We start from the raw sequence: 72,089 nt of genomic DNA, 5'->3' as shown, positions 1-72,089 counted from the left end.
GAGGTAAATCGCGGGTATCTATCAGTGACTATGCTCACTAGAATCCCATGCAATCGCACTATCTCCTGGATGTATAAGTGTGTCATATGATCATAAGAATACTCCCGGTTATAAGGAATAAAGTGTGTTGATTTCGTCAAACGGTCAACAACGACCCAGATAGCATCACACTGATGTGAAGTCATAGGCAAGTGGGTGACAAAATTCATAGTCACGTGCTCCCACTTCCATTCGTGAATCTCAAGATTCTGCAGTAATCCACCTGGTCGTCGGTGTTCAGCCTTGACCTGTTGACAAACAAGACATCTCGAAACAAATTGATACACACTCCGCTTCATCCCTTTCCACCAGAATCTGGTTCGCAAGTCCTTATACATTTTCATACTTCCAGGATGAACTGACAATCGACTTCTTTGAGCTTGAGATAGAATATCATTTCTGAGCTCCGCAACATTAGGTACAACCATCCGATTCGATAAGCACAATAAACCATCTTTCTGATAATGGAATCCAGATATATTAACTCCATTGGCTAAATGTGTCAAACGCTGAGTCTTAACATCAGATATCTGAGCGTCTCTAATTCGAGAATACAATGCCGGCTCAGATAGAATAGTATACAAACGAATCCCATTTCTCCCTTTCTTGTGCTTGAGTGTAAAACTCAGTGAATAACATTCCTGAATCATATGGATACTTCACTAGTCTGAAGTGCAGAAAGTCTCACCTGCCGACTCAAGGCATCAGCAGTAAGATTAGCAGAATCTGGATGATATTTGATTTCACAATCATAGTCCTTCAGGAGATCCATCCAGCGTCTCTATCGCATATTCAACTCCGCCCGAGTGAATAAATATTTCAGACTCTTGTGATCCGTGAATATCTCAAATTTCTCGCCATAAAGATAATGTCTCCAGATCTTGAGCGCAAATACAATGGCGGCTAACTCGAGATCATGCACTGGATAATTATTCTCATGTGTCTTCAACTATCGAGAAATATATGCAATAACATGTCCATGCTGTGTCAGAACACACCCCAACCCCTGACCAGAGGCATCAGTATAGACAACATAACCTCCCGATCCAGAAGGTAAAGCTAGCACAGGTGCAGTAGTAAGACGTCTACGCAGCTCATGAAATGACTCCTCACAATCCGAGGACCATATGAAGGCAACATCTTTTCGTGTAAGCTGAGTCAAAGACCTGGCTAACTGTGCAAAATTCTCGATGACCCGACGGTAATATCCAGCTAGACCCAAGAAACTTCGAATCTCAGCAACTGTCATCGGACGAGACCAGTTCCCACTGCCTCTATCTTACAAGGATCAACAGGTATTCCTTCACTAGAAATCACATGACCGAGAAATACTACCCGATCAAGCCAAAATTCGCACTTGCTCAATTTTGCATACAATTGTTTATCTCGTAATGTCTGCAAAACAATCCTCAGATGCTGTGCATGCTCAGTCTTGTTATGATAATAGACAAGAATATCATCAATGAAGACGATGACAAATCTATCCAGATATTCTCGAAATACTTGATTCATCATATTCATAAAGACTGCCGGTGCATTCGTCAATCCGAATGGCATAACCAAAAATTCATAATGTCTGTATCTGGTTTTGAAAGCTTTCATAGAAATATCTGAGTCTCGTACCCGCATCTGGTGGTATCCAGACCTCATATCTATCTTTTAGTAGACAGAAGTACCCTGTAATTGATCGAACAGATCATCAATCCACGGCAAAGGATAATTATTCTTGATGGTGACACGATTCAACTACCTGTAATCAATACACAATCACATCGATCCATCCTTCTTCTTCAAAAATAACACGGGTGCTCCCCACGGAGAAACACTCGGATGAATATATCCCTTATCAAGAAGATCCTGCAACTGCTGTTTCAATTTCCTCATCTCTGACGATGCCAGACGATAAGGTGCTTGGGATATAGGCGTAGTTCCTGGTACTAGATCAATACCAAATTCAACCTCTCGAACATGAGAAAAACCAGGAATCTCATCAGGGAATACATCAGGAAACTCGCTGACAACCGGTAACTGATCAATATCCGGACTACTCGTAGACAAATCAACTGCATAAATGAGGTAGCCCTCCCCACCTGACTCTAAGACATGACATGCCTTCAGAGCCGATACAAGTGGCATTGGAGTTCGCGCACCCTCACCATAAAAGTACCAGCTCTCACCCTTATCCGGATGAAACTGTTTCAAACGCTGATAACAATCCACAGTAGCGTGATACAAAGTCAGCATATCTATTCCCAAAATACAGTCAAAATCTGCCATCGCTAGAATCATCAGATTAGCAGACAACACATGACCCTCAAACTCTAGAAGACAATCCATCACTAGACGCTTAGTTACTACCTCCTGCTTCAGCGGATTAGATACAACTAAATTCAGGTCTAATGATATATAAGGTAATCTATGTCTTTTAACAAAATGGCTAGAAATAAAGGAATGCGATGCTCCAGTATCAATTAAAACAAGTGTAGGAATACCGTATAACAAAAAGGTACCTGCCAACATGCGATCGCTTCCCTCATTAGCCTGCTCCTGAGACAGAGCAAACACTTGCCCTTGAGTCTGTGGGCGGTAACTAGTAGAACTCTATAGTGCTGGCTACTGACGTGAAAAAGTAGAAGCCTGAGATCCAACTCGTGATCCCGATCTACTAGCAGAACCCATACGCTGAAGACAATATCTCCGCAGATGTCCCTGCTCACCACAAATATAACAAGCACCGGTAGCCTTCCGACATGAAGCTGCAGGATGCTTCCCACCACAGTGGCTGCAAAACTCCTTCTTCTTTTTCTTCTTCCCAAAACGGAATGTACCTCGTGAACCACGAGAACCAGATGAAGTAGTAGTAGAAGAAGACATAGGTCCAGATTGCACAACAAATTGAGCCCTAGGCCCAAGAGATCCACTAGGCTGTCCTGGCATCATCAACAGTGCCCACATTGTTGTTCTCCACTTGACGACAACGGTTCACCCAAGTCTCATAAGATGTCGGATCATCACAGACGACAACTTGTGAATAAATATCTTGATTCAAGCCTTGCAGAAAGATATCATACTTTGACGCATCACTGTCATTGATATGAGGACTGAAAGGTAGAAGATCAAGAAATCGTTGCTGATATTGATCAATAGTCATTGATCTTTGCCTCAGAGTCAGCAACTTCATTGATCGTGCCCGACGAACTGCTGGAGGAAAATATAGTTTCTGAAACTGCTGACGAAAATCCACCCAAGTCACCTGACATCTCTCCGTACGTGCCTGAGTAGCCTTGGCATCCCACCATAAGTGTGATCGATCTTCTAGAACAAATTTCAGAACTTCCAGTTTCTGCTTTTTAGTGCAATCGAAAGCTCGAAAAGCACTCTCGAGTTTGGACATTCAACCTCTTGCTTGTTCAGGATTTTTGCCACCCATAAAGTCTTCGGTCCTACTTGCATAAACTTATTGATAGTGTAGCGACGTCTACCCTCATGAGGACGATGTCGATCCTCATGATGATGGCGATGATGACGATGATGACCACCTCCCTGGCCAACACTACCGTGACTCTCGTCGGCCATATCCTGAAAAAAAATTGCACATTAAAATCCCAAATGTGCAATAATTACTTAAGACTAAACTAAATCCCAAGTACTAATCCCAAAATCTAAGCATGCTCTGATATTAAAAATGTAGTGACCCTACATTGAAATACCTATTAACTGGCAACTAATAGCATGCATTAAACTTAATAAAGCAAAAATGCTTAACATAGTAAAATGTGCGGAAACATAACCATAATTTACATATCAGCTTAGTAAAACATATCCAAGCTTAATACTGTAGTGATACAACCATATCGAAAAACTTAAAAGTAAACATTATATAGCTATATCAAATCATGCTGTATAAATAACTTCTCAAGACTCCTGCTCCCTAGTCCCGCCTCGAACTACCAGCTCCGTCCATCCTGCAACCTGACCCTTGAAATAAGGTGTCCAAAATAATAACTAGGATGTGAGCGCTAAATCCCAATACATAAACATGAGTAAACATATGTATATAATGCATGCAACATAATGACTGGTAAATGGTCATCTGAAAAGTCATGCTCAGTACCGGTGCCACATGAGTGCTGCCACTGCACGGATCAATCTCTGGGTGCAACCACACTCGTCTAGTACACCAGAGTAGTCAGACATACATGTCCCCGCCGTCGCGGTACTTTCAGTTACAGACTATCGAGTATAGAGTTGAGCGGCTCTATAATCAGGTACATCAAGGTATAAGATCAACGTGTATGTGCACATGATATATGAATATAGAAATCGATAAAACATACATCATGCCACATAATAATGCCAAATAAATGCAACATATAAAGATGTATACTCGTCGGTAATCTCAGTCAATGTGTACGTACCTCTAGGCTAGTTCAAGTCTAGTAAGATCCTAGGTTCCAAGCCTATATTCAAAAGTTCACCGTATCACTACAAAATTTCTATAAGCCTTAACTAAGATAATAAGTACTCCCAAACTTAAATAGATTCCCGGACCATACCTTTGTCCGTAGTAAGACCTTTGGAGTCGCTAGTCCTGGATGACTATAATCACGCCTTGGTTATTCCAGAACCTCTATTATAACCGATAGGGCCCTCAAGTGTATATCTCACACTATATAACTGAAGAAGGAAACTCAAAAATTCATATTTAGAAATGAATCTGAAGACCCCTATTTATAGACCCCAAAGTCGGTCACGTTCGGAGCCTCCAAACTCGGGTTCGGACCGTCCGATCCAAATCACTGCCTGTATGCGAGACACGTCAAGTTCGGACCGTCCGATCGCCACTTCGGGTCGTCCGAAGTGTTCTAATTCCGACACTTGTCAAAATCCATTGCTGAGTAATCCTGTCTGCTTGGCACAAGGGAGTTCGGGCCGTCCGATCCTGGTTCGGACCGTCCGAACATGCCTTAACTCTGAAGTCAACATGCCCTTCTTTGGAGCCCCCGGCTTTCTAAGTTCGGATCGTCCGAAGTCCTCTTTGGACCGTCCGAACTGGCTCACATAATGAAAGTCCAATTCTTGATTCTAAAGTTTGATTAAGCCTCGAAATTAGTTAAGTACTAATCCTTAATCATGTTTAACATATTTGTAATACCCAAAAAATCCATAAATCTATTCATGATTTATTAAAAGAATTTTAAATGAATTTTATGTTATTGTATTTTATTATTTAAGATTTAAAGTTTATTCCCAACTAAATAACTCTATATGTTGTGTAAATGATTTAAAAGTTGATGTTTCATGTATTAAAATATGTGTTTATTTGTTGTATTAAATAATTTTATTAGAATTGATTCTAGGAAAATACAAGTCTAGCCTACGAACGATATCGTAGAAAATAATTCTACGAGTATTTTGAGTATAATATTGCTATGATTTTATTTTAATCATCGAGAGGAGAAAATCTCATTAGTATAGTTTGAGGTGTGTTGGACTGACTACGTTTTATGTAGACAACACCTGCGTGGTATTAATTCCTCTTCACCCCACCTATCTACTCCCTACCCCATTCTTAATTCATTTGTTCCCTCCCCTCTTTCACGTTAATTCCTTTCCCTTTCTTCTTTCATTTTCTTCTTTTTTGTTCTTATTATTCTTTTCCTCCTCTTTTCTTCTTTGTGGTTTCATTGGTTCTTACGTCTAAGGTGAGTTGACTTCCAATCTCGTTCCTTTTCTTGGTTAGCTCGTTTCCAAGACTCCGGATCAACTCCATCTTCGGTTAAGGCAAGTTTTTCAACAAGTATTTTAAGATTTTGAAACTCATTCAATATTATAATTATTTTAATATGAAAATGTATGTTGATGTGCATGTTTTAATGGTTTATGATTTTGAAGAAGCATTAAATTACGAGTATCAAGTTATGAAGTGTTGAAATTGTGAAGCGTGGTCGTTCTTGACAAGTTTTTGATAGAGATGTAGAAAATAATAAATCGTTTGAAGATTATGATGCTATTGGAAGTCTTAAAGGTGAGAAATTGATGTTTAATTAAAAGAAAATGAATTTTTGAGATTTTGATGAAGTTGAGCAATTTTGATGGTAGTTACGGTTTAAACGATCTGAAGCAAAATCATTTAAAATATTAGTGTTTAAAGTTAGTTAACCCATGTTAAATTACAAAAAAATGAATTTTGATGATTTATGTAGTTAGGATTTTGGGTAAAATAAGTTTATGTTTGAAGTGTTGAAGTTGTGTTCGGTGGCACCGGATTACCGATACTTGTTATGATTTTGAAGATAAAATTTAGTATAGTGATCCAAATGATATGAGGTTAATTATATTTGAAAAATAACTTATTTATCTACAACTTTTGTGTTTTGAGTTTTGTCAAAATTATTTTGAAAGATTGGCCAAAATTGCCACGAAGTGTGTCGAGTTGTTTGAATTTCTGGCATTAACACATCTCGAGATAATGAGCATAAAGTTTTACTGAAAAATTCAATTAAGGTTCGGTTTTCGGCATTAGAAAGCCAAGATCAAGGTATACAACTTTTATGTTTACCACTTTGCCACATTCCGATATTAAAATAGAGTTTGAGAGCGAGAAAACAGACACATCTATGCAGGTAATGCGCGGCCGCGCCTTGCCTTCGAAATTCATGATTTGTTTATGTTATTTTAGGGGTCCTAAATTCATGGTTATGATCTTTTAAGGTTTCTAAAATATATTTAAGAGTTTCTATGCAAAAAGTTTTAATTTTTAAGTCAAGAACGAAAAGAACGACTTACGTGGATTGATTACGTTATGTGATGCATGTAATGTCTAAGTTTCATTCATGAAACCTATGTTCAACATGAAAGTATGATTTTTATCATCTATGACAAGCATGAAGTTATTGAGTAAAGTTTTATGTTCATGAAACGAAAGTTATGACGGAAGTTACGATGAAACAATGATGCTTCATAATGAATGAAATGATATGATGAATGATGAAAGTTATGATGAAATGATAAGATGATGAAGCATGAATGAATAATGTTATGATGAAACATGAAGATATGATATGTTGATGCACGAAAATATTTTGATGTTTTATGTATCTTTGTGGTAGCAATACGGGACTGGTACTCCGGTTTGGGCTCCGTAGGGGCCTTTCCAAATACGGCTCAATGTACGGGTTAGGTACTCCGGGATGAGCTCCGAAGGGGCCTCCGAAAATGAATGAACGAATGTTATGAGGCGTAATTCCATATGACTCAATGTACGGGTTAGGTACTTCGGGATGAGCTTCGGAGGGGCCTCCGAAAAGAAAGAAACGCTTGTTGATCAATAGGAACTACGAATGTGCCCATTATGATGGTTGCCACAATTTCACATAATTCATCACCCCAAAATGATAAGTTTTTATGTTATGTTCATGGTTTATGTTTATGTATTAATGTATGTCCAAGTTGCATGATTTTAATTAGATGTTAAGTGTAAATGTTTATTTGAGAATGAAATAGTAACGTTTTGAAGAGATGCATGAAGTTCATGTTCAAACTTTTAAGTTTAAAGTTCCATGATGTTTACGCTGAAATTCTTTAAGTTCAAGGCATCGTGTTATGTATGTTCAAGTCATTTTAAGTTTAAATTATTTTGAAATTATAATGATATCGATATGAATATTTTAATCTTGCTGAGTCCTTTAGACTCACTATACTTGAATGGTGCATATGATTTAGCAGTTTTGATTTAAAAAAACTTGGTAGCACGGATGAAGAGTCCAAGAGGTGAAGACATTACATGACACGACAGTTCAAAAGCTCTTATGTTTCTTTAAAAAGAAAAATACTTACATATATTATTATATATGTTTATTTATATCATGTTGTTACAATATTTATGTATGATGTTTAAAAGTAATGGTTTAATTTATTTAAATTGTCAATCTTTTAAAGATGAGTTTTGAGGATTTCAAATGTTTCTTCTTTTAAATATTCATTTCAGTTTGATATTTGACTGTGAGTTCCTCAATTATTTTAACTACGTAGTTTGTTTACAGTAACTCACATTTTCCCATCATATTTAAATGTTAGTAGTAAGTTTTGACGTGCCGTATTTTAAATGGTCTTTGTTATAGGGTTGCAACAGTGTTTCTTAGAGTTCGTGAACACTGAGTCGCGAGTTTTATTATTAAAGATTTAGATTTTAAATTCATTTGGAATTGGTGCGATGCACTCGCTGTATGGTTTTAATTGCAGAAATAATTTCCCCACCCTTTTTTCGCAACTCTTTTATTAAATATTTTAAAATACGGGATTTTTCAATATTATTATCTTAAAATAGGTTCTGGGTTACTACAATACACATTTCCAGATACGGAGCTAGAGGGGGCGGTGGGGGCCGTCGCCCCTCCTCAATTTTTCCAATTTTTTTGTATATATATATATATATATATATATCTTTATATAATTAATTAAATAAATAAACAATTAAAAATGAACTTTTTTTATATTTTTAAGATCAATGTATTTTTCATTAATCTCGCAAGAACAAACTTTGATACAAAAATTCACATAATATGAATCACATTTAATTGCAAAAATTTTGAAACAAATGTATTCGACGATTTAACAAATAAAAAACAGTTACCTTTAGATAAGTATTTATATTTTTAAATTTGATTTCTTGTACAATCATCAATTTTTGAATGCATCAAACTACTAAAATTATAATCACTATTCTAAAAAACCAAAAAATATATATGTTAGTATGTCATATATATATTAAATAGATTAATTTAACTATTTCAATTTTAATTTCATAGAGCGTGGAGTTTTAGGTGTTGAATTTGTAATTAAATAGGGAAGATTAATGTTTAACATTTATTCTTTAATATTACACTTATGCATATTTTGTTCAAAATTTCATAATAAATTTAATCACTACTTAGTTTGAAATTGTATTAAAAAATCGAGTATTTTAGTTTATCTAAATATAATATAAATGTAAATAAAAAAATTACATATTATTTTAATTTTTAATCTGCATGTTAAATATTTTCTTTGTAGTGATTAAAGTTTTAATTTTAGCATCTAAATATTGAAAAACTTTGAAATAGTTGTTTTTAACTTTACATATTTTAATATGAAACCACATGTTTAATTTTTATTTTAAATTTCATTATAATAAATTTAGTTTTTTTTTCAAAATTTTAATAAACTTTTCTCAATGATATGAATCACAAATTATTTTTTATTTTATTATGTATATATTTTAAATTTTTTAATAATCAGTAATTACATATACTAAGTTTGTCCCCTCACATAAAAATTCTTGCTCCGTCCCTGCACATTGCATTTTATTAAATATAAAAACGTATCTCAATTTAACTACAAGATTGTCTTCAATCTTATCAAAATATTATAAATGACCATATCACTTCCAATACAAAAAATTATTATAAAACACAAAAATTGAGATGAGATAGTTTCACGAATCTATTTTGTGAGACAAATTTTTTATTTGTCCCGATCTTTGAAAAAATATTATTTTTTATGTCAAAAATCTTACTTTATATTGTAAATATTGATAAGATCGACTCGTCTCACAGGAGACCAACTCATTATCAAATATCATAAATTTAACATTAGAAAGACTATAAAATTAAATAATCACGCGTTTTAATTAACTGTTACAAACTTGTGAAAAATAGTATCTAGAGTTTTAAATTTTAATATAGTTTTTAGAATTTTCTTTCCCTAAAAAATTACATAAAATGTATATATGCGCAAATAGGAGGACAAAGGCGACATTAAATTATTAAGTCCAAGAGACCTAAAATATTTATTCTTGATCGTTTTCATCATTTATTTCATACACTAATATGATTTTCACTTAGGTTGTGCTTGTATAAAAGTATTTCAAATCCATTGATTTCAAGTATACTTTTGTTTGTTGTTTAGAAAAGTACCAGATAAACATCAAATCCACTTCTTTTATATTTATATAGTATCTTATGATAATTATGATGGATTTTAAGTCCATACAATAAATTAGTGGTCATTTGAAATCCGTTTTAATCCATCTAACTAATATGTAAATAATCAAGTTATGAATTTAAGATTTCTTTATGTTTCATTATTAACACTAAAATTATAATCGAAATCCATAGATTTAAAATACTTCCATCCAAATGCAACCTTATGTATTTGAGGGATGATGATGAAATTGGGTAAAATAATAACTTTGACAGTGTAAACGTTGGATTCTGAATGGTTCGTAGATATATATAGTGTTCACGTATATATAGTGAGATAGTGGATAAAAGTAATTATAAAATAAGATATTTTGGTGTCCTTTAAAGATATTAGTATACTAGACTCACCTTTATATAATATAATATATTATCAAATGATAAGGTAGGAAAACATCTCAAAATCTCATTAGAAAATGCCAAATTTTATGTAGCAACACGGTTAAATACAAAAGCTCGGGTAACATTATCTCACAGTTTAATTTTGTGAAACACGATCCTATCTATAATAAAAATTATTTTTTATGTCAAAAATATTACTTTTCACTATAAGTATGGATATGATCGACCCATCTTACAAGAGACCTGATCATTTTGAATTATAAATTATACACATCACTACGGATATAAACGAAACGAACTGTTCGCGAGCTATTCAGATCTCGACTCGATAAAAAGATCGTTCGAGCTTATTTGTTAAGCTTATCGATCGGAGCACGAGCTTGATTTTGAGCTCGACAATTTTCACAAGCCGAGCTTGAGCTTAAGGATGTGCGGTCCGTGAGCTCGCGAACATGTTCGTTAATAGGCTCGGGAACTAAAGCTCTAGCTCGGATTGTTTAGGTGACTCGCCAAATCAAGCTAGGGTCGTTTAGGTGGCTCGCAAGCTCGAGCTCAGGTCGTTTAGGTGGCTCACAAATATATTCATTTAATTTATATTGCTTGCAAGCCCGAATTTGGTTCGTTTATCTAGCTAGTTTGAGTTTTTTTTCTTATATATATTTGTGAATATGCCATATGGCTTGTGAGCAAGCTCAAGCTCGGCTCATATGTTGAGTAGACAAATAAAAATATTAATATTAATGCAAGTGACATGATTGGAACACAATATTGTGTTGAAAAAAAGATGAATTAACAACACATAGGACGTAACCATAATTTGCATTTTTTAAACTTGAAAATCATTATATTAAAATGCTCTTAGAAACATAATAAATAAAATATTTATATGTGATTATTACTAATGAATGATAATTCAATCATAATATAACGGATTAAAATAACAATTTTATTGAAAACGTCTTACAAGAATTATAACTATATATGATCGATGAATGATATTCAAAACTTTTAGTTAAAAAAAGTTATGAAAGTATCTAAATTAAATTCGTTGATTTAAAACTTATTAACTCAATATATGTATATGACACACGTCATTTTAATTAAGTTGTAGAATACATTAAATAAAATATTTCATATATTATCGGATCGTGTTACAGGTAATTCAAATCTCGTTAAAAAAAGAGTATATTGGTTTTTTAAAAATATTTTGAATTAACTATAATTTTTTTAAATTTAAAATTAATATATATATATATATATATATATATATATATTACAATAAGTAATCAACACAATAAAATTTTATATATTCGTGAACTAATTATAGACAGTCTGATTTTCTTAAGGGATAAGCTCTCGAAACTTTGGTTTAACATTTTTAGTTATGAACTTTAAATTTTATTTGAAATTTATAAAGAGAACCGAAGATTTTATTTTGAATTTATTGATTTATTTGACCGTGCATGTGATGAAACTTTTGGAATGATGAATATAATTGTATATTATACAACATAGAAGAGTGCGCCTTGAACTTGTATAGCTTGGAAGCAATTGAAGGTTTGAGGCTGAAATTTCATCTAGAATTTGATCTATGATAAATTCAGATGTTTGGGATATATTATGACTTGAGAAGTTAGTAATGATATTGTAAATTAGTAAAAATCAAAAACTTTGATGAATAAAACTGGTGGATTTTTTTCCCCCCAAATTGGGTTGGATTGGAGCTTGAAGATTTACATCATGTTAAAGTTGTAAATAAAATATTTATAATCAAATTTATTGAGAATTATATTAGAAAAAAACTCAAACTCAAGATCTGTTGTATGCTTGACGAGTCCGAAAACGAGCTTGCTTAACGAGCTCGAAAACGAGCCTGTTAACGGTCTGGTTAGCAGATTGATTAACGAGCCCGAAAATAAGCTCGCTAACGAGCTTGCTTGCTGAGCTGAAAACAAGCTTCTTAACGAGACAAACTCGAGCCAAGCTCGTTTAATATGATAAACGAGCTATTACCGAGCCATTAGATATACTAAACGAGCCGAATCTCAGCCTTATGATAAAATCTCGGACCGAGCCCGAGCTTGATATTGTTCGCCTTGACTCGGCTCATTCACATCCTTACACATCACATACAAATTTAATGAAAATTATAATGTGATCTTACATATATGAGCACCATGTGAAAAAATAATCTAAATTATAATTATAATTATAAAAAATTGGAATTTGAAAATAGAGATGATCAAAATATACAAAATCAAATATGTTGGAGCAAAATTATAATATTTTCAAATAATAATGTTGATTACGATACTCACGTCTACTACGTGTAGACCCGTCAATTTGGGTTTGGTCTGTCGGACCAACCCGCCCCGCCGTTAAAAAATGGTGGGTTGGGTTATGTTTTTGTCGGCCCGTCAGGAGGCTGACCGAAATGGGTTAACCCGTTTGGGCCGCAGGCCAAGGCGAGGCAGGCTGGCCCGCGGTTCGGCCCGCCAAATTTTTTTTACATTTAAAAATTTATATTATAATTAATATTTTAAATATTTTATGTATTATTGACAAATGTTAAACAATTTATATTTTTTTAAAATATTTTATAAATGATTATAAGCTCTAAATGATTTTGTATAATTTATGTTTAATTGATTATTTTAAAAAATATTATATTATTTATAATGAATAATTTATTGTTAATGAGTTTTTAAATATGTATATCAATTATAAGAGCATCCACAACCCTATCCATTAATAACACCAATAACACCCTCCACATCATCAAAAGTCATGGATCCCACTGTTAATAACACATCCTTCTTTCCACCCACAATCCTATTAACATTAACACTCATTATTTATGGGTCCCACATTCCACTCAACATTATAAAATTATTTTATACTAAATAAATTCATTTTCTTTACATTTTATAATATATTTATAATTATAATATTATATTTTAAGTTTTAATTTAATTAATTTTAAAAATAAATAAAATCATTTTAATATATTTATTCAATACACGAAATTATTAAATTCAAATGCAACAATAACTTTAAAAAAATAACAATTCAAAGAAATTAAAAATAACAAATACAATATTAATTCACGGATTCATGTTGTTGCAATTCTCCCAGATATGCTCCACTAAGTCCGCGCGAAGTTGGTGATGAACTTGAGTGTCACGTAGTTCTGAATTTGTCCGAAGATAATCCTGAAACCCTCGGTTGGATCCTAGGATAGGTTGTGCAAGTTCATCCGCTTCATCGTTGTACCAATCTATCACGTGACCTCCTTCGTCCTCAATAATCATGTTATGCAAAATAATGCATGCTAACATTATTTGTTTTAATTTTTTCCTATACCAATAGCGAGCTGGGCCTCTGACAATCGCCCATCGAGATTGGAGCACACCAAATACCTGCTCGACATCTTTTCTTGCAGATTCCTGTCTTTCCTTAAACAACTTTCTCTTGGGATCCTCCGGGCAAGGAAAAGCCTTAACGAAAGTAGCCCACTCGGGATATATTATTCCATCTGTTAAATAATAACCTTTCGTATATGTAGTGCCGTTCACCGTGAAATTAACCTCCGGTGCATTTCCTTGCAAGACGTTGTTGAAGATTGGAGATTCATATAACACGTTGATATCGTTGCGTGAACCGGTGACCCCAAAGAAGGCATGCCAAATCCACAAGTCATGAGACGCGACCGCCTCTAGCACAATTGTTGGTGACCCATGTCCCCTTGTAAATTGACCTTTCCAAGCAACCGGACAATTTTTCCATTTCCAATGCATACAATCAAGGCTACCCAACATGTCAGGAAAGCCGTGTCTGTCATCATGCATTTGAAGAAGACGTTGAACATCATCAGCATTTGGTCTTCTTAAGTACCTATCACCAAATATTTCAACCAAGTATTCACAAAACTTGAAAAGATACCTGATGGCCGTGGATTCACCCATACGTAGGTACTCATCAAGATGATCTGCAGGGACTCCGTAAGCTAGTTGACGAATCGCAGCGGTGCATTTTTGTAGTGGTGACAACCCTTTTCTTCGCACAGCATCTTCCCTTTGTTGAAAAAACGTCGAATGATTCTCTAAGGCAGTCACTATGCGAAGGAATAACTCTCTTCGCATTCGAAACCGTCTTCGAAATATTCCATCATGATACACCGGGTTTGTAGAGAAATAATCATTGACGAGCCTCTCATGACCGGCTTCACGATTTCTTTGGATGAACCTCCTTCTTCTGCGTGTTTCTCTCCTCTGATATGCTTCCATAACTTGTTGGTGTTGTTGAAGTACCATTAACATCAGATCTTCTACCGGATCATCATCTTGCTCATCGATTTGAACATGTACTTCTTCTTCGCTTGTCGAACTGGAACTTGACCTAGAGCTGTCTGTGGAATGAGACATTTTCGGAGGAAATATATTGTTGTATATGTGTTTGTGAAAGTTATCTTAGTGAAATGCAAATATCTTAGCACAATGTGTCTATATATAAAGGATATCTTGCAACGACTAGTTTCCAACGGCTATTTTGCAACGATTAGATTCTAACGGCTAGTTTGCAACGGATAGTTTCTAACGACTATTTTGCAAAAATAGTTTAATACATTCATCAATTTTTTCAAATTGTATACTTTAATATATATTCTTTATTTTTATATTATTTTAATAAAAAAAGTCTCAAAAATTGATTATAGTAGATACCTAACGTGGCTTGCATTCTTAGAAAATCCACATAACTTGAGCAATCCAACAACTTTAATAATTATACCAATTCCACCATATTTTCTTTCCTTTTTTGTTTAGCCGTGTCTTTTATCAAACTCATTTTGCTTCAAAGATTAGATTATTTTCTTAGCACCATATATTTATATATCTTTGAAATCTATTAATTAACTCAATATGTTTTGAAAATATAATTTTGTTTATTTCGAAAAAAGTTGTAAGTTGATTTTATTTGTAATCTAATAAGTCAAGTTGTTGGATAATTAGACATTTGATATTACTACTTTGTAATGACTAGTTTTCAAAGTTGATAAAAATTTTAAATCACGATAATTGGAACCACACTAATTAAAAATTACAATCACTCGAAACCACAATAATTAAAAATTACAATCACTCGAAAATACTACATTACAATCACTCGAAAATACAATAACTAAACAATACAAATACTTCGAAATGCAATAATTAAACAATATAATAAATCGAAATGCGCAAACAGTTTATATATTCCAACTGGACCTGATATCCTTGCATAAACATTCATGTATGATAAGCTGCTCAGTAGTCATTTCCGAGGTGTCTTTGTTCAAGATCTCGTACTCCTTCAACCTCAATCGACGATTCTTTGCTTCTGCATTGGACAAGGAAGCTTTTGCCTTAATCTCCTCAACTTCAAGTTGTTTTTGTTTCAGATCGACTTCAGACTTCTTTACGTTTGTGTACTCATTGAACTTTGAAAAAATACTGTTATAGTTTACTGTCAGATCCTCCATGGTCGATTTGACTTTGTCTTTTCCCTTTCTTTTTGCAGCCTTCCTACCCATTGGACGATTATCTTCGTCATCTATGTCTATGCTCACATTTTGGTTGGAAGATGTGTTGCTTGCTCCTGACTCAGAGGTCCTCGTCTTCTTTGTGGCCACAAAGTGATCATCGGATTGTGGAGTAAACATTGGATGATCTTTAACAATTCTCCACACATGCTCGAGGTTGAACGCAACACCATTGTGTTTTTCGCGATATTTTTCATACGCAAACCTCAATATGTCTTCATCACTGTGACCACTACGATATAAACTGTAAATACTATTGTAATTTGTGTTGAATAGATTTACCTTCTTCTGGATTGTGTTGTGCCAATGTGACCGTATAACATTAGCTTTTCTGCTGTTTGAACCTGCAGGACGATTGTCATTGTAGTAGCTTGCGACACGTCCCCAAAATGCATCTGCCTTCTGGTCATTGCCGATTATTGGATCATCACTGATTGTGACAAAACTTCTGGCCAAGACCTCATCTTCAACCTTTGTCCAAGTCGAACGCTTTCTCGTACCCTCATCATTCGGAATCGTTTTTTCTAAATTCACCACCTCGATTGGGGATTCACGATCGGACAGTTGAGTCTCTGAGACAAAAGTCGGAGATGCAGGTTCAGTCGGCATCGAAGATGAAAAATGCGTACCAGTTGTGTATGGGGTACCAAAGCCTTGAAGAACTGGCGGCGTGAATGGTGGATGACTCGTGTTTTGCCAATATTCGGCTGGAAGCGGTTGTGGTGGACCTCTGGAGGTATAATTCGGATGGCTCATAAAATTTCCAAATCCTGGGAAATTTTGAACGTTTTGTGGAGGAAACTGCATATTTGGAAATGGATGTGGATATTGATGAGTTGGTGGAATTTGTGGATTTTGGGAAGATGCATTTTCTTGCGAGTTTTGTGTAGAATTTAACAAATATGTAAGATATGCCCTCGTATTTTCATCCATTTCGGATAGAAAATAATATTTCAGAAAAGAGTAAGAAAGATATAGGAGAGAATGAAAGTAGAATTGAAGAGTGTTGGAAGTGGAATGAATTTTGGTGTTAGCATTGAAGGGTATTTATAGATGAAAATTCTAACTAGCCGTTAACTAGCCGTTATAATTTATTTATTTATTTATTTTTTTTTATATTAAAAATAAAATAAATTAAATAACAAAAAAAAAAATTTCATTAAAAAATGTACTAGTTTGACACAATCTGACAAATAATTGAATATATTACCGTTATTTATTATTATTTAAATTAAAAAAATTAAATTTTTTTTTTAAAAAATAAAGTAATGCAGGTGCAGACGCGTGGGGCCCGCGTCTGCACCTGCACACTCTCTTTCTGGCGCGTGCAAGCACGCGCCAGAAAGAAAGTGATGGGGCGTGCAAGCACGCCCCATTACATTAAAAAAAAAAAATAAAAGAAGATGGGCGTTCACATCTCTCACTTGTGGGTGGGTGTTAATAACACTCACCCACAATGCTATGAACACCCACATGGGTGTTCATTGGGTGTTAATAACACCCAATGAACACCCATTGTGGGTGCTCTAATACTTTATGTATGATTTTTTTTCATATTTTTTAAAAAATTTTAAATTTTTTTTATTTTTATAGTGGGTTAGGCCCACCCAACCTGCAACCCATAACAGTTGGGTTTTGGTATTCCCAACCCGCCGTCAATTCAGGTTCATTTTTTATTTTTGCTACGAAATGCCTTCCAAATGTGACTTAAAGGCTTAAAGCCCAATTCGGAAACAACAGTAACTAAGCCCAGTCCTTACAAATTTATATGTATGCATCGTATAGAAACGTTAGCCCCCAAGGTTTTAGTCTTCCCCCCAGAAACTAGGGTTTTATCTTTAATTGGCCTGCGGCATCGCACTTCATCATTTTTATTCCCGAACTTCAGAGACTTCGATGGTACTTTCGATTTTATTGCACAATCATATGCTTTGTTTGTGTGTGATTATATTGGTTGCTTATCTTTCTGTTTGAACGTCAATTTCCTTGAGCTGTTTATTTTCTCATATCGGCTTGTTTTTGGCTGTTATTCCTGTTTAGAAGGTTACCCAAGCTTTCGAAGGACTGTAAATAGTTTGTACTAGGATTTTAGTGTCTGTTTATGTCGTTTTATTCTGTGGAGAATTTTGTTAAAAGGAATATATCTGTTTTCTTCTGATTTATGAATGTTTTTAAATATGCGTTTTACCCAAGTTTAATTATTACGGAACATATGGCAGAATTAATGCACCCGTGTGTGTGAACCTGCACACTGCAATAATGTTCTGTTAATGGAGAAAAGCTAGATGCTTGCATTTGGTGATGAATCATGAATATATTGTAAAGCTATAAGGAATTCACAGTTTTCTTTGTATTTGGATATTTGGATTAGATTTACTTGATAAGTGGGTCTTATAGAACTTTTGCATCAATTTGATAGGCTATTTTATATTTTCCTCCTGTTATTCATTGACTGTTTCATACTCCAAGGAAAATGATTTCTTTTTTGTTTGATTCTGAACTCCATAATTTAATCTGTTGGCTTTGGGGAAATATTTTTATATATTTATCTGGTCATTATTATGACTCTGGCATCAAATCCAGGCCGCTGCCAGGCCAAGGCAGCCAGCAAGGAGACCTGCTGCAGAAGATGAGGGCATGGATCCATCGGTAGGTCTATTTTCTCCCTTATTTTTCTTTCTTCTCTTCCTAATAATCAATATGGGATCGGGTGGGACTTATTTTGTTCCTCTATCAAGGCAATCTAGAATCTTTTACTGAATGAAATGTTTTAACTCTTCATGCAGCAATATTATGAAAATAGACTGAGATTTCTTGCTGCTCAGAAGGAATCTGGAAGCAATCCGTATCCTCACAAATTTGAAGCTACATTGACTATCCCTGAATATGTAAAGAACTATGGAAGTTTAAATAGCGGAGATCATCTAGAGAATGTCGAAGAAAGAATAGCTGGTACCAGAGACTGTATATATGATTTGTTCTGCTTGTGATAATAGTGCACTACTTTTGATTATTTTTATTGATGTTTTCTTTTGAAGGGCGTTTAATGAACAAACGTTCATCATCATCAAAGCTATTTTTTTATGATTTGCATGGTGGTGGTGCTAAAGTTCAAGTTATGACTGATGCAAGGTAGTTGCATATATTATTGGTTGCTAACATCATCACTGTTGTGAATATGGACCCCTTTTATTGAAGCCCAAACTCTCTGCCCTATACTGCAGCCCATCCTCTGTGCCCTGTTATCTTCATTTTTCCAAATTATCTATTGCTAATCCTTGGATGCTTTGACCATGTTTTATTGTTTCAAAACTCTATTTTCAATCTACATAATATGGTGGAGCTAGTGAATGCAATCTATATTACAAGATGTCTCATGTAACCAGGAACAATCTCAATTGTGGTTCTGAATGCTAGATAATCATTGAAGAAGCATACCGAATTTTGCATATTCTTTCAGCCAATTCCTCATCTGTGATTGCTTGTATAAATAGTTGTCTATGGAGAATTATTTTTCATTTCTTAGAAAGCCCTGTACATAGTCCATTTAACAGAATGGCAATTTTGCAAGTTAGTTTCTTATTTCTATCATGTTGTTTCCTGATTCTGATTTCCAATTTTCTGTTTTACAAAGAAGACAAAGCGACGAAAATAAGCTGTTTCTGTGCCAATGATGTTGGAGGATAGATCAACACATACTATGTTTTCTTTGTTGGAATATCCTTATTTTTTAATTTGTGGCATACGGTCTCTCACCATCATTATAATCATTCGTGTAGGTATTCCGAATTAGACGAGGAAGAGTTTTCTAGATTTCATTCTTCTGTCAAGCGAGGCGATATCGTTGGTATCATTGGGTTTCCAGGTTTGTGTCATTCTCATGAGTCATGACTGTGATGAAGGCATCTACGTAATGCAAAACATTCTTCAAACATTACTTGCAAATTTGCATACATCTCTGATAATATGTTGAGTACAAAAACGTTAAGTCTCTAAAACAGTGTATACCTTGATGTCTTTTTTAAAATAAAACAATCACCTTCAAGAAAATCGATAAACATATGTTATTTGAAATCTAGATTTAAGTTTTATAAGAATGCACTTGCCCAAGATAAAAAAGTTTACTTTTGTGGAATTTTACTTTAGGTGTGCAATTGAAGGCATTTCGATAGCTGTTGCATGTTTTAGATCTGTTGTTTGCTCCGTGCGAAACGGCACATAGTTTAATTAAACTTTTAGGTATTGAACGAAAGGTTTGTGTTGGTTTGTATGGTATGTGATGCTTGTATCGAATAACGATTTGTTGGCAAATGTTTGTTTCATTCGATATGATGTGTTCGATGTAATTTAAGGAAGATCGTTTGATATTTAGTAGTATGATTTCATAGTTCCTTGTAAAGTGATTAATCATCCTACTCTTAGATGCCACATTTCCTGATTCTTCATGTAATTCTTTAATTTGTAGGTAAAAGCAAAAGGGGAGAATTGAGTATTTTCCCAAAAACATTTATGGTTCTTTCTCATTGTCTACATATGATGCCACGGCCAAAAATTGGTCTGGGTTTTGACAATGCGAAGGTGAGATTTTTTTCCCAGTTGCTGACCAATTGTTGTTTTACTGACCAATTTAATGAATTAGTATGTATGACTTCATGGGCATTGAATTACTCTGGACAGGTAACCGATGTTTGGGTCCCAGGAAGTGGTAGGAATCTCGAGGCGTATGCATTGAAGGACCAGGTACTGAACGGACATTTATCTGCTTGGTTGTTTTTTATTTTTATTTATTTTTTATGTTTACCCACACATACACTGCACCCTTTGGGACTTGAATCCAGAAACAAGGTCTTTGGGAACCAATTAATGCACCCTAGACAAGTTAGTATATTACATATGCGTGATGAACTACTAGATAGTTCTACAGTATAAACATTACTTGTTTTTCTTTAACTGCATAGCAAGCAAGAAATATCTGGGTTTGACCATGAAGTTATTTTTCTTGTCATCACTTCAGAGGACTTACTCCATGGATTCAATTTTAGTAACAATGTTTTTGATAACTTTTAATTATCTTCTTTCTTGTTCTGAATTGCAGAGCATTCCGCATAAAAATGAAAACTTCGAGTTTGTAATTTGAGATTTACATATCTATTTACTGAATTTATAACCCAAACACTATCAGTTTGATATCTTTTGTGATATCGAGCTGCTAAGAATCATTGTTTTGTTTTCCAGTCAGCGTAGTAAGGTCATTGAAAAAAGAACGTTTCAAAACTAAGCATTATAACACTAATACATGGGCTTTTCTTTATTGTTCAATGTGGACACCTGATCCCAGGTTTGTTTGTAATTTGCTTTAACAACTAATCTTTACACTGCACAACCCCTTGTGGCCTGTATGATTTTTTTTATCCATCCGTTCAGTTATTTCTGTGGTTAATTTAAATGTATTCATACTGTGTCCATCTATGTGAAACCTGTTTACAAGTACTGGAACATTTCATACCAGGAAACACGGTATAGGCAGCGTTACTTGGATTTGATGGTAAACATGGAGGTTCGGGAAATATTCAAGACCAGGTCAAAAGTTATTTCTTACATCAGAAGTTTTCTTGATATGCGAGATTTTTTGGAGGTATGCGTAGTCTAAAACGATGTTCTGTCAGTAGCTTGGTTATATGCTTTAACTCAAATTTCTTCTTGTCTGTTTTCTTTAAGGTTGAAACGCCCATGATGAACATGATTGCTGGGGGGGCTGCTGCCAGACCATTTGTGACCCATCACAATGATCTCAACATGAAACTTTTTATGCGTATTGCACCTGAACTGTATCTCAAGGAGTTAGTTGTCGGTGGCTTAGACCGTGTTTACGAAATAGGCAAACAATTCAGGAATGAGGGGATCGACTTGACTCACAATCCTGAATTTACTACTTGTGAGTTTTACATGGCGTTTGCGGATTACAATGACTTAATGGAGCTGACAGAAGAAATGCTCAGCGGTGAGTACCAAATATAGGTTATTGTTGACTCGAAGAAGTTGCTTCTGTCTTGGAGTTTGATGAACAAATTATGTGGGACAGGAATGATCAAGGAAATTACCGGTGGCTATAAAATTAAATATCATGCCAATGGATTGGATGTGGATCCCGTTGAAATCAACTTCACTCCTCCTTTCAGGTTTCTTGATTAGCTTGTTCATTTACATCCCATCCATTTCAATATCAATAATATTTAACTCGCAATTTTTCTTTTTTTCCTTTACAGGAGAATTGATATGATAGATGAATTAGAGAAGGTGGCAAATCTTAACATACCCAAGGACCTCTCCAGTGAAGAAGCCAATAAATATTTGGCGGATGCGTGCTTAAAATTTGAAATCAAATGTCCCCCTCCTCAAACAACTACTAGGCTGTTGGACAAAGTAAGATATTCTCTTTTCTTATATTTTCTTTGAATTTACATGAGAAAAACATGGCTATTACCTCACATTTTTGACTGCGTTATTGCACAATGGGCTTGTGGAGCTGAAAATATTATCGAGGGCCCATGCTGGTGTAGACTTGAAAGTCTTCATATGGACTTACTTTCTCTAGGGCCCGTCAGTTCCTTTGCTTGTGATCATAACCTGTGAATTTAAGTGTGGCATTGTTATCATTTTCATATTACTTTGTTCGAATAAATTTGAATGACATTAGTCACTGAATATTTGATCAAATACGGGTAAAATAACATTGGGCTTGTTGGTTGCTTGTGAAGATCCATCGATCTGCTCTTCTATTATGTCCATCACTGCCTAACTCACATCTTTTTCTCTCATTAATTGCCTTAAAACTTTTACGAAAATACAGCTTGTGGGTCATTTTCTTGAGGAGACATGCACAAATCCCACTTTTATTATAAATCATCCCGAGATCATGAGTCCATTGGCAAAATGGCATAGGTCAAGACCAGGCCTAACTGAGAGATTTGAGTTGTTCATCAACAAGCATGAAGTAAGTGGTGTCATCAGATATCTCGTTAATCCGTTTCTTTATTGCTATTTATTTCCTTTAGGGTTTGCATTTCTGACTTGCCTGTATTTCTATCTCTCGGTTTTCAATTTGATAGCTTTGCAATGCATACACTGAGTTGAATGATCCTGTCGTACAACGCCAGCGTTTTGCTGATCAGCTGAAGGTATGAATATTTATGAAACCTAGAGTTTATGTAAACTTCGATATTGTAGGATTCTGAAGAAGTTTCTATCTTAAATTAGGACCGCCAATCGGGTGATGATGAAGCAATGGCGCTAGATGAAACGTTTTGTACTGCTCTTGAATATGGGTTACCTCCCACTGGTGGTTGGGGGTTGGGTATTGACCGACTCACAATGTTGCTGACCGACTCACAGAACATTAAGGTTAGTGTTATCACTACGATTCCAAGAACAATAATTTGTTTTTCGACTTTTTCTTCTTTAACTTCTTACTAATCTCCTTGCACTCTCCTACCTTAATAATTTGTTCACTCATCACTATGAGCAGGAAGTTTTGCTCTTCCCAGCAATGAAACCACAAGATGAACCTTTGACCAAAGAAAGGTACAAGCTCTCTGAATTTTTCTTATTGTATCTCTTTATTGTTCTAATCTCCATTTTGATCCTCCCTCACTACACCAGAACATGATGCTTACTTTCTGTCATTTTATAAAATTCAAGACACCTGGTCATGTAATATTCATGTAAAAGCCTGGATTAAACATCCTATTTTTTAATGACATCAACAAATTGTAATTTCTGCAATTTTCTTACCAGTAGCGCAAAATCACCGGATGGACCTCTTCTTTCTCAAGGTAATATAATCTATTATTATTTGTAAAATTATTTAGTGACAGCGATGAAATTTGAGTTTCACCGAAAGAGTTTCTTCATTTGAATCCCTAACCTCATTTATTCTCACGAATGCAGATCTTGAAAAGATCGTTGCTCTATCCTAGAAACGACCGACATTTAACACCAAACAAATCAGGTAAGTTGTTTCTAAGTTCTGTGAAAGGGGCCAACTGTATTAAATTTGTGTTCTGTTCGGGTTGCTTTATGGCAAATTTTATGTTATATTTTGTGCTCATTTTTTCGCTGATTCCGATGATATTTGAAACTCCTTGTGCATGCATTACATGTACAGGGTATACTAGATGATGAAAGAATGAAATTTCATTTTTCCCGGATTTACATTGTTGCTTCTTTCCCTAAATACAGTAAAGATTTGATTAAGAATTTAATTTTTCCAATTCTGAATTCACATAACCTTTTCAAGCAAGTTCTGATTTCCAACAAATTGCTCCTGTGTTCGATGGAATTGAGATTTAAAAAATCGATAAGTTCATATATAGTAATAATTTCGTAAATTTAATACATCTTATGATACACTGATCACAAAATATTCGAATTAAATGCTACATCCTAGGGCTATGGGTCGACAAAAAGGTCATCTTATAATTAAATGAGGGCAATTAAGTTGATTTGATCACATATTAAACATCTCCATTTCAAATCCTTACGCGTATAAGTTGCGAGTCTTTTGTTTTTTTTTTTTGAAGGTCTGATCAATAATCATTGACACGAAAATGTCTAGTCATTTGTTACATGAACAAAAAATCAACGTGAATAAATACCATCAATCCACTCAATTTCAGACAGAAAAAAGAGCCTTTCGAATTAATTTATGTATAATTTCATTCGCTTGTCGACTCATGATGGATAGCAATTTCAAACGATTAAAGTACACAAAACGCATCATATGATGAATTGCATTAGCAATATCAAACAATTAAAGTACACAAAACGCTTCACGTTTGAACATAAGTGGATGGTAGAGGAGGATTTTTCGGAGTGTTCCAAACAATGTCTCTTGATGTTGGCAACACATAATTGGTTACACTTCTTTTAAATAAAACAATTTCTTAAAAGAATATATGTCATGCATAAAATTAGTGTTAGATGCAATGCCTTGTTCAGGTGTTTGTTTCATTTAGGGAATGTAAAATATTCCAAGTTTGCTCAGTTAAAGCTCGTTTAATACGGCTCGTTAGTTCGTAAATAGTTTGTTGTTAGGCTTGTGAGTCAGCTCTTAGATGAATAAATAATAGTTTTGACATTTGATTTATATATTTTTCGCAAATAAAAGGTAAATATATAAAAATATATTTATTAGAATAAAACTAAAAATTTTAATAAGAATATTTTATTTTTCTCCAATATAAAATTTATTTTTAATGAATATCTAAACTTATAGTTTATATTTAATAAGTTTATTTAGACTCGGTAATAGCTTGAATAAATATTATTTTTATGTTCAACTTATTAACATTAATTTTTTTTTTTTACCGAAACAATATATTTTTTAGTTTTATTATGAATAAATATTGTAAATATATGCTGATTTGAGTGGAAAATATTACTTTTTTCAGTCAAAAATATATTTTATAATATATGCTGATTTGACCGAAAAGTAATTATTTTCACTGCAAGTTTGGATCGGGTCGATCCTTCTTATAGATATATATATATGTGAGATCGTTGCACAAAATCTTCTCTCTTAATAAAATTGTAAAATGTATGTATATATGCATATATCTATAATATATTACTGAGTAAGTATCATGCAAGACGGATTGATCTTCTAATATTTACAAAGAAAGTATTACTAATCATGTGGTCGGGTCAAATAAGATAATCATATCATAAAATTGGCTGGAGAGATCGTCTTATAAGAATTTTTTATATTATTATTATATACTATACTATTTTTTTTAAAGCTAGAATTGGTATGACTGTGTAACACCAAACTAATTTTAATTTATTAAAATAAACTTTAATTTAAAACTTCCAGCCCTATTATAAAGGGGATAATAGATAACTAATTATATTTGAAATAGAAATAAGTTTTATGTTACACATTGTAAGTTCAAATACTAGTATATACAGGGGCGTAGTCATAATTTTAAATTACGGTGGACTAAACTAGATGCAAAATATAAATTTTATTTTTAAAATTCGTTACTAAGAATTTAATGTATCAAACAACATGTTAGAAAGTAGTATATGATACATTATATATTCAATCAAATTATTTTAGTCGTTACTATATTTTTCTCAAGAGACTTCGTATTTAACTAAAATATTATTTAATATCTGTATACATGCACTTAGTATGTGGGCTTGTTGGGCTAAAACTCACCCTAGCTTATTCTGCAAGCAATAGTTACTTTTTTGAGTATGCGTGTGCGCGCGCTTGCGCATATATATTATTATTATTCCAAATCACTTACCAAAAAAACGTTTAGAAATTACTTCAACATTTGGTCACGTAAATTTGTTAAGTGGGAACGATAGTATATGAGTGTGTTGACTTAATGCGGAGTGATATTGTTATAGTGAAATCTTGTGAAGCATACTTATTTTGGACAGCTTGTTTACAATCGATTTGATTGAAAGTGAACTATGAATCTATGATGCTGATTTTGTCGTCTCACCGGCCATATTAACTTTCCCTTATTTAATATTATATATATATATATATATATATATATATATATATTTTAATGATTAGACATGCAATGGTTCCGACAATATAATATATTATTAACGGAAATGATATTTTGATTATCAAACATTAATTTTATGATTTTATTGTGGAAATAAAATTTTTTCAGAAAAAAATATAGGAAGTTTTTGGTGGTTTTTAACATATAAATGGAAGTTAGTTTTTCTCTTGCATTTTAAAGGGTAAAAATGGAAAATCACTTAAAATTATCAAAATAGTTTTTATATGATTCTCTTGCTTTATAATGGTAATAGATATATGAAAATTGGATGATATATATATATATATATATATATATATATATATTAAATTGCAGTATTGTTTTTCGTCTCCAGCATGAAGAAAATATGCTAATTTTGACATTCAAAATTTGCTCCAAAGTCTACTAGTTTGGAAAATGACTGGATGAAAAGTTTCTTAGATTTTATATATGATAATTTCTTAAATAAATGACATTAAAATTTTCAAATGAGTTGATTTCCAAATTAGTGTAGTGACCCGTTTCGAATCACATATTAATAAAAAACTTAAGCATGCAATTAAACTTAAACAAAAAAATCAGGGTAAACACTAAACCCTAAACCAAATGCTAACTCGACAGAATACAACCGATAAATAACTGAAAACCCAAGACAAATCATATATAACCCAATTGAATGAATGAAGATACCAGAAATCAACTTATACGTACCAGACTACCGGCAAACCTTGCTCCCAAGTTCTGTCACCGATTGAAACTGATCCAGTTCCTGGTCAACCATCAAACCTGTCCCGTCGAATGGAGTATCGGATATATATAAAAGAAGAGACGCGAGCGTCAACGGCTAGTACGAAAGTATGAGTACACAAGTCTATATGATACATGCAACATGAAATATGAATGCTCGAGTACACTTAGATCAAGATCTGGAAATATCATGCTTAGAACGTAGGTGTCTCCATTATGCGCACGATGCTCCAAAGATTCAGTGGGTATCATACATACTGAACTCGATCTTGGACTATCACCATGAAATGTAAACCCCACGCGCTGCCCTGTAAGTTTTGTAGGTGTCTGACGGTACCCAGTCGTACAAAGAAAACACTAGGGCTGAGCAACCTTAAAAACAACAGGCTATCTCGAAAGGACAACAAACTCAACATGGTATATCAATGCCGCACACAAATCATGAGCAGTAATATCATGCATTATATGACAGACAACAATGCAACATTTAAACATGTATACTCGGCTAACTATCTCAGTCTGTACTTACATACCTCAACTCACTGGTTTAGCAGTACAATTATCTACAGGTCAAGCCTAGAATTCAAGTGAATATCATATCACTATAACTTATTTAAAATCCTTAACTAAACTATAATATATAGCAACTCTTAATAACTACTAAGAGTCTAGAATTATACTCGCGTCTGTTGTATGCCGTTGATATTGTAGTCCCTGACATAAGCACAAGTCCCATAGAACCTCATTATCGCCCGACCCTTGAGAATATATACGACTAGAAACACTAAAATATACACTGATTTGAAAACCCACACACTCAAACACATACCAACTATGAGGTATCCGAGCCCTATTTATAGAGAACGATCGAAAGCTCCGATCTTAGGTTCGGTAGCTCCGAACCTACATGCATGCCACGTCTCTGAACACCTCTCTTCGAAAGTTCCGATCTCGAGTTCGGTAGGTCCGAACATCTTCGGAAGGTCTGATCCTGTAAGACCCGAAAATATTAAGTTCTTAATTATGGGATTTAAGATTTAAATTCCGAATAAGAGAGAAAATATGAATTTAAGAATTTATGGAAATTAGAGATTTCAATTTCGGGTCAGAAATATTTAATTTGAGTATTTTTGGATTTTAAGATTTTGATATTCGGAATTCTTAAATTAAAAGATTAAAAATAATTGAATTGATATTTATGGAATTTAAGATGTAAATTCCAAGATAATAAATATCAAGGATTTAATTTAAGGATGAAATCCGAGCAAGGACCCATTTGCAAATATTGAATAGTTCAAGGACTAAAATGCGATAAGGTCCAAAATGATTTAATTTTAATCCGAAAATATTTAATTTGAGAATATTTAGAGTTTAGAATGAAATTATATTATTCTTAAATTATTTAGGATTGAAATTGAATTAAATCGCTTGTCCGGAGACTGATTTGCAATTAGGCCAAAGTTCAGGGACCAAACTGAAAATTCCTTGCAACTTGGCCATAAAAATGTGACAAAGGGATCAGAATGTTCGGAATTGAACGAGAGAGAAGAAAAAAACGAAGGGTTAATCCATTTTTGTCCCTTCAAGTCCCGATTAAATTCAATCCGCCCGGTAGAATTTTCGATTAAGCATATATTTGCGATCACAGCTCCGAGTGCTACGTTTTGACGTAAGTTTTATGAAGTTATACCATGTTTTAATTTTAAGTTGTTGTTATAATTATGATTTGATTGTATAAACGTGTTCTAGTATATACGACGATAGCATATCTAAGACGGATCGAGAAAAGATCGTCGTTTTGACATGTTTTTGAATTATTGAAGAATTTTGTACAATCTGAATTTTTAAGAGCTTCTGGTCACGTGTATAAGTGGATGAATTGGTGATGATATTGAGCTTAAATGATTAACAAGATGATGTTTATGCTGTTGGAATTTCCGATTTTGATCCGTTACGCCGTCGGTTCAAGATTTTGAATTGATATGCATTCTAAATGTCTAGAGCTCATCTTCAAGTTTCTTGTGGATGAATTGAATATGAGATTATGTTTAGAATGAAGATATAATGATATTTGAATCGAAAGATTTATCGAACTCGAATAGTTGCGACGTCGGTTTGTATTCCGATTGTATTAGCAAGATTTGAACTGAATAAGCTTTAAAGAATCATCGATTCAGATTGGAAATTGATGTTTAGATATGTTATAATCTATTTCAGATTTGAATTGAAGATTATCGAATTTGAATCGACGAGTTCGAGTTCGAATGACTTGAAGTGTTTGAGATTGAATCAAGAACACCTTCAATTAGCAAAGATTGAAATGAGCAGAATTTGATGACAGATTTGGGCAGCTTGTAGTTGATCAAGAAGTGCAAGAGTGTCAGATATGTTATTCAGAATACAGGTATGAATAGACATTAATAAGATGGGCAGAATAACTCGAGGTTGTTTTGATTATTGAGTTGCCTAAAATCACATACATGCACGTTTTCATATATGTTATGGTTTACGTTTACATAAATGTGATAGATTATTCAAGATAGCTATTTTTTTGAAATCCCAAAATATTTATGTAAATGTTTACTTGTCTGATTTGATTTATAGTATTTTCTATATTGAACATGTTTTATGTATTACATGTGATACTTACAGATTTGTTGGTATCGTTGAGTTATTATGTGCTCATATGATTATATGATTGATGTGTTCAAGCTGTTTTATAGCATGTAATGCATACAGAACATGTTGCATTCATATTGAACTTCAGCCTGTAAAGCACAGAGGGTTGAAAGGCCTAGAGTGCATATGACGTTTAGAAGACTGTAGTTGAGTGGCACGGAATGTAGACTTACTTCCAGAGCCAGAAAACTCACTATAGTTGCACCAAATTCAGGGAAAATAAAGTATTCAACTTCACCTCGATTGGGTGAGTTGGTGTTTGTTGAAGATTTTATTTCCTCGGGATCCCAAAACTATGATTTATTAATATCAGATTTGATAGCCTATTCCTTGGCACATGCATTGCATTTATGCATTAACCTAGATATTTCTATGGTTTAGAATATGTGTTTATAAATGCTAGCATGTTATGTTATTATATGACATTCATGATTTGAATGAGTTATATGCTTAAATGATGTATATGCATGTTATTCATACTGAGATTTATTCTCACCGAAGTTATCCAGCTGTTGCTTTATTTGTATGTGTGCATTACATCAGGTTTGGGGCATGAGCGAGTCAGATGTGGCCTGGATAGCTTGAGATTGAGAAATATTAGCATGTGGTGACTTCGGGCTAAGAATAAATTGCTGTCAAATGCATGTTAGAAGATGTTGATTTAGTTTGAGCTTTGAAAACTTAGAATTGAGTTTATTGTATTGCAACTTAGACACACGTATGCGATTATTTTTATGTCTAGATATGCATGTGTTTATGCTTGGGACATGTTGAGATTATGTATGCAATTTTTCAGATTTGAAATAGCTCTAGCAACTGTGATCTTTGTTGTAGCCTTTGGTAATTTATGTAAATTTCTGCACCAAACCTTTTTGGTAGAATGAGCATAACGTTTTACTGAAAATTACGATTAGGGTGAGGTTGGCGGCATTGGAAAGCTAAGACAAAGATCTACAACTGTTATGTTTATCATTTTTCCAGATTCTGCACGAAACCCATGCGCGGGCGCGCCTGAAGAGGGGCGCGGGCGCGCATGGGGTCCAGAAAAAAAAAATTTGTTTCTTTCTGCGACGTGATTTTGCGTCGCCAAATGTTCTGGTTAATTTTATTCAGATTGAATTATTATTGTCTCGTTAATGATGCTTATTCATTAATTATCCCTTAAGATGAGATTAGCAACCCGAGGTCCCCACAGATCCCTTCTTCAGACGTTCCGATCTTACATGATTTCCACGTGTCCGAACTCACTTGACACCTAATTAGTTCGCATGACCCAACTCTTTGGACGTTTCGGTCTCACTTTTGGATCTTAAGAACTTTACCTTTTGTTTCCGAACTCAATTCCTTCTTCTGAAAAGTTGGGATCCTCCGAACTTATCATGCTTGTATACTCGGGTCATTGGATCCTCCTGAAGCTGATTCTCTACTTATTTTTCTCAAATAAAAACTTCTTAATTATTTTTTAATACTTTAAACATGCTTAGATATTTTAATTACTTAAAATGAAAGTCGTTACTACGATTAGAGTTCGTGAACTTTAATTCAGTAACAAAATTATATTATCTAGACCTATTTATTTGACAAGTGTACTCACAATTTTTTTTAAAATTAATTTGGAAAATTTAATTGTAAAATATGAATCTTTATTATATACCGATTCTTAGATATCTATATGCTATAATACGTAGGATAATGCTATGTGTACATAAAGTCTTATGAATCATTTAAACCTACCTGTAGCGACCCTACCCGGATCTACTACCTAATCAGAGTTTAATTAGCGCATACAATAAATACTTAAAGCGTAAAGAGCGGATAATTTAAAATACAACAAATTCAATCGGCAGAATACAACCGACGACAAAATAATGTATAAATAATCTTATACAACCAAATTGAAAGTCTTAGGGTAACAAGCCCTACCACTAAACTTTCGCTGCAACATGTGACAATCTCAACCCTGCTGCGATTCACCTGGACCGTCCAGGTTCAAACCTGCCCCGCCACGAGGTACCCAAAAATACCAAACACAGGGGCGTGAGCGACAACGCTCAATAAGAAAGCAATGACATATAAACTAATATGCAACAAACAAATGACTTTAAAATACTGGGTAAAACAGTCTACTTAGGACGCCATGAATACAGAGTACCGTGCTAAGAGAGCGACTCCGTGGGGTACTCGTGTATTCTCCTATCCACTATAGCGTCTACTCCACCATCGTGGTCGCTCCTAGTAATAGCAAAACCAGGGGCTGAGCCTCCCCAGACACGAATCCATAAGGAGTAACTCATCACCGATGGAAACTGTCATTACTCACATCATACTAGATGCAGTCTACCGTAAAAACATGCATGTGCTAAAGCCTTAAAACATGATAAAACACATAGAACATACTCATGTAACATATAAACATATATATCATGTCGGCTATCTCGATCAGTACTTATGTACCTCTAACCCTGCTGGTCAAAGCCTAGCTCCGTTGGTCTAGACTTCAAGCCTACTAGTCCAGTCTACTGAGACTACAATGCAATTACCCATGCATTACTAAATAAGTTCTAAAAGTTTTAACTAAGCTATTCTATACTCCTAAATATTTTTAGGACGCCAAAGCTATACATGCATCCGTAGTCAGCCCTTTGCTGTCGCTTGCCTCAAAACTAGGCCACAGCTCCGCTACGACACCTGGATCGCTATGCTACTTCCGGATTCCCACAAGGACGCCTAGAATTTCCTAGATCTAAGTTAGAAGGCTAAGAATCAAGAGAGAAGAGGAATTTAGTGCGCTTGAAAATGAAATCTCGGCTCCCTATTTATAGACGGATTTCGGACCGTTCGAACCCCATTTCGGAGCATCCGAACACGTTCGGGCCATCCGAACTCGACTTCGGATTGTCCGAAGTCCCATATACACGTCAGCCATGATGTCACCTTGGTGACGTAAGTGATGACATAAGCCCTAATCCTGTTCGGATCGTCCGATCCCATTCAGAGCCTCCGATATCTACATTTCGGAATGTCCGATCTGCTCTTGACCTAATTTGCTTACTTTTTGTTAATTAATTTCTTAATTACCTTAATTGGTTACGGGTCACTACACTACCTATATATACATTACCCTCATGATAGATCTAAGGATGATAATTTATCAACACATGCGGGGTCCACTAAAAAAATCATGGACCCTTACATTTATTGATAAATATCAACCGTTAGATGCATGTGAAGGCAATGCCTGTATAGGTAGGGTCTCATTTACCGAGTCTTATAGAGGTTTACGCGCCATATTAATTTTGGAAAGTATCACAAAATTCTTTTAAAATTTCTTTCTTTACAACCTACAATTCTTTATATTGCTCAAAAAACTTTCACTAAAATTTTATTTTTTTATTTTATTACTTGTAGAATTAATTTTACCGATTTCAACAAAAATTATTATTTTATAAATTTTAAAAAATAATTATGAAAAATATATATTTTTACTAATTTCAACAAAAATAATAATTGTTTATTTTTTATATTAAATAAATTTTAAAAATTTTAAAATTAAACTTTAAAATTTAAATCATATATAAACGAAATTTTATTATTATGTATATAAATTAAAATATATTTATTATTATTATTATTATTATGAGTAATAATTAATATTTTGTTTAAAAAAACAAAAAAAAATCAAATCATGTAGGTTGGGTTGATCGGGTTATAATTAGTCGAGTTCAGATCGATCACTATTGATTTATTGGGGTTTGGTATGAGAAATTTTTAAAAGTTTTTGTACTTAATTATAGAATTAAGAAATATTTACTATTTTTTTATATATTGTATGTTTGAAAAAAAATTATTGTATATTTTATCATAGATTTTCAACATGTAATAATTATTTTGTCAGACATTGATTTTTAAAAATAAATTTTATTTTGTGTAGTAAGTATATTTTAAATTTCGTACAATTAAATTTTCAAATTTAAATTATATAGAACCATATAAGTGAGATTTTATTATTATGTATTTAAATCAAAATAAATTGATTATTATTTTGTGTATTTAATTATTTTGTTAAAAATAAGAAAACAAATATTTTGGGTGATACACGAACCCCAAAACCTCAACCTTAATCCGATAATTTTTTGGTCAACTCGGATCGGATTCAATTTTTACATCCCTAAAACTGTACAATAAATAATAAAATAAAAATAATAATTTTATCGTTGAGAGTTTTGTTGAGCAAGACGGAGGCAGACGAGACCAACTCCTTGGAATCCTTGATTTTTAAAATAATTTTAATATACATTCTTAATTTATATGACGTGTAACCCTCTATGTAAAATTTTATGTACACATAGTATTATCCTAATAATGCATTGAAGTTTGAGCGATCTAGACTATTTAGTTCTGTTTTCATGATCTATTATTTTTTAGTAATTAGGATAACTCTAAGCGTAATCTATTTATATATATAATACCATTCTATTACAATACAGTGTTATTTTAATGGTTTTTAATTACTTTGGTCACGTTTGAGAAAATTTAGGAATATATATATATTTAGCATGGATGTGACATAAAAAAAATAATTTTTTATCGATGATTTAAATAGAAGATCTGTTTCACGAAATTAACCCGTGACACCGTCTCACATGAGTTTTTATTGTATTAATATTGGGTAATTTCACCTACTCACGAAAATTTATTTTCAACTTCCCACTGGATAAATAATTATACATCTTACAATTCAGTTTATTCTGGGTAATTATCCTAATATATATAATTTTCACTGATATATTTGATTATTGGCAATAAAAATTAGGTGGAGCAAATTAACGATCGAATATCATGCATGGATAACATTTGAGCCGTTGCGTGTTTGGCGTTGGTGGTGGCCGACAACCGCCGCAAGTGGATGCTAACGCCGCCAATATAGCGGCCGATATCGGTTGTCTGCCGGCTGAAAATGTCAATATCGATGGTTTAATCAATTATTTTCTAATAGCGGGCGACGTAATAATTACACTTTCGCATGTCAAATTAGCTAGCATGTTCATCTTAAGTTTGAGCCCATATTTTTCTTACCATATATTATTTATATTATTAAGTCTAAGCAACCTATACTAACTGATTTTGGTGTCATGGTGAATTTTAACCAATTTATTCCTTTTATACACTCATCACACACTCTTTCTCTCAACTTCGTTCCCATTTCTCACTCCTTCCAACAACCTCCATCCTCCATCCTCCGAATTTCCTATCCACTTTTTTACAATATATTTTTCTGAATTTATTTTTATTTTTGTTTTGTATAAAGATATAAATACTTTTAAATATCTAATTTTTATTATTTTTTATTTTTACACACGCATCGCAATACTTTTAAATATCTAATTTTCGTCATTTTTATTTTTACACACGCATCGCATGTGCCACGACGACTAGTATATATAATGACCCTATCCTTCTCACACACACACACACTCTGTCTCTCTACGCATTTGTATCTATCTATCTATCTATCTATCTATCTATCTATCTATATGTATATATAGTTTTGAATTTTTTTACTCAAAAATCTTTTTTTTTTTCTTTTTGAGAGGTTCTTCAAAAATTAGTTGATAAATAAAAAAAAATTGGTTTTACAAGTAAACATGGAAATTTCAACACTCCCCTCCCTATGTACTTCATGTACTACATTGCAAAAAATAAAAATAAAAATAAAAAGGTGTACTTTATGTACTTGTATACAACTTTTACAATTTCCTAAACGCATCCACATTTGTATTTTAATCGAAAAATGTTACATGTACACAATGTTTTATATATTGGATTACACATTTTTTTCAAAATTATGATAAAACTCTTGAATTTTAAAAAATCTTTCAAAAATACATTTAGAATAATTTGATAATTTTAATTGTAATGTATATTCCAATATGTAACTCTCAAATCTCATTTTACATATAGCATAACTCATTTTAAATTATAAAGGCCACAAGAACATTAATGATCAAAGGCGCTATTTACACTTATCATTAATAAATTAAATACGAGTTGAAACGTCAAAAATAACGCATGCAAAATAAATGGTGCCTACAAATTATTTTGTGTTGTTGACCACGTTAAATATAAATAAATAGAAATTTTTACAGGAACATAGGTGAGTTGGTAAAAATTGAGGTGACGTGGGAAAAGATTCCCCAGCGTTGCGGGTTCGATACCCGTGTGGAGCATATTTTCTGCTGAAATATTGTGGGTGTTGGTCATGTTGTTCCCTCCTTCAGGTCTCTGCCGCTCGTTCACATCTCTCAATTTAACCTACGCATGAGCCAATGAGCCTCTGACTCATCTGGAATGGGGTCCCCTTCGGGTCAACCTTTTTAAAAATGGAAAGAAAAAACATTGATATATACTTCAATTTTGAAATTTTAACCTTTTTTATTTTCCTTTTTCTGGTATGAGTGTTAATGTGGAACCATTTCCGCACATCACGGAATATATACATATATTAAATAATATTACATCATATCTGTAGTAACTCGTATCTTGATTCGAGTTAATCAAATGCTAAACATGATTAAGAGTTACTAACTAAACGAATCAAAGGCTTAAATGAGATTAAAGTATAAACTCTAAGCTTCGGAACTACAGGAAAGTTCGAAAGATCCAAAGTACAGTTCGGAAGCACCGAACTGAACCCTTGACAAGTTCGGAAGCAGGGCAGTTCGGAAGTTTCGGACTGAGTTCGAAAGATTCGAACGTGTTCGAAAGTACAGCTTCGGAACCATAGGGTCACTTCGGAAGGTCCCAACCATGATCGGAACGTTCGATCTATACCAAGACAAATAAGCCGATGACTGCACGATTGGACGTGTGCCATGTGGATGATTGAAAGGTACGAAGTCCGATCGGAGATTCCGAAGCCAGCTTTCAATGAGTTGTCCATGCATCGGTGACTCATCCATTGCATGGGGACTTCGGAACCTCCGAAATGTGATCAGAATGTCCGAACTCCGACGATTGGAAACATGTCACACATGGAGAGTTCGAAATGTCCGAACTTGGGTTCGGAGCTTCCCAACTCGGCCTATATATAGGGGTCCAAGGCTGAATTCCTAAATCACAATTCACATTTTTCTCTCTATAAATCAGTCTATATATCGATGGCCCAAAGATATAATAGTGAGCTCCTTATGGAATAATATCATAGTATGATTAGAAACTAGACTATCGACATCAGCGACCTAATGACAGATGAAGGTATGATCCGAAAATTTTATTAAAATATAAGAGTATATGTTAGCTTAGTTAAAGGTTTTACTTAGTGATATGATAATTACTTGACTTTAGGCTTGGAACCTAGACTCTAGCTAATTGTACTATCATCTAGAGATACGTAAGTATCGACTAAGATTTTCAGCTGATCTATGCATGCTTATATGTTGCATTTTTGTATCATGATACATTTTTTACGGTTTTATATACATACTACATGCACGCATACACGTTGATCCGTATCTCTATCGAGTTAACCTTTATCACAGGTTCGCTCAGTCCTATACTTGTTCATATTGTCTTACACCGGGAGTTACCACATTAATGACGGAGACTGATTTTACGATGATCTAGACGAGTGTATGAGTCACCCCATGGTCGGATTATCAGATGGTGCCACATACTCTTTGGCGCCTAGCCTAGTCACTCTCAGTCATCTCATGCTGCATGCATGCATCATATTAATTTTGTATACTCATTCTTTTGTACTCAACAATTATCGCTCATGTCCTTGTTTTTATTGGACTCCTCATTCTACAGGACATGTCTCAGGTTGAACAGAACTGGAAGATCGAGGCAGAGTTAGATGCAGGATCTGCTGGGAAGTTTTTATATGCTTAATTACAGTTATGTTCATATTGTAAATATGGTTGCACAAATACATTGGGTTTTTTTGTTATGGTTGTATTCCGCAGGTTTATCTTGTACTCAATTTTTAAGTTTCCTTAATTTACTTTGTTGTTAATTATATTGGTTATTATGCTAATTGCATGGTTAAAATTATAAATTACTGGTGATTCGAACTGGTTCACTACAATATCTTACTAAATAAAGTATTTAAATTTGCTTCGAATACATTCAATTCTTGAGAAGAAAAGGATTTCAAACCTAATACGCGCAAGCATATTATAAAAGCTGTTCTTGATTATGCATGTCTACAAATCAGTAACACCTTATATGAACCCGTAAGATTAATTCAAAATGTGTATATATTGAAGGACAAAGATATACAGATCAATCCAGTCAAATGCCAATTTATATATATGATGTATAATTATTAATCTGCCCACAAATTAATGTAGAAATTGGCATCATCAACTAGCTGATGGTCATGAATATCATGGCTCCAATTGAATCCTCTCTTCATAGCCGGCGGAGTGAGAAGCATTCCCTCCGCCATGCCATTCACCAAGCCTGGCATGTTAAACATCTCCTCTTCGTCTACGAATCCGATCACGAAATCCATGGATGAATCCTCCAGTACTATCCCCTTCATACTTGGAAAATCAATCACATCACAGGTTTCTTCCACGAGGGTTTCTACGGTGACAGACGCTGGAGAACTATGGCTCGACGGTCGAAAATTCTTGACAGCGTCGCGTAAGGCTAACCTGGCTTGTGGGAGACTCTGCATGAAATCGGGAAGCTTGATATTCAGCTGTGGTGGCTCTTTCTCACCACGCGACGTCAAGGTCCTCGATTTCTTGTTGCGTCGACCCGCTTCAAACACCGGTCTGCTCTCATCTCTCCGCCGGATGCCCCCGCAACCGCCACGACCACCGAGCACTTCCTTCATGAGTGTATTTTCTTAACGAGTTCAAGTTATATATATGTTGAGGATTGGATCTCTTTATAATAATCAAAGTATATTTTTTGTCATTTGGACTTGACAACAATTCTTTTGCATGAAGGTGAATTTAGAAATCTATTTGTGTGTGTATATATATATATACAAACAAATCTTCGTTACATTTATTATACGTACATATGTGTAGCGTGTATGAATATGTAGTTTATGGGAAGAAAATTGAGAGTCTATTATGTCATGGCATGCTTGGTCACCAAGTTGACGTGGGGAAGGAATAATATTATTAAACTAAAACACATAAAAAGTGAAATAATGATAAAGAAAACAAGAGTAAAAACACACGTGTTTCGGTGAAGAGAATTTAGGCACATGCAAATACAGAAAAAACCACGTGTGAAAAAAGAGGAGATATGGAGGGTTTGGGCAAAAAGTCGATTTTGTGATTCACGTGTTTGTTTGTCTCTTTAGTTTGAAAATCCCACACGCTGATGTTGACTTCACCTCAAAACACAGTCATCGGTTGGATTATTCAACTACCCCCACTGATTATTTTAAAACTAAATCGGGGAAAAGTAAGCTACTCGAATTTAGCCAAAAAGTTATATTTGTTGTAAAAAGTAAAAATTTATGGTAAAAATTAAAAATTTTAAAACTCAAAATATATATCAAACCAAACACTTATAGAATATTCTCTCTAAACTTGTGTTGTTTTTTCACAAATGTTGAGGTCTATTTATAGATCCTCAATTGAGAAATGTCCAAAAATAAATATGTCATCTATTACATAATCAAAAATGAAAATATTATCACATTATCATCACAATAATTTTCAATCTAATTTTAATATATAATTTTCAATACTCCCCCGTGTGATGATGATCGTGATATTACGTGTTTGTATACTGCCTCGTTAAAAACCTTACTAGAAAAAACCCAGTGGGATAAAAACCATAGCAAGAAAAAAAGAGTGCAGCCACGTAAACTCCCCCTAATGTTAATACGATCGATTCTTCACATACGCTGTAGATTTCGCATCCCAATATTATATATATGCTTTCTGAATATTGTCGTAGGAAGCGCCTTTGTGAAGAGATCTGATGAGTTCTCACTTGATTGAATGTAACAGATATCAATATCTTTATTTTTCTCAAGCTCTTGAGTGTAGGCAAAGAACTTTGGGGGGATATGTTTGGTTCTGTCACTTTTGATGTATCCTTCTTTCATTTGAGCAATACATGCAGCATTATCTCCATACAGCGTCACATGATTCTTGTTTACTGACAATCCACAAGATGTTTGGATATGTTGTGTCATTGATTTTAGCCAAACACATTCACGACTTGCTTCGTGTAGCGCAATAATCTCGGCGTGATTTGATGAAGTTGTTACTAGTGTTTGTTTCTGTGAACGCCAAGAAATTGTTGTGCCTCCACGAGTAAATACATATCCGGTTTGAGAACGTGCCTTATGTGGATCAGATAAATATCCAGCATCAGCATAACCAATGATACTTTGATTGGTGTTTTTTTAGTACAAAAGTCCCAAATCTGTCGTTCCTCGTAGATAACGGAATATATGTTTAATTCCATTCCAGTGCCTCTTTGTTGGATATGAACTGAATCTTGCTAATAAATATACAGCAAAAGATATATCAGGTCTAGTGCAATTTGCAAGATACATAAGGGCACCAATGACACTTAGATATGGTACTTCTGGACCAAGAATAACTTCATCATCTTCACATGGACGAAATTGATCATTTTCTATGTTTAATGATCTTACAACCATTGGAGTACTTAATGAATTTGATTTATCCATATTAAAACGTTTAAGGATCTTTTCTGTATAATTTGTCTGGTGAACAAAAATTTCACATTCTTTTTGTTCAATTTGCAAACTCAAGCAATACTTGGTTTTCCCAAGATCCTTCATTTCAAATTCTTCTTTCAAGTACATCATAACTTCTTGAATTTCTTTATTCGTTCCAATGATATTTAAATCATCAACATATACATCAATAATTACACATCCGGATGTTGTTTTCTTGATGAAAACACAAGGGCATATTGGATCATTTACATATCCCTTTTTCATCAAGTGCTCACTTAGCCGATTATACCACATTCGGCCGGATTGCTTCAACCCATATAATGATCTTTGCAATTTTACAGAATAAAATTCTCTGGGTTTTGAACTTTGTGTTTCAGACATCTTAAATCCTTCAGGAATTTTCATGTATATATCACTATCAACTGATCCGTATAAGTAAGCTGTAACAACATCCATAAGACACATTTCCAAATTTTCAGACACGACCAAACTAATCAAATATCGAAACGTAATTGCATCCATAACAGGAGAATACGTTTCTTCATAATCAATTCCAGACCTTTGAGAAAAATCTTGTGCAGCAAGTCTAGTTTTATATCTTGCTATTTCATTTTTCTCATTTCGCTTTCGAATAAAAACCCATCTGTATCCAACAGGTTTTACACCTTTAGGTGTGAGGACTATAGGTCCAAAAATATTACGTTTATTTAGCGAATCCAATTCAACCTGGATGACATCTTTCCATTTGGCCCAATCATGACGAGTTTTACATTCTCCAAAAGATTTTGGTTCATGATCCTCATTTTCATTTATGATGTCACATGCCACATTATAAGAAAATATCTCATCAATATCTTTTATATCTTTTCGGTTCCATATTTTTCCAGTATTAATATAATTGATAGAGATTTCACGATTCTCGTCAGTTTGTGGTTCTGACAGAATATTTTCATTATTAGGTGTTTCTTCTGGAACACCATTTTCTATTTTATGATCATCGTGTTTCTCTATGCCTTTTTTTCGAGGATTTTTATCCTTGGAACCGACTGACCTTCCATGCTTCAAGTGTTTTATGACATCATGAGTGTCTTCAATTTGTTTCTTTGGAATTTCAATTCGAGCAGGGGCATTTACAGCATGTATACATGATTTTGTTACCCCTTTTGTGTCTGCAAATGCATCTGGAATTTGATTTGCAATTCTTTGCAAGTGTATAATTTGTTGTACATCTTTCTCACATTGTTTGGTCCTTGGATCCAAATGTAACAATGATGGTACATACCATGTGATTTCCTTTTCGATGTGTTTCTTTTCTCCCCCTAACACTGGGAAGATTTATTCATTAAAATAACAATCAGCAAAGTGTGCTGTAAACACATCGCCTGTCTGAGGCTCAAGATATCGAATGATTGATGGGCTATCATAACCGATATAAATACCGATTTTTCTTTGAGCACCCATTTTTTATCGTTGAGGTGGTGCAATAGGCACATACACCATACATCCAAAAATTCTCAGATGAGAAATATTTGGTTCTTTACCAAATGCAAGTTGCAATGGGAAAAATTTATGATATGCACTTGGTCTGATACGAATTAATACCGCAGCATGTAAAATTGCATGTCTCCATATAGAAATAGGGAGTTTTGTTCTCATAATCATTGGTCTAGCAATCAGTTGTAGACGTTTAATCAATGATTCAGCTAATCCATTCTGTGTATGAACATGAGCAACAGGATGATCAACAGTAATTCCCATAGACATACAATAGTCATTGAAAGTTTGGGAAGTAAATTCTCCAGCATTATCAAGTCTTATTTTTTTGATTGTATAATCGAGAAATTGATTCCGCAATTTTATTATTTGAGCCATTAATCTTGCAAATGCCACATTCCGAGTTGACAATAAGCATACATATGACCATCTGCTGGAGGCATCGATCAATACCATAAAATATCGAAATGGTCCACATGGTGGATGAATTGGCCCACAAATATTAACCTGAATACGTTCAAGAAATATGAGTGATTCTGTTTGGATTTTAGCTGGTGATGATCTTATAATAAGTTTTCCAAGAGAACATGTTTTACATTGAAACTTATTATTCTGAAAGATCTTCTGGTCTTTCAATGGATGACCATGTGTATTTTCAATAATTCTTCGCATCATTATTGAACCAGGATGTACCAATCGATCATGCCAATTAGTTAATATTAAAGAATTATTAACCACCATATTTGATTCGATTGACCTTATATGTGTATAATGCAATCCAGTAGGGAGCATTGATAATTTTTCAACCACATATTTCTTTCCTGATTTATATGTGGTAAGACACATATATTTTTGATTTCCATCAGTTATCGTCTCAGTATCATATCTATGAGAATATATGTCATTAAAACTCAACAAATTTCTTTTCGATTGTGGTGAATATAAAGCATCATTTATCCGAAATTTTGTACCATTTGGTAACAAAAATTGTGTTTTACCACAACCTTCAATCAAGTCTACAGGACCTGATATGGTATTCACCATTGTTTTTGTTGGTTTTATTTCCATGAAATATTTTTCATCTCGCAGAATAGTGTGCGTTGTACCACTATCCGATATGCAAATTTTCATGATATTATTTCCATGTTTGGTCATAGCATTTTCCATATCAAACTTCACAAAAATGCAATAAAAAAAAATTTAAGTACAATACAAATGCAAAATATAACATGCTTTATAATACAAGGATGCATGAAAAATACAAATTTGTTACAATCTAGTCCCACTAATCTTTTAATCAATCTCTTCGAAATCATTCAAAAAATCTGCAGCATTGAAACTAGTTGAACCAATTAAATGGTCACTATTTTCAAAAAAATTGGTCTCTTTTCCTTTTCTCTTTGTCGATTATTTATAGAGCTTACATAGGTGCTCAGGGGTTCGACAAATATGTGACCAATGTTCTGGAGTGCCACATCTATAACAAACACTCTCAGATCTTTTTGAGTGATTTTCATTTTCACTCGTATTTTCATGCTGCCTTTTTGGTGGGTGGTTCGTGACGTTCTTTTGAGATGAGTTATTGAAATAACTATTTCGATTATTTTCATATCCACGGCCACGACCACGACAATTTTTACGTCCACGTCCACGCCCACTTCCTCGACCTCGTCCACGACCAAAATATTGTCTATGCCTTTGATTTTGGTTTTCATTTTTAATTATGACATTTGCTTCTGGAAATGCCGTTGAACTAGTGGGTCGGGATTGATAATTTCTTACTAACAATTCGTTGTTCTTTTCCGCCACAAGAAGACATGCGATGAGTTCAGAATATCTCGAAAATCCACGCACTCTATACTGTTGTTGTAGAGTTATATTTGATGCGTGGAATGTGGAAAATGTTTTTTCAAGCATTTCCATCTCAGTAACAACATGCCCACAAAATTTCAATTGCGAGACTATTCGATACATTGCAGAATTGTAATCACTGACTTTTTTAAAGTCTTGGAATCTCAACGTATTCCATTCATCACGGGCGGTCGGAAGTATAACTTCCCTTATATGCTCAAATCTTTCTTTCAGCCCTTTTCATAAAATCATTGAGTCTTTTTCTGTGAGATACTCACATTTCAATCCTTCATCAAGATGTCTACGTAAGAAAATCATAGACTTTTCCTTTTCTTGTGAGGATGATATATTATTTTCTTTGATGGTATCACATAGACCCAATGACTCAAGATGCATCTCTACATCAAGAGTCCATGACATATAATTCTTTCCAATGATATCGAGCGCAACAAATTCAATCTTTGCCAAATTTGACATGGTGGTACTAGAAAAATAACAATGCATTTTATTAGTTAATTTCTATTAGTACGACAATACAAAATAATGAAATAACGAAGATTACAAGTGCATGTACAAATAGAGAAAAAATATGTGGTGGAAAATCGCTGGTGAGTACAAGACTCGTGAGCATGATGATCATAGTCGTTATGAAAAATAGCCTTATAAATGCCATCATCTTCATCTTCGAAAAATCGAGGAGAAATTATTTTGAGAGAAAGAGTGAATTTTGTGTGATTGAAAATGAGTTTGAGTGAACATATTTATAGGGCAAAAACTATCCGTTTGTTACCGTTGGGGGTAAGAAAAAAATCGAGTATGTGTTGAATAAAAATTTGTGATAATCATGTGATACATATAATGATAATAATAATTAAATATACGCAATAAAATATATATCATATCACGTTATTATAAGGTCAGTGTCCTAGAAAACCTCTTATATAATAACATGAAATTATATATTGATATAGTTAGTATATATACATAATAAATATATATCATATCACGTTATTATAAGGTCAGTGTCATAGACAGCCTCTTATATAATAACATGAAATTATTCAAATATAATTAGACAATAAAATTATATAAGCAGTAATGTATAATCATATCACGTTATTATAAGGTCGGTGTCATAGACAACCTCTTATATAATAACATGAAATTATACAAATATAATTACACAATAAAATTATATAAGCAATATGGTATAATCATATCACGTTATTATTTAAAAACCTTAGAAGATTTTATACTTGTCGTATCCCTTACTGGGAGTGTGGGATGTCGTCTTAACATCCTCCCAGAATTTATAACAAGTTTTTTTAAAAAACTTATTATTTTTTTTATCATGTCTGATAATAACATGATATTATATATTAAATATATACACAATAAATAAATAAACAATAAAATAAATATACTTACCTTGTTAAATATTTTTGTCTTCTCTTTGTGTTTTGGAGCGTCGGAAATTATAGAGAACCTTCGAGCGATCGTGTTGATAACGTGTTGTGAAAAGTAAAAATTTATGGTAAAAACTAAAAACTCTAAAACTCAAAATATATATCAAACCAAACACTTATAAAATCTTCTCTCTAAACTTGTGTTGTTTCTTTACAAATGTTGGGGTCTATTTATAGATCCTCAATTGAGAAATGTCCAAAAATAAATATGTCATCCATTACATAATCAAAAATTAAAATATCATCACGTCACCATCACAATAATTTTTAATTTAATTTTAATATATAATTTCCAATAGTATCTACTTCATCCGTTTCAAACTAATTATATTGGTCTATTTATGCTTATTGAAACAAGCAAATTTCGTTAAAAAATATTTTAATTACTTTTATTTGATATAAAAAATTTATTGGAAATAGCTAATGTATTTAATGCATAAAGGTAAATTGAATATAATAAATAATTGAAAAAATAATACTTTTTATCAATTTAATGAGAAAAAAGAGAGGAGAAGAGAATAGAGAAATCAGAACTATATCTCATATTTATAGGATACAATTATAAGATACAAATACATAAATAGATAAGACTGGTATATCTATCTCAATAAAAATTTATAATTATCAATATTTGAAATCATATCATAACAATACTAATATAAATACTGGACTATATAGTTGAATAAGATGAAGAAAATAAATTTAGCATTTATATTCGCTACAAATAGAGTACTTATGCTACAGTATTATTTTGGAAAATAGTCGAAATGACATCTTAGTTTATCTATTTTGTGTTTTAGTCTAATAAATATTTAAATTTTTAACGTTTGATCTAGTAAGTTAAGTTATATTTTGGTTTTTGGATCTTTTTTTATAGAATGCTAAAGTGAACGTCAAACACATCGACATTTCTCAACATCACATCATCACTCCAACAAAATAAAGTAAAATTCAAAATATATATAACTTAACTGACATAACTAAAATCTAAATTTAAACACTTACCTAACCAAACCATTAAAATAAACGATTTGATTATTTTAGTTAATATTATTTAATCCATTAACTATGAAAACAAGTAGAACGAATTACACCACATTTAACTTTTAATTGAGAAAACTGCAATATTGGTCCTTTATGTTTGTCACTTTGCGATTTTGGTCCTCTATTTTTTCATATTTCAGTTTTAGTCACGTATGTTTTGATTTTTGGTAATTTGTATTTTTTCTTCGAAAATTCTTAGTGACACCATACACGTCAGTTCCACATCAGCACTGCATTTGTGCCACATCGGAAGAAAGACTAAAATTTCCACAAAAAAAAAAACAAAGATAGCGGACTAAAACTGAAATCTGAAAATATAAAGGACCGAAATCACAAAATGACAAACATATCAAACGGAAAAAGCTATTTTTCCTTATTTAATGTGTTGGAATAAGAGAAAGAATGATATTTCGAATCTAATTGAACCAAATGAGAGGCGCGGTCGTGCCTTTGGGCGCTAAGCTGATTTTTGCTCTTCAAATTTTTTTAATATTTCTTGTAAGACATATTTTTTAAATAAACTCAATCAAATAGTTCATATATCTATAACAAATATATATTATATTTATTAAATAAATATATATTATAATTTCAATATCTATTATATTTTATTCTGCTTCACTCGCATTTTCTCCCGTCGTAGTTTCGGATGTTCCTTCGGTATCATCTTGGTCTTTTTTGTCACTTTGAATATGTTGTGTTAGAGTAGCGGCTTTTGACGAATCATTGAGCAAACATTGGGCTTTCAAATTTTCTGGCCTTAAGCTAGAACGTCTCTCGTCCAATGTATTTTCTGCAATATTAAATGCTTGCTGCACTACAACTGTTGAAACCGGAAAAGCTATAATTTCTTTTGCCATTATAGCCAAAATTGGATATATTTGTGTTTTTTGCGACCACCATTTCAAAATATCGAAGTTTTCCTCATCTGTATCACTAAAATCAAAAGTAGTGGTAAAATAATTCTCAAGTTCCTGACTGGAACTTGAGGATCCTCGTGGACTTTTCGTCAATTCCCTTAATAAAAGTTGTGCTTTAGTAAATTTAGAAGTAACATTACTAATTACAGTGGATTGTGTTTCATGTGAAACAATTTGTCCATCATATTTGATGTTATATTCATTATAAATATCAAGTAAATGACTTTTAATATTAAACAAAATCAATGAGATAGAAGGATTCGTTTTCGCAATAGGCTCCAAAGATTCATAATATAATGTTAATTAAGATGTCGCTTAAGCCATCTAATTTAAGTCTAGGATCTAAAACAAAATCACATAAAAAAATTTCAGGAATGAACAAAAAATATTTTTTTCATTTTGCTTTCATGATGAGAATACATTGAGATAAACCACTATCATTAGATTTAACATGTTCATGAAAAACACAAGCAATGTTGCAACAATGTGTTAAAACTAAATGTGAAGTATGATAATAAACACCGGATAATTGGTCACTAGCATCATTAAAAACTTTTAAAATTTCACAAATACTAGTGCATATGTTCCATTGATTTGAAAACAAATAAATATCACGAGCTTGAACAAATTGATGAAAAAATGTACATAATAAATATTTATATATATTCAAAAGAGGATAATAACAATTTATATCTTGAATTCCAACGAGTTGGAACATCTCGTGCAAACCTCTTAGGATTCATAACATTTACTCTGCAAAATTTTCCACATTGCTTCATAACTTGAGGATGTGTCCATAAATAATGAATAGTGTTCGTAATTGGTTGAATATGTATGCCTAAACTTTTTAGCCCATCTTGAACACACAAATTTAAAATATGACATGTGCATCTAATATGAAAAAATTTGCCACCTAGTGATGGTTTACATATTTCAATAAGCTCACTAATACTAGAAGTATTTGCACTAGCATTATCAAAAGACATTGAAAAAACTTTGGTAGTTAGACCATATTCTTCTAAAATAACAAATATAAGTTTAGAAATATTTTGTGCCGTGTGTGATTCGTTGAAACATCTATATGCAAGCAACCTTTTTTGAATGTTCCAATTATTATCAATCCAATGACATGTAATACCCATATATGAACAACTTTGCCAATGATAACTCCAAATATCGGAATACAAAGAAACTTTATTATTCAAACTATAAAATTCCTTAATTAATTATTTCTTTTGATCGACAACTAACTTTTTCATTAAGTGTTTGAGACTATTTCTTGCAATACGTCTAATAGAAGGATTTGCACTTGTAGAAAGCCAATTTTCAAAAGATAATTTATCACTGAAACTAAAATAAAGTTGTTCAACCGCACAAAATTTAGTCGTTTCTTCTCTAAATCTAGCTTCGTTATATTTAAATAGTTGAGATTCATTACCCGATTGAGAAGAGAATGCCGAAATTTGAGTTTGAGCACGATCAATCCCAATTTTCACATGATGATTTTTCTCGATATGCCGCGACAAAGTTCCATAACCACCTCCTTGTTTAAATTTGTAACATTTTGAACAATATTTGCATTTGGCTTTCAAATCACCGGAGGGAAGCGTCACCTTGCCGAAATTTTTGGTGAAGATATCGGATGTCGGGCGAGGCACCGCTCGAGTTTGTCTTTGAGAGGCCGCCGGATCGTTCATACTTTTTTGACTTGCATGATGACGTGGTGGTTGTTCAACTTGTTGTCTTTGTTGCGCCTCTTGTCGAATTTCTTGAATTTCATCATCGAAATATTCAAGATCAAAGTCATCGACATTGAATTGAGGATACTCGACTTCGGGTGGTATGATGCTCTTTTCCTTTGTCACCCCTACGACTTGATCCCGCTCCGGACATTTGTAATTGTATAAATATGAAAATAAATCAACAAATGACAATAAACCAATAATTGAAGTGCAAATTGCTCAAAAATCTCCAATGCAAACATGTTTTGCTCTACACTCCCTAGCCACTTTTTTGTACCACATTTTTTGTTAATTTGTACCACATCTTGTATGGTTTTGTACCACATATTGTATTGTTTTGTACCACATTTTATGACTAGGTACCCCAAAGCAAAACATGTTTGCATTTGGGGATTTTTGAGCAAATTGCCCATAATTGAAAGTTGATATTTTTAATAATTCAATAAATTAAAAGGAATTGAGAATGGAGAGAATGAAGAGAAAATTGTATAAACAAAATTAAAGGGGTTGGGGTTATTATTGATCAAAAGTAGGTTTTTTTAAATAATAATAAAAAAATTCCAGCAAACCCGGCGGGTCGACCCGCCCGATCGACCGAGTTTTAACGACCACGATTGATCTCAACGACCATGAAATAGTGGCCGTTGGATCATCTGGGCGCCCATGGGGCAGAGACGGACCCCTCAAATTTTTTTCAAATTTTTTTTGTATATATATATATCATGATATAATTAATTAAATAAACAACAATTAAAAATAAGATTTCTTTATATTTGTTAGATAAATGTATATTTTTCATTAATGCCGCTAAAACAAACTTTGATACAAAAATTCACATAATATGAATTACATTTAATTGCAAAAATATTGAAACAAATTAAATGTATTCAATGATTTAACAAATAAAAAACAATTGCATATAAGTAAACATTTATATTTTTTAATTTGACTTTTTGTACAATCATCAAATTTTGAATGTATCAAGCTACTAAAATTATAATTACTATTCTAAAAAACTGAAAAATAATGTGTTAGTATGTCATGGATATATTAATTAGATTAATTTAATTATTTTAGTTTTCATGGAGCTTGGTTTTTAGGTGTTAAAATTGTAATTAAACATGAGTTTATTAAATGAATTAGAATATTTATGTTTTAACATCTATTAATTGATATTACACTTGTGCATATTTTGTTCAAAATTTCATAATAAATGGAATCACTACTTAGTTTGAAATTGTATAAAAAATCGAGTATAATAATTTATCAAATATAATATACATGACTACATGTAAATAAAAAAAATTATATATTATTTAAATTTTTAATCTATATGTTAAATATTTTTCTTTTTTGTGTTTAAAATTTTAATTTTTGTATTTTAAATATTGAAAAACTTTTTTTTTGAAGCTAATATTGAAAAAATTTAAAATAGTTGTTAACTTTTACATAATTTAATATGAAATCACATGTTTAATTTTTTATTTTAAATTTCATTATAAGAAATTCAGTTTTTTTTTTTTTGCAAAATTTAACTTTTTTCTCAATGATACGAGTAAAAAAATATTTATTTATATTATTATGTATTATATATATTTTAAAATTTTTAATAATCAATAATTATATAATACTAAATTCGCCCCCCTCACATAAAATTCCTAGCTCCATCATTGGGGGCGCCACGTGTCCAACCCGCCGGGTTGGACGGTTTCAACCCAGCGGGTCAGACCCGTTCAACCCGCCGGATTGCCGGTTTACCAACGAAAAAACCGGGATCGGACCGGACATTTGCGGGTCCGATCCCGGTTCCGAGTCAAGCCCGTTGACCCGGTTAATCGACCCATTGACCAAGGGCCGATTCCGGGTCAGGTTCGGGTCAAAACCGGCCCTTGGCCAGGTCTAGTTTTACGCAACAATCAATATGTTTTTTGTACGTTTTTTTAATCGATACATGACATGCGATGTTATTGTGTGAAACAAATCAAAAAATTGTATGAGATCGTTTAAGAACTAATTTTGTGATATAAATGTCCTACTTGATTAAATCTATGAAAAAAAATATTTTTTATATCAAAAATATTATTTTTTACTTTATATATGGATAGAACTAATTTTGTGATATAAATGTCCTACTTGATAAAATCTATGAAAAAAATTATTTTTTATTTTATATATGGATTTAATCGACCAGTCTCATTGATAATATAAGTGAGATCGAATTTATGGTAAGGATGAGTACTAAATGTCTAAATTTGTATCTCAATAAATTGTTTGGATAAGCTAAATATGAGTCCCGGTGGTTTTGAAAATGAAAACAACGAGATGTTGTTACCTTATAAGTTTCATCAGGAAGCTTATTGGAAAATATTTAAAATTAATGGCATCTATTAAATTGGAAAATATTTACAATACAAAACATCTATTAAAATGCATTAGGCCGGCCGAAGATCACTTGCTCTATAGCTTTTAGAAAATGGTCCAAACTTTGTCACATTCCGATCCATTAAAGAAAGCCCAAATATCAGAAAGCCCCATATGGAATATGAAAATTATATTTTTTTTTTGAGGATATGAAAATTAATTAATTAACTACATAATATAAAATATAAATAAATAAAGAGAGGAGAATAAAAGGTTTTCTTTTTTTAATGACATGAGAACCTGTTGCCGCTACCTTTCGATGTCTATCGGGGTTGAGTTCAACCTAGCACATGAGTATTACCACAATGATAGATATAATGTCCCATGATTTGCCACGTCAACAATATATAATTAATTACGCGTATGTGTAAAAATACGAGTCATTGGATACATGATTTGGGTATTACCCATGTGCTAGGATTTCATTAACCGTATATCGGATAAATTCTCGGACTAAGGAATAACCTGCAAACCACAATAATAAGGTAAACCGTACTGGAAGAAAATCTTGTGCGGCTGATTAGTCCAAGAAAGTATTGGTAGTGGAATCGAACACCCGACAATTTCCCAAGGGAAAAGCATAATTTTTTTTAATCAAGCTAGAACAAAAATGGGTTTAAGAACCTTTGATCAACAATTATTTATATTGTAATTTTCTATTTTCTTATCTTATATAATATAATAAAAAGATGCAAATACAATTATTTATTCAAATATTAAAAAAGGGTCGGGACATGAAGCAAAAGCAATGTGACAATTTGAAAAAGATTTCCTGAATCTTCCGCAAGGAACGTGTAGTCATTTTCTACTTTTTAAATTTTGATGATAATTCATGATTTGGATTTGCCCTCACAATATTTTCGAATTAACACAAAACGAAAAGAAAAAAAAAAATCACAATTGTTTCGTACAACGAATCGAATAAATCATAAATTTCAATCGCTTCACGACACCAATAACCTATAGTTGAGCAACAAATTAAAAATGAATCATATAAGCAATTATGGTAGACATCGAATCAGTTAGGGAAGAATATGATTTTTGCTTTTGGATTATGAATTTGATTTGAGAAAATAATTGACAGATATTGTAAATTTGGGATAATTTCATCCTACGCATTACCTGAATGCATTTAAATGTGGAGATTTATCAATATTTGTGGAATCCATTGAAAAAATTATAAACCTCACATATATTAATAAATCTCAACCCTTAAATCTGGGTTCAGATAGTGTTTGTACTGGTAGGATTACATTTACCATTTGTTTGAATTGACACCTATCTTGCATTTCAAATTTGCCACAATTATTATTGAATCTAAGTGACATCACGTGTGTTTCATAAATAAAAAAAAAAGAAGAATAAATTATTTTTATTATATATATTAGTTTTTTTTTTTTGAGGATTTGAGATTATTTTGGTAGAGGTTTTAGTTATCATTTGGATAACAATGATGAAAATATATTAAATATATATGTAATTCGTTTAGATAATATATGAATTTTTGAAAGTGGATGAGAGATTTATAAATTTACAAAAAAAATTATTAAATTTTGTCCCAAAAAAAATTATTAAATAAAATATTATTTTTTTTCTGATTAATATATTGACATGTATACTTCTTGGTGTCAGAAACTCGAACAACGAAAGATCTGAACATTTATATATTAGTATAATACTATTAGCGTCTCTTGCACGCAATGCGTGTATATACATAAATTTTTTTTATATTAGTTGATTTTCATGTTATGTTTAGAAGCCATTTGATAAATTAATTATTCAAAAGTTTAAGCGTGATAACTATTTAATCTAAATATTTTAAAATAAAAACAAATATATCGAATGTCATTTTGATAAAAAAAAAAAATTCTAATCGATTAAAAAAAGAGAAGACCGTATAAAATGACTATTCTATCTAATAATTTTGGTTTTGTTAGGAATTAAATTATGATATAATCGTAATTTCATCTCAAACTTCATCAATTAATTAAAAATTAGTTACTTAAAATCTCTATCAAGCTTCACCAATTAATTGAAAATTATTTACTTAAAAGCTCTCTCAAACTTCACCAATTAATTGAAAATTAGTTATTTAAAGAAGTGTTTTCATAACCGGATCGGTGATCGAACCGGTCTACCTAAAAAAAACGGTCCAACCGGTCGGATCGGAGAACCGACCGGTTCCCGGTCTAACCTGTCGAACCAGACGGTCCGGTCCGGTTCCAAAAACATTGATTTAAAGCTATTATATTAACATAGTAAGATATATATAGCATAAGGTGATATAATATGAATTTGAAATACACTCCTATAACCTATTTTGTTCATCCATAGTCAACAGATCTAAAATCAATGGATTTTTAAAATCATCCATTCAGTCTCAGACACAACACGAGGTGATTGAAGAAATCTTGACAGTCTACAAATATTGAGAGGAGTGAAGAGATGAAAACGAGAAGACAAACAAAGGTGTACTAGTGAATAAAATTTTTGACTAAAGATATAAAAAATCACGATTTCTTTTCACCAAAATAATAATAATGTTATGGTTCTAGCTAGTGTTTGTCCCGGGGCAAATAATGTGCATCACATGAATTATTTTGACTATGCCCATGACACTTCCCTTTCATTGTCCTCTTTTTTTCTTTTTAAAAACCACCAACTTTTGGAAATATTGGTTAAATAATTTCTGAATATGCAGAGCAGTTGGTAAGGTACCCAAGAATTTGCACGTTGAGGGGTAGGCCTTTTCTTCAAGCAAACAACTTGTACCCCACTCCATTCAACGCAACTTTTCACATATATATTTTACTATCTATATATTTTTTTGCATAGTTACGTACGACCCTAAGGTCTTAGGCTACGAACTTTTAGGATAATTGCACTCAATCATCTCAAATTATTGGATTACGTGTGGAATCCAATAATTTCAAAATTATCATTATATAAAAAAAAATTCCTTTATTTTTTATATTTTTGAGAAGAAAGAAATACATTCATTCATTTCGTGAGTGTGATAATTAAGTTAGCGGCAGGCAAGTGATGTTATATCATCAACATTGTTTACATTTGTAGTACTTTAGGCTTTTCAGCACATGGTGTGGACAGTGGTCAAGTCCTCAAATACTCAAATTGTGCTCCAATTCAGAGTATTTGCAGAAGCGAAAAGTGCTTGCAGCAAGGGGGAAAAGGAAAGGGGTTATTACATATGAGTCATGTTATTCTGAAAAGAAAAAAAAAGATTGAAATCATTAATTTGATTTTTTTTTCCCCCACGTCTTGCATTTATATTCATAGAGAGCAATAATTATATATTAGTGATCCATGCATACGAAAATTTACATGCATAAATAATTTATATTAAATCTAAAAATAATGAACATTTTTTTTATTTTTAAATTGAGAAATAAAATTGAAATATATTTTTGTTCATACATTAATTTGACCAAGATGGTTATTTTAAGGTGTTTATGCATTATTATATTATATTATTATACAGATTTACATATGTATAAGTTAAGTTATAACCAGTTTTGTCGAAAGAGGGTTGAGAGTCAGAGATCATAATTGTCAAACAAGAACAAATTCAAAACTTTTTGTTATGGATGATTATCTTATGACAAAAATTTAAATATAATAAAAAAATATAAATAATATATTTTTTAATTTCATATATTTAACTTAAAATATCCTCTACAACTTCAAATTTTCTTAAATAATTAATAATAATTACATTCAACAAGCTACAAAATCTACCGATTTCAATATAAGTAATTACTTTATAATTCAAATATTCATCTTCATTCGATTAATTGATGAAAACTTTGGTAAGAGTACTGACAAATAGCAACATAAAAGAATTACAGTAACGAGGAATACATACATTTTTTTAACTCTTCAAACGTGCCTCGCTGGTTAATGGTGAAGAGATTTGTAGGATTTTATTGTTTTATTAATAATAATTACGTGTACACTTTTAGAAGCTTAATGTTTTCACGACAAAATTTAACGGAGGGTAGGCGATTGCCCTCCTTTGTGTCTATGTAGCGCCTGCCGCCTTTGAATATAACATATAGAACCACATTGTTTAAAATAATTTGAATTGCACAATTAACATCCGTAAGACCTCATATTTAATAATTTTTCAAGGAAAAATTGTAATTTTGGTCCTTTATGTTTGTAATTTTGCGATTTCGGTCCTCTATGTTTTTTGAATTTCAGTTTTAGTCCTACATGTTTTGATTTTTGACAATTTCAGTCTTTTTTATCCGAAAATATTTACGTGCACATCAGCGCCACATCGAAAAAAAAGACTAAAATTGCCAAAAAAATAAAGATAGCAGACTAAAACTGAAATCTGAAAATATAGATGATCAAAATCGCAAAGTGACAAAGATACATGAACAAAAAAATATAATTTTCTATTTTTAAAAAAGTTATGGGTTAATTGTTTCCGTTTCCATTTAAACTTGAGCTCAAAGATTTTGGAGGCAACAATGGCACTCTGACTAAGAATTGTTCCGACATCACCAACCTTCCTCTTCCTCTATTATAGAGGTGGGAAACCTCTCCTACCTTACTCTATATGCAGTCTCCATCCATGCACTCTGTGTTTCGGAGAATAATATAGTCAATGGCGGAGCAAGGATTTCTGGTATACCCGAGTTAAAACTTTAAGCTCAGGAATCTTTCAATATTTTGAATTGAGCTACCTGGGCTAACATCAAATTTGTTGGAGAACGGCGATCAGATCAATCAGAATTGATATCCGGTGCAGCGGAAGTTTAAAAATTTTATATGGAACGATTCCATAATGGGTATCAAAACTTTACGATTAAATTGTGTGTGTGTAAAAATTAAATAACAATTATAAATTTTTACCTCCAATCTCGAATCGAGATTATGGACACCAACAGATTGCTCTGCTCTTGTTGTATCTCCCAGGAACTGATGGACGAACTGTTCTTCAATCAGGTCCACGAACAGAGATTTAATCCCTCTGATAGATTGCACTAGAAAATCTATCAGAAGTTTCTACGAAGAGAATTAACGAATTTGATCCGTTAAACCAGACTGTAATTCAAAATTCACAGGCTGGATTTTTCCTGAGCAGAAGGGAAGGGGGCGGCCACTGTTAGAGAGAAAACTAGGGTTTTTTTCGAAAATTGTGACCTGTTTTCTGTAATTTCTGTATTGCAATAACTTATTTATAATGTAGGCCGCTAACAGCTTAGGGCCCATTAGTCATAAGTTCAAGCCCGACAAGCAAAGCCCGCATGTTCAGAAATTAATATAAAATTCATCATGACTCCGATTGATAAACCGATTTCACCAATGTGCACAGAAACCATTTCTGCACCTTTTAAAGTCAAGATAAATTTTTCTGAATCCGAATTCAGTGATTTCCAAAAATGCCCATCCCTATGTCATTTTAGGAAATCTTACTCCTCTACTCTTAAATAAGAAGTCCAACTTCTTTGTTCATTAAATTTAACTCTTTAAATTTAACTATCTCAACGGGGGATTAAAAATCCATTACTCTGTGTGACCCTCAATGGTTCAGGGATACAGCTAGCCGTGGGCTCACAACTCCTTGTGACTCGGAACAACAATTTCCGACTTGCCCATCGAATCATGGTAAGAGCGCCTAGCAACATCGCCCCATGATTCCCTAGGTATCACTGATAGTGCCTGCAAGAACCAATAGATTTTGGTTAGCGTACAGTACGGTCCCTTCATCCATATATCCCGATCGAATCAACAACCATTGGTAAATCGAGAGTCGTTCGAGATTCGATAACTATGCAATAGTCTAGTAGATATCATCCCATACATGATACTACCTATAGCTGACGCATATGGTACATGTGTCATATTCTCTATCTCTGCATCAGTCTTGGGACACATAGACTTGGATAGAGAAACTCCATGACACATGGGTAGATGTCCTCTCTTGGACCCATCCATTGAAAACCGTTTCAATATGGTGTCGATGTAGGTTGCTTGAGTGAGTCCTATCATTCTCTTAGATCTATCTCTATAGATCCGTATCCCTAGAATATAGGATGCCTCACCCAAATCCTTCATCGAGAATCTACCTGATAACCATATCTTTGTTGACTGCAACATCCCTACGTCATTCCCAATGAGTAGGATGTCATCAACATAAAGTACTAAGAATGTCACCGCATCCTTAACTACTTTCTTGTACACGCATGGTTCCTCCGGGTTCTTGATGAAACCAAAATCCTTTATTGTTTCATCAAATTTCTGGTTCCAACTTCTTGATGCTTGTTTTAGACCATAGATTGATCTCTGAAGCTTGCATACATTATGCTCGCTTCCCATGGATGTGTATCCCTCAGGCTGCGTCATATAGATTTCTTCCTTAATGTCTCCATTAAGAAAAGCAGTCTTCACATCCATTTGCCATATCTCATAGTCATACCAAGCAGCTATGGCAATAAGGATTCTTATGGACTTGAACATTGCAACTGGTGAAAAGGTTTCATCATAGTCAACTCCTTGTCTTTGAGTATAACCTTTTGCCACCAATCGCGCCTTGTAGGTCAATACCTTACCATCAGGCCCAAGATTTCTCTTGTAGATCCATTTACACCCTATTGGAACAATTCCATCGGGAGGATCTACTAAAGACCAAACTTGGTTTGTATGCATCGAATCTATTTCCGACTGCATAGCTTCAAGCCATAAATTTGAATCCGCATCAGAAATTGCTTCTTTGAAGTTTCTTGGATCACATCCAACATCGGGTTCATCTTGATCTCCTTCAAGAAGAAGATCATATCGAATAGGAGGTCTAGAAGTCCTCTCGGATCTTCTAAGTATAGGCGTGTCTATCAATGGTTCCTGAGGTGTAGGATCGTTATTTTGTATTTCGGGTTCTTCTCGAATTTCTTCGAATTCCATCATCTCGCCTTTCTTATCCAATAAGAACTCCTTCTCCAAGAAGGTGGCATTCCTTGAAACAAACACCTTTGTTTCAACAGGATGATAGAAATAATATCCGATTGAATTCTTCGGATACCCTACAAAATAACATTAGGTGGATCGACTATCCAACTTATCTCCCATTGTCTGCTTCACGTAAGCAGGACATCCCCAAATCCTCAAGTACGAATACTTAGGAGCTTTGCCATTCCATAACTCGTATGGTGTTTTGTCCACTGCTTTAGTGTGGACGTTGTTCAACAACAATACCGCCGTTTCAAGCGCATAGCCCCAAAACGAAGGTGGAAGCTCAGTGAAGCTCATCATGGATCGAACCATGTCCAACAAAGTTCGATTACGACGCTCCGATATACCATTCAGCTGAGGTGTCATAGGAGGAGTCCACTGAGAGAGAATCTCATTCTCCTTCAGATAGTCTAAAAACTCGGTACTCAAGTATTCTCCACCTCGATCCGATCGAAGTGCTTTAATACTTTTACCTAGCTTGTTTTCTACTTCAGCCTTGAATTCTTTGAACTTTTCAAATGTTTCAGACTTATATTTCATTAAATATAAATACCCATACCTCGAATAATCATCAGTAAAGGTAATGAAGTAGGTGTGGCCATATTGAGTACCAATTCTAAATGGACCACAAACGTCTGTATGGATCAAATCCAACAGATTTTGACTACGCTCAGGTTTCCCCTTAAAAGGAGATTTAGTCATTTTTCCTTTCAGGCAAGATTCACAAGTAGGTAGAGAGTTAATATCAGACATATCAAACATGCCCTCTATATTGCAAAGGTTTGCCGGGTTTTGACTATCGATTTTCCTTTTGTTTGTTGTTGCCGGTTTATCAACATAATTTATTGGAACGTATTTTAGTTTTAAGTTATATAGATCGTTTTCAAGTTGTCTATTTCCAATCAAACATTCATTCTTGTAAATATTGCAAATCCCATTCACAAAATTTCAAGAATAACCATCTCTATCAAGCATAGAAACAGAAATAATGTTTTTAATCAAATCTGGAACAAATAAAACATCTCTCAAAAGTAACTTAAAACCGTTCTGCAAAATTAAATAAATATCTCCCACAGCTTTAGCTTCAACTCTGGAACCATTTCCGAGCCTCAGCTGGGTCTCACCCATTCTAAGCCTGCGACTTCTTGTCATCACCTGCAAATCATTGCAAATGTGAGATCCACATCCGGTATCCAATACCCAAGAAGTAGTATTAAGTGAAACATTTATTTCAATATAGAACATACTGACCGGCTTTTTCGGTATGAATAAATTCTGCTGGCAAGCGCACCAGGTCAAATTATAATAAAGTGGACTAATGTTCAGATGTCGAACCCACAGGGACTGTAAAAATATGATTACCAAAACCTATTTATCTCTACTTAATCTAGACTAATGAATAAAGACGATTTCAGATTTTAAACAAAAATAATAAAATTGCAATAATATCAAATTAATTAAAATGCAAATTAAACTGCAGCTGGAAATTTTGAATTACTTTTTATTTTGGAAAAGCTCGATCAAGGACACACGTAGGTACCAGACAATTCATGCAACAAGCAATCAATCTAAGATATCAGACTTAATCTTAATTCACGGGAATTTTTCTAATTTGTTTGAAGGACTATTTCTAGAACAATCAACCTATTCAAATATTGATGAACTAATCTTTCGTAATTCTAATCAAATTTGAATGCATAAATTGCTGTGAAAATTCAGTAAAAACCTAAACCGCATAATGAAACCGAATTCTATTTCTAGTCAGTTTTACACTATGTTGATTATCGAAGTGATCAAAATCGAGACCTCCTCTGTCGACTTGGAATCGATTAACAAGTAAACAAATAACTGGCCAAGAAATTTGTAAGACAAAGATAAATTTGATAATCAATAAAAATCAAATAAGTCTGAAGATCTCAAATAAATAAACCAAGTTTTTTACATAAACTGTCTGACCCAATCACGTGGCCTTGATCGAAAAAAGAAACTACTCACTAATTAACATGATTCAATACCAAGTTTTAAAAACATAAAGAAACAAAATACTAGAATAGCGGAAAAACTGAAGAACTTTTGCTTCCAAGCCGCCGCAAGCTTTCTCCGTACTTCAAAAGATCCAAAAGTCCCTAATAAAAGCCTCCAAATTCTATATATATGACCGCCTCCAACCAAATTCTTCAAAATAATTTTTATAATCAGAAACTAGGTTACGGACACGTGCGCGCGCGCCTAAACAGTCTCGCGCGCGCGCCACTTAATAAAACAGAGATTTTCAAACTTCTCGCGCGCGTGCGTGAGATTCCTCGCGCGCGCGCTCCTTCTCTAACATTCTCTGGAACTTTCTTTGGCGCGCGCGCGAGACATGAGCTCGCCCGCGCGCGCCTTTCCCTGGAACCCTCTGTCGCTTCCTTCGGCGCACGCGCGAGCCTCCTTCTCGCGCGCGCGCCGCATTGACGCACAGAAATCCCAATATTTCATTCAATTCCTACAAAATTAAACCAAGTGAGTCCAAATCAAACACATAACAAAATAAGATAATAAAACTAACAAAAAATCACTTAAATGCATGCAAACTAAACATGAAAAACTATAAACTAATGCATACTGAACAAACTTATCAACACCCCCATACTTAAACCTTGCTCGCCCTCGAGCAAGACATGCAAAAACAAAATGCAAACCAAAAACATGAGTAAAGACGATTCATAAATGTGCAAAGCCTCCGAGAAGTTCAATCACACAACCAAAACACAAACATGCTCTCAACTTTCCATAATACACCTTCGGTTTAACGTGAACGTGTGTGTGTGAAATGTCATTCCAGTTTCATGCAACTTAGATCGAATTCCATCTCAAATCTGCTTAGCAACCTATGACAATTTAGTGCAAGTTTCACTCTTCAAGTGCTCATTTCTTCCAACGACCTCTAGACTAAACTCACCTCCCTTGAGATAATAAATTACACACCTCCGGATTTTGCACCCGGTATTTTTTTAGCCCCAATAATTACCCGCTGACTTAGCTACAACTGGATAGGATATGAAAAATCATTCTATTTTTTCTTTCTAATCCCCTCGTCTATAGACCGGATGGAGCATCAATCCCATTTAATCCGCATACTTAGCCTTAAATTTAATTTTTATAGGATTTTACTCCTTTCAAGGCCCGGATGGAATTGTATATAAATTTTTTTTTTCTCTAGGTGCGCCCAAGATCATAAGTGTAAACTAGAGCCTCATCAAAATTCATAGAACACAATCAAGATCCACAAACCACCTATTGCCGTGCAATGGTCAAACAGATAGAAACTTCATCAAATCTTTCGCTACACTCCACTGGTCTAACATTAGTGCTTAAAAATATTCACGGTTCAACCTACAGTTTCTCATGTCAAGTTAAGAGCAAAAAAATTTTTTTTCAAAAATTCATTTTTTTCAAATAAACTTCATCATCATTGGCTATTATGACTCATCCAACTCATGCAAGACAACATAAACACAAAACATAATGAAATGCATGAATACAAACTATATGCAATAGACTAAACCAAATGAATGCAAACAGCAAACACCATCACAAACAAAACTAATCTACCCCCAAACTGATCCAAAGCATTGCCCTCAATGCTTCAGAGATACACAAAAACAACTAATAAACAACGAACAAATGCAATGCAAAACAGAATAAACAAAGCGAAAGGAACTCCCCTGGTCTATTGTTGTCCAAAAGCATCGGGATTCTCCTCGTATTCTGGAGGAGGCTGTGGAACATAAGCGTCCTGTGGAGCTGGTGGAGCATACTGGGGAGGGACGGAAGACTGAAACGGGAATGGAGGTGGATATTGCGGTGCCGCACGAAAACCCGATGAATCAAGTCCCAATTGTGTCGCCATGCTGCGCATAATGTCTTCCAAATTATGTAGATGAGTGGAAGAAGCCTGAAAATAACCCATGGCATAGTGATCAAAAGCCGAGCTCTCAATAGCCATGTCTTGCGCGGTGCGACGAGGAGGAGGGAGCTGAAGCGGTGGGCGGCTGCTAGAAGAACTCCCGACATGTGGCTGACTGCCATAGAATTCCAAATTGCGCTTTGCTTGCTTTGAAGTACAAGCTTCTCATCGACGGTTTTGAATGCCGGGAGCCACTCCTCATCGGGACTAATCGGAACGCCCGCCTGTCGACACAAGGTTGTGATGGTGTGTGGGAAGTAGAGGCCCACCATCGGATTCCGCATTGAATACTGAATGGAATCGTGGACAAGAGTGCCCACATTAACCGGCCACCTTTTCGTAATAGCATAAACAAGAATAGCCCTATCGGCTTGCACGTCAACGGTGTGAAGCACTGGTAAAAGGCGTCGGGAAATAAATGCATACCACAACGCCGGTTCAATTTTTAGAAACCGCTCCGGGAAATGAGTGAATCGGAGTGGGTCGTGCCAACGAACACCCGCATAACACATCAACTCAAACGGCAGATTCCAATCAGGTGCTACTATCACCTGTGCAGTTGTTAATTTCTCCTTCAAAATTTTAAAAGCCTGCAAGCACTCATCGGAAAAATTAAAAGGCACCTCTTTGATTAACAGATTAGTCAGAGGTTTAGCAATAGAAGAAAAATCTTTAATAAATCTCCTATAGAAACCAGCATGCCCAAGAAAACTCCTAATGCCCTTCAAATTTGCGGGCGGTGAAAGTTTTTCAATTACTTCAAGTTTTGCTCTGTCTACTTCCACACCTAAATCAGACACCTTATGGCCTAAAACAATGCCCTCTTTCACCATGAAGTGACATTTTTCCCAATTCAAAACCAAATTACTCTCCTCACATCTCTGCAACACTTTTTTCAGATTTAACAAGCATGCATCAAAAGATGATCCTACCACAGAGAAATCATCCATAAATACTTCTATGAACTTTTCAATCATATCGTGAAAAATAGCCATCATACATTGCTGAAAAGTGGCAGGGGCATTACACAACCCAAATGGCATCCGTTTATATGCAAAAGTACCATAGGGACAAGTAAAAGTGGTTTTGTGTTGGTCCTCAGGTGCTATAGGAATTTGCATATATCCGGAATAACCATCTAAAAAACAATAAAATGCATGCCCTGCAAGTCGCTCAACCATCTGATCAATAAAGGGAAGGGGGAAGTGATCCTTACGGGTGGCATCATTCAATTTTCTATAGTCTATGCAAACCCGCCACCCCGTAACAGTTCTTGTAGGGATCAATTCATCGTTGGAATTTTTAATTACAGTCATCCCTCCTTTTTTCGGCACTACTTGAGTTGGACTCACCCATTCACTATCAGATATAGGGTAGATAATACCTGCATCAAGGAGCTTGATTACCTCCTTTTTCACTACCTCTTGCATTGTTGGGTTAAGTCGCCTTTGTGGTTGAGTCGATGTCTTATGCTCTGCCTCCAACAAGATTTTGTGCATGCACATTGTTGGACTAATTCCCTTTAGATCGGCCAAACTCCAACCTATGGATCCTATGTGTTCTCGGATCACACGCAACAACTTTTCCTCCTCGCAACCTGTCAAAGAAGAAGAACAAATTATTGGCAGTTTATCGTTTTTTAATAAGTACAAATACTTCAAATGAGATGGAAGTGGTTTAAGTTCAAGAGTGGGGGGCTCCTCGATGGATGGCTTCAGCGGTTTTGGAGTATGGTTGAGCTCTCCCATCTTGGTATTGATGAGTCTGTCGAAGGGTAGACTCCAGTCCAAATACCGTGCTACTTCATGAACTTCCTCACTAACATGTTCTTCATCAATTGTACCTGTCAAACATATTTCTAATGGATCCACCGATAGATGTTCCTGCATCGAACTCTCAACCAACTTATCAGTAACATCAATTCTGAAACAATCAGAATTGTCTGCAGGATATCGAATGCCATGAAAAACATTAAAAATTATTTTCTCATCATTCATACGCAGTATCAATTCTCCCTTATGCACATCAATCAAAGCCTTTCCAGTGGCTAAAAACAGTCTACCCAAAATAAGAGGTATCTCACGATCCTCTTCCATATCAAGCACAACAAAATCTACTGGAAATATAAACTTATCAACTTTTACCAACACGTCCTCTACAATTCCCCTTGGATATTTTATAGATCTATCAGCCAATTGTAGGGAAATAGTAGTTGGCTTAACTTCACCAATTCCTAGCTTTTCAAAACATGAATAAGGCATAAGATTAATACTTGCACCTAGATCGCATAAAGCCTTATTAAAAAATGATTTTCCAATAGTGCATGGAATTGAAAAGCTACCGGGATCCTTAAGTTTTGGAGGGAGTTTATTTTGTAAAATGGCTGAACACTCCTCCGACAACTTAACAGTTTCAAAATCCACAAGTTTTCTCTTGTTAGACAAAATCTCTTTTAAAAATTTTGCATAACTAGGCATTTGAGCTAAAGCGTCTGCAAAGGAAATATTAATATGAAGTTTTTTGAAAATTTCTAGGAATTTTGCAAATTGATTGTCCAATTGCAGTTGCTTTGCTCTCTGGGAAAAGGGTAGTTTACTCAAGTCAATATTCTCAATAATAGATGAGGGAGAGGACTTACCTTTCTTGTCTGTAAGCGTGGAGTCTGCTTGCTTTGGTGCTTCATCCGAATCTTTTTCCTTGACTAGGTCACTTGCTTCTTCATCCTCAGTATTCTGTGCATCAGTATCTGCTTGTGATCTAGTTACCGCCAGAATAGCATTGACATCCTTTGGATTCCTCTCAGTATTACTAGGTAACGATCCTGTTGGCCTAGTTGATAGTTGTGTGGCTATCTGACTCATCTGTGTCTCTAATTTCTGTAACATTGCCTCTTGATTCTGTAGACGGGTCTCAGTACCCGCTACATATTTCATCATAATTTCTTCAAAAGAGGGCTTTTTCTCTGGTGGCTTTGATGTGTTAGCTGTAGGATCTGCAGCTTTTCAAGCGAAGTTTGGATGGTTTTTCCAGCCAGGATTGTATGTGTTGCTGTACGGATTGTACTGCTGTCTCCCTTGATTTCCCATAAAGTTCGCTGCATTAACTTCAAATACTTGTTGTTCGTCAGGTTGTTGAACTTGCACTTGATTGGCTGAAGATGTCTGCATAACTGCCATCTGATGGGTAAGTGCATCGATCTTGGCATTAAGTGATGTTAGTGCATCGACTTCAAGAACTCCAGCTTTCCTCTCTTTTTTAGCATCTGGCCATCCAATGTTACTCTCAGCCATATTTCCTATAATTTCCCATGCCTCTGCTGGTGTCTTTCTGAATAGGCTTCCGTTGGCAGCCGCATCTAACATGGATCGAACAGATTGATCAGCCCCATTGTAGAAAGTCTGAGTCTGCTGGCTTTGTGTGAGATTATGTTGAGGACACATCCTCAACATCTTTTTGAATCGAGTCCAAGCAGCATTTAACGATTCTGCTTCTTTCTGCCTGAATGATATGATATCAGAAAACAGCTTTGCCATCTTTGTGGGTGGAAAATATTTATTCAGAAAGGTTTGAACAAGTTGATCCCATGTAGAAATAGACCCAGCAGGCAGATCATCTAGCCATTCAGCTGCTTCTCCTTGTAGAGAGAATGGGAATAATCATAGTCTCACTCCATCAGATGATACCCCATTCACCTTGAACGTGTCGCAGATCGACAGAAACCGCTCCAGATGAGCGTAAGGGTCTTCTACAGATGAACCTCCGAATCTAGCTTGCAATTGTATTAGCTGAATCGTAGAGGGCTTCAGCTCGAAATTGTTCGCCTCAGCAGCGGGGCGAACTATGCTAGATCCATAACTTTCAGTTGGCGGACGGATAATATCCCATACAGTACGGTTGTCTGCCATCTCTACTTCAGATTCAGATTCTGATTCTAATTCAAGATTGAAAGATTTCTTAGCTTTTCGGATCCTGCTAAGTGTGCGCTCGATCTCCAAATCAAGTGGTAGTAATGTTCTTGATCGAGTCGTATGCATACACAACAGAAGGTACCTGAAGATCACCAAGAAATTAAAATCAGAATTTTAACAAAGAAAGTAATGTCTAATCTCAAGTGAAATAAAAATTTTGATATCAAAAACAGTCCCCGGCAACGGCGCCAACAACTTGACCGGCTTTTTCGGTATGAATAAATTCTGCTGGCAAGCGCACCAGGTCAAATTATAATAAAGTGGACTAATGTCCAGATGTCGAACCCACAGGGACTGTAAAAATATGATTACCAAAACCTATTTATCTCTACTTAATCTAGACTAATGAATAAAGACGATTTCAGATTTTAAACAAAAATAATAAAATTGCAATAATATCAAATTAATTAAAATGCAAATTAAACTGCAGCTGGAAATTTTGAATTACTTTTTATTTTGGAAAAGCTCGATCAAGGACACACGTAGGTACCAGACAATTCATGCAACAAGCAATCAATCTAAGATATCAGACTTAATCTTAATTCACGGAAATTTTCCTAATTTGTTTGAAGGACTATTTCTAGAACAATCAACCTATTCAAATATTGATGAACTAATCTTTCGTAATTCTAATCAAATTTGAATGCATAAATTACTGTGAAAATTCAGTAAAAACCTAAACCGCATAATGAAACCGAATTCTATTTCTAGTCAGTTTTACACTATGTTGATTATCGAAGTGATCAAAATCGAGACCTCCTCTGTCGACTTGGAATCGATTAACAAGTAAACAAATAACTGGCCAAGAAATTTGTAAGACAAAGATAAATTTGATAATCAATAAAAATCAAATAAGTCTGAAGATCTCAAATAAATAAACCAAGTTTTTTACATAAACTGTCTGACCCAATCACGTGGCCTTGATCGAAAAAAGAAACTACTCACTAATTAACATGATTCAATACCAAGTTTTAAAAACATAAAGAAACAAAATACTAGAATAGCGGAAAAACTGAAGAACTTTTGCTTCCAAGCCGCCGCAAGCTTTCTCCGTACTTCAAAAGATCCAAAAGTCCCTAATAAAAGCCTCCAAATTCTATATATATGACCGCCTCCAACCAAATTCTTCAAAATAATTTTTATAATCAGAAACTAGGTTACGGACACGCGCGCGCGCCTAAACAGTCTCGCGCGCGCGCCACTTAATAAAACAGAGATTTTCAAACTTCTCGCGCGCGTGCGTGAGATGCCTCGCGCGCGCGCTCCTTCTCTAACATTCTCTGGAACTTTCTTCGGCGCGCGCGCGAGACATGAGCTCGCCCGCGCGCGCCTTTCCCTGGAACCCTCTATCGCTTCCTTCGGCGCACGCGCGAGCCTCCTTCTCGCGCGCGCGCCGCATTGACGCACAGAAATCCCAATATTTCATTCAATTCCTAAAAAATTAAACCAAGTGAGTCCAAATCAAACACATAACAAAATAAGATAATAAAACTAACAAAAAATCACTTAAATGCATGCAAACTAAACATGAAAAACTATAAACTAATGCATACTGAACAAACTTATCACATACCCTTCGCAGTTCGCAATTGCTCAAGATATTCCTTGCAGTTACGCTTCCAATGACCGGGCTTCTTGCAGTAATGGCAAACATCCTTGGACTTTTCCATGTTTGAAGCCTTTGTCTTGTACTTCTTCTCGGGTTCAATTTTCTTGGATGGGGCAGAACGTTTCTTACCCTTTGTACTTGGTCCCTTCTTAGCAGAAGAAGAGGAGCCCACCAAGAAAGCCGGTTTATCCTTCTTTAAAGTGGATTCATATGTCACAAGCATATTGACCATCTCTTCAAGGGAGGCCTCTATCTTGTTCATATTGAAATTCACCACAAATCCGTCAAACGAAGAAGGGAGAGATAGAAGTAGTAAGTCCACGTTGAGTTCATGCTCCAACTCCAAATCAAGCGTTACCAACTTCTGTATGAGCCAAATCACTCGTACCCCATGATCACGGACCGAAGTCCCTTCACGCATGCGACACGTCATTAGCTCTTTTACAGTAGCGAACCTTTCAGCTCTCGATTGAGCCCCAAAAAGTTCCTTGAGTTGTACGTGAATGTCAGCAGCATTCACGGTATCCTCAAATCGCCTCTGGAGTTCATCAGACATCGAGACTTGCATATAGCATTTGGCCTTGATATCATGGTCCCACCATGTATCAAGTTTGGCTAACTCTTCTGGACTTATGTCAGCTGGTGCTTCCTTCGGAGGAGATTTTTCTAACACGTAGAGCATCTTCTCCGAAGTCAAGACAATCTTCAACTTACGGAACCATTCCGTATAGTTTGCGCCAGTCAATTTATTTTGTTCGAGGATCGAGAAAAGTGGATTACGCGAATTCATCTTTATGAAATACTGAAAAGAAACAGACAAATATCAGTGATTATTTAATTAATTTACTAAGACATAAAATAGGCGAAATTTATTTTATGAATCTCACTCCCACTATTTTAACGATTTCACTACCCTCTAGTGAAAACGGGAAACTGTTTTCCTTAGTGAGAACATGGAGTCCAATTGACAAACTATGGTCCCGAATAATATCAGCCAACCATAATTTTCAAAAGGTAGAGCCCAATTGCTTCCAAAGCAACCTCCACGTTTTTACCTCATGTCCAATAAGGGCCCAATAATATGACGCCGTTTATTGTGACATGTCAAGATGACCCATCAATATTAAGTTGTGATGGACGGTCGCCATGTGGATCCCCCAATAATATGAGCCGATCCCATGGGAGTTCCACCCAACTTACAACATGTGTCGATCCAATGTACAGCTTTCCGACGAACGGGCCCCCCCCCCAATAATATGAGCCGGACCATATCCGCGGGTAGCATCTCATACATTGATCGTTGATGGAAGGTAGGAACATTTAAACAATTTTAAATTTCCTTTATTTATCTTGATATCAATTTTAAATCATATTTAAAATGAGGGATTTTAATTTTGAAAATTTGTCTCATCATTTTAAAATTTTGTATGCTTGCCGGATTCACACAATTTTGTCTAAAACATGCATACAACAATAATATCATATATTATATAGGATGATCGATTCCATTTTTAATCGACTCGTGGTTGCCAATCACGAGTCTTAGTCCAATCCTAGGTAATATGCAGTATGCAATGAAATCCTATTACATTGAGCTTCCAATTTACATTTCTTCTGTCTTTATTGTCTGCTGGGCCCACCTCCATCTTCAAATCTTCATCTCCCACTAAGTCTAATGTATTTACAATAAATAACCATGACAAGTAGGGGATACATTTCAAGGGGTGGAAACGGGCCATAAACCAGACCCACTTTTATTACATATGACAATTCATATTGGGCCATAAACCAGGCTCATTAATAAATCCAACAACAATAAAAACAAATGTAAATTCCTAACATACACCTACAAAATTGGTCATGGCAATCGATCATCCTTATCCAATAATATTTAATTCAAAATTAATTTATTGGATAACATGCAATGGCAATTTAAATTAAAAGGATAAAATCATATTCCATATATAAAATCTTATTTTACATACAAAATCATATTTTATCTTTTTATCAAATAAAATCATATTTTACATATAAAATCAAATTTTATACATAAAATCATATTTTACTCAATATTTCCATAAGATCATATCTTATCATCAATTGTACCAAAAATAATTAATTTCAAAATTCAATTTAACGGATAAAATATTTAAATTTTCCAAAAATTCAAATTTATCCAAAAATTAATTTTAAAAATTTTGGACTCGAACAATTCGATCCGATGCCTCGTGGACCAATCAAAAACAATTTTCGATCGGACCAAAAATAGAATTTTAACATATTAAAATTTTAATTTTAAAAATTAAAAATTAATTTTTCGCGGGCCGCCCGGGACACTCCCGGGCTGCCCGCGCCCCAAAGGGGCTCGGGCCGGGCAGCGACGATCGCTGCCCTGGGCAGCGCACTGCGCAGCGCCTAGCGCTGCGCTGGGCAGCGACCATCGCTGCCCCCCCCCCCCGGGCAGCGATCCAATCGCTGCCCGGGTTTTGCCCGATAAAAAAAAAATTAATTTTAAAAATTTATTTTGTTTCAAAAAACCGAGACTTAAAAATTTTCGTACAATCGATTAATTTAATCGCTTGATCTGAGCAACCTGGCTCTGATACCACTGTTGGAGAACGGCGATCAGATCAATCAGAATTGATACCCGGTGCAGCGGAAGTTTAAAAATTTTATATGGAACGATTCCATAATGGGTATCAAAACTTTACGATTAAATTGTGTGTGTGTAAAAATTAAATAACAATTATAAATTTTTACCTCCAATCTCGAATCGAGATTATGGACACCAACAGATTGCTCTGCTCTTGTTGTATCTCCCAGGAACTGATGGACGAACTGTTCTTCAATCAGGTCCACGAACAGAGATTTAATCCCTCTGATAGATTGCACTAGAAAATCTATCAGTAGTTTCTACGAAGAGAATTAACGAATTTGATCCGTTAAACCAGACTGTAATTCAAAATTCACAGGCTGGATTTTTCCTGAGCAGAAGGGAAGGGGGCGGCCACTGTTAGAGAGAAAACTAGGGTTTTTTTCAAAAATTGTGACCTGTTGTCTGTAATTTCTGTACTGCAATAACTTATTTATAATGTAGGCCGCTAACAGCTTAGGGCCCATTAGTCATAAGTTCAAGCCCGACAAGCAAAGCCCGCATGTTCAGAAATTAATATAAAAGTCATCATGACTCCGATTGATAAACCGATTTCACCAATGTGCACAGAAACCATTTCTGCACCTTTTAAAGTTAAGATAAATTTTTCTGAATCCGAATTCAGTGATTTCCAAAAATGTCCATCCCTATGTCATTTTAGGAAATCTTACTCCTCTACTCTTAAATAAGAAGTCCAACTTCTTTGTTCATTAAATTTAAATCTTTAAATTTAACTATCTCAACGGGGATTAAAAATCCATTACTCTGTGTGACCCTCAATGGTTCAGGGATACAGCTAGCCGTGGGCTCACAACTCCTTGTGACTCGGAACAACAATTTCCGACTTGCCCATCGAATTATGGTAAGAGCGCCTAGCAATATCGCCCCATGATTTCCTAGGTATCACTGATAGTGCCTGCAAGAACCAATAGATTTTGGTTAGCGTACAGTACGGTCCCTTCATCCATATATCCTGATCGAATCAACAACCATTGGTAAATCGAGAGTCGTTCGAGATTCGATAACTATGCAATACATCTTGAAGATCAAATAGTGACATCGCATGTGCTACTAAGAAACCATTTCTTAAAACACATCATGTACTCTGGCCAGAGATTCGTCACACTAATATCTCCTCAGATCGCATAGGATATCCACACTCGCAAGTATGTGGTGAATCCTTGACAACAAAGCATCGACTCCTATATGTATTGTAACTGTACCCAATCCCGACACCTGATGACCCCAATAGAGTCGGTAAACGAGTCAAAGCACAGTACTAGCATATAGAGTCTCAATGATGTTTCAAGTAGTAAGGACTAATGGTGTACAACCAAA

At 34.1% G+C, this 72,089-nt stretch overlaps 4 protein-coding genes across 5 annotated transcripts; 1 reads left to right on the top strand and 3 right to left on the bottom strand.

Annotated features, from left to right (window-relative positions):
• Window positions 1-13,504: 13,504 nt before the first annotated feature.
• Window positions 13,505-14,854, bottom strand: LOC140878559 (protein ANTAGONIST OF LIKE HETEROCHROMATIN PROTEIN 1-like). Its single transcript, XM_073282164.1, has one exon. It carries the CDS (start codon window positions 14,822-14,824, stop codon window positions 13,505-13,507), a length of 1,320 nt encoding a protein of 439 aa, XP_073138265.1. The 5' UTR covers window positions 14,825-14,854.
• Window positions 14,855-15,645: 791 nt separating this feature from the next.
• LOC140878558 (uncharacterized) lies at window positions 15,646-16,911 on the bottom strand. Its single transcript, XM_073282163.1, has one exon. The coding sequence runs from the start codon at window positions 16,909-16,911 to the stop codon at window positions 15,646-15,648; it is 1,266 nt and encodes a 421-aa protein (XP_073138264.1).
• An 829-nt stretch (window positions 16,912-17,740) lies between these two features.
• Window positions 17,741-24,189, top strand: LOC140881292 (lysine--tRNA ligase, cytoplasmic-like). Of its 2 annotated transcripts, none has more exons than XM_073286478.1 (17): window positions 17,741-17,877; window positions 18,562-18,627; window positions 18,765-18,930; window positions 19,017-19,110; window positions 19,758-19,843; window positions 20,444-20,556; window positions 20,656-20,718; window positions 21,488-21,613; window positions 21,697-21,979; window positions 22,061-22,157; window positions 22,245-22,401; window positions 22,829-22,972; window positions 23,088-23,156; window positions 23,236-23,379; window positions 23,504-23,559; window positions 23,776-23,810; window positions 23,926-24,189. In XM_073286478.1, exons 1-17 carry the CDS (start codon window positions 17,875-17,877, stop codon window positions 23,952-23,954), a joined length of 1,731 nt encoding a protein of 576 aa, XP_073142579.1. In that variant the 5' UTR covers window positions 17,741-17,874; the 3' UTR covers window positions 23,955-24,189. The 2 variants fall into 2 exon arrangements, with proteins under 2 accessions (XP_073142579.1, XP_073142578.1); XM_073286477.1 differs by having other exon boundaries at window positions 23,773-23,810.
• A 13,975-nt stretch (window positions 24,190-38,164) lies between these two features.
• On the bottom strand, window positions 38,165-38,914 carry LOC140885327 (dehydration-responsive element-binding protein 1B-like). The gene has a single exon (XM_073292294.1). It carries the CDS (start codon window positions 38,812-38,814, stop codon window positions 38,296-38,298), a length of 519 nt encoding a protein of 172 aa, XP_073148395.1. The 5' UTR covers window positions 38,815-38,914; the 3' UTR covers window positions 38,165-38,295.
• Window positions 38,915-72,089: the final 33,175 nt, after the last annotated feature.

The sequence above is a fragment of the Henckelia pumila genome, chromosome 2 (genome assembly GCF_033568475.1).
Source record: "Henckelia pumila isolate YLH828 chromosome 2, ASM3356847v2, whole genome shotgun sequence".
In the NCBI taxonomy this organism is placed as follows: Eukaryota; Viridiplantae; Streptophyta; class Magnoliopsida; order Lamiales; family Gesneriaceae; genus Henckelia; species Henckelia pumila.
The sequence above is the reverse complement of the archived record's forward strand: the minus strand, read 5'-3'. Positions and strand labels throughout refer to the sequence as shown.

Coding starts and splice junctions, on each gene's coding strand:
- LOC140878559 (XM_073282164.1), bottom strand. CDS start 14,824: ATGTCTCATTCCACAGACAGCTCTAGGTCAAGTTCCAGTTCGACAAGC.
- LOC140878558 (XM_073282163.1), bottom strand. CDS start 16,911: ATGGATGAAAATACGAGGGCATATCTTACATATTTGTTAAATTCTACA.
- LOC140881292 (XM_073286477.1), top strand. Junction 19,111..19,757: donor CAAGTTATGACTGATGCAAG/GTAGTTGCATAT, acceptor TCATTCGTGTAG/GTATTCCGAATTAGACGAGG. Junction 20,719..21,487: donor CGTATGCATTGAAGGACCAG/GTACTGAACGGA, acceptor ATTTCATACCAG/GAAACACGGTATAGGCAGCG.
- LOC140885327 (XM_073292294.1), bottom strand. CDS start 38,814: ATGAAGGAAGTGCTCGGTGGTCGTGGCGGTTGCGGGGGCATCCGGCGG.